This window comes from Triturus cristatus, chromosome 3_2, assembly GCF_964204655.1.
Source record: "Triturus cristatus chromosome 3_2, aTriCri1.1, whole genome shotgun sequence".
Classification (NCBI taxonomy): Eukaryota; Metazoa; Chordata; class Amphibia; order Caudata; family Salamandridae; genus Triturus; species Triturus cristatus.
This window is the reverse complement of record NC_140584.1, coordinates 558,835,181-558,907,269: the sequence shown is the minus strand read 5'-3', so window position 1 is coordinate 558,907,269 and position 72,089 is coordinate 558,835,181. Positions and strand designations below refer to the sequence as shown.

The 72,089-nt window shown below is 45.2% G+C and overlaps 1 protein-coding gene across 2 annotated transcripts; it reads left to right on the top strand.

Moving 5' to 3' along the window:
- The first annotated feature begins 32,774 nt into the window (after positions 1-32,774).
- Positions 32,775-65,848, top strand: LOC146857696 (C2 calcium-dependent domain-containing protein 4C-like). Of its 2 annotated transcripts, none has more exons than XM_085646842.1 (2): positions 32,775-32,886; positions 64,364-65,848. In XM_085646842.1, exon 2 carries the CDS (start codon positions 64,448-64,450, stop codon positions 65,795-65,797), a length of 1,350 nt encoding a protein of 449 aa, XP_085502968.1. In that variant the 5' UTR covers positions 32,775-32,886; positions 64,364-64,447; the 3' UTR covers positions 65,798-65,848. The 2 variants fall into 2 exon arrangements, with proteins under 2 accessions (XP_085502968.1, XP_085502967.1); XM_085646841.1 differs by lacking the exon at positions 32,775-32,886 and adding an exon at positions 62,885-63,016.
- The last annotated feature ends 6,241 nt before the right edge of the window (positions 65,849-72,089 follow it).

Below are 72,089 nucleotides of genomic sequence, written 5' to 3'. Positions count from 1 at the left end.
GCCTGGCTTGTACTCTACGGTGTAGTTGTACCCCTGTAGCTGAAGGATCCACTTTTCGATCCGCGGCGGGGGTTTTGATGCCGATCCCTGAAACAGGGGGATGAGGGGTTTGTGGTCCGTGGACACGGTGAATGGATTGCCGTACACGTAGACGTGAAAGTGTCGGCAGGCCCAATGGATGGCGATCGCTTCTCGCTCGATCTGCGAGTACCTCTGTTCCGTGTCCGTCAAAGAGCGGCTCGCATAGGCTATCGGGGCCCACTCACCATTCTCCTGCAGCTGCGCGAGCACTGCCCCTAGCCCATACGGGCTGGCGTCCACTGCCACATTGGTGGGCCGTGCCGGATTGAAGTATGAAAGGGTGGTATCAGCCGACAACGCCGCCTTGGTGTCCTTAAAGGCTTGCTCCTGTTCTGGTCCCCATTGCCACGGGGTGGTGGACTTTGTCAGTTCCCTGAGGGGCTTCGTGAGGTTTGACAAGTCCGGGACAAACAGGCCGCAGAAGTTCACCATCCCCAGGAAACTCCTTACTTCCGAGATGTTGGAGGGTGCTGGAGCGTCCTGCACATCTTTGACCTTGTCCGGGTCCGGGGCGACTCCTTGGTCGGAGAATGTGTATCCAAAGAAACTGATCTTCTTCTTTAGGAATTGGCACTTCTCCCTATGTAGGGTCAGTCCGGATTCTTTGATCCTCTGGAGGACCCCTCGCAGCCTCCGGTGGTGGTCTTCTATCGATGAGGCGTACACCAGGAGATCATCGCTTACGTTCAGGACCCCTGGCAGCCCGCTGAGGACTTCTCGGATAGCGTTTTGGAACACCTCCGCGGCGCTTGAGATTCCGAAGTTGAGGCGTCGGTACCGCCTGAGGCCGACGTGTGTCGAGAAGGTAGTGACGTAGCGAGAGTCTGGGTGCAGCGGCAGTTGGTGATATCCGGACCTAAGGTCCATCTTTGAAAACCATTTGGCACCATTCAGTTCTCCCAAGATGTCGTCAATGGTGGGAGTTAGGTGACGCTCCCTCTTCACGGCGGCGTTGGGGAGGCGCATGTCCACGCAGATGCGGACCTGCCCCGGCTGCTTCGGTTTTCTCGCCACTACGATCGGGGACACCCACGGGGTGGGTCCGCTGACCTTCTCAATAATCCCCTGTCTCTCCAGTGCCTCTAGCTCGTCCTCCACCTTCTTGCGCAAATGGAACGCAATGCGCCTGTGTCTCAGTGCCACCGGTTGGTCCGACTGGTCGATGTGGAGGGATACTTCTTTACCTTTGAGGCATCCGATGCCCTTGAAGACGTCTTCGAACTCCTCTAGGATAGCCTCTAACTCTTCCTCCTGCACCGCCAGGGCGAACGATATCAGCCTCAGCTCTTCCGCTGACTGCCCACTGATCAGCATTCCATTCCCTTCAGGGGTCACGTATACTGTGGTGGGTATCTTGACGTCGTTGTGGCATATCTCCGTCTTGAAACACCCCAAGAGCGGGATTGGTGTCTTCTGCCCATACGCAAACACTCTGATTCTTGCTTTGCTCAGTGGGGGGCTGGGATTCAGTTGTTCATACACATTGGCCGCCATGAGCTCGATCGACGCCCCCGTGTCTATGGTGGCTCTCACGTCCTGGTTGTGGATCTTGACTTTGCACCTTGGGAGTCGTCGTCTCTTCCGTCGTGGTTGGTCTACCGCGAACACGTAGTGGACCGGGTAGTCCCCTGCGTCGTCATCCATGTCCTCTCCGTCTTGCTCTTCCGCCACCGTCTGGGCTGCCTCCTTCCGTGACTTTGTGGACCGGCAGACTGCCGCAAAATGGTTCATCCACCCGCATGCACTGCATCTTTTTCCTCTTGCTGGGCAGTCTTGCAGGCGATGGGGCGCGCCTCCACAGTATCCGCATCCCTTTTTCCTGTCTTGTGGCTTCCTCCCTGCGTTTTGGCGCGATTTGGGCCTTACCACGTTGGTCGTGTCCACCGCGTTGACTTGCTCTGTCTTGACAGGGCGGTGGAGCGCCGCCTCCATGTGCGACGCCCTGGCTTGCGACAATTCTTTCGACCGGCCCAGAGTGAGGATGTCCGCCAGGGGCTTGCCGTCCTCCTGAAGAATGTTGACTCTGAGTTTGGACGAGAAGCATCCTTGAATAATCTGACCTCGGATCTCCTCCTGTTCGTCGCGAAACCACACGTGCTGGCCAGTTCCTTCAGGCGCCCATGGAATGCGTCCAGCGATTCTTCTGCTTCCTGCTTGGCCTGGCGAAATATGAACCGTTCGTAGTCCCTGTTCGCCATCGGCTCGAAGTGCGCATTCAGGGCATTGAGAAGCGTGTGGTAGGTCTTCGGTGTTGCCTCCACCAATGTCTTGTAAATGCGATGGATGTTCTTTCCTCCCAGGTGAAGAAGTAGGGCCCTGCGCCGCTCTCGGGCTATGCCCGCCCCTTCGAAGTAGATCTGGAGACGATCGGTCCAGTCCCTCCATCGTGGGGCAAGAGAGGAGGAAGTGCCGTCGACTACAAACGGCTCAATGGCGGGAATCGACGCCATCTTGGCGCAGTCGCAAACACACTCCGCAGCACGTGCGCTGCCTACCTTCCTTGGACAGTGACAGCTGCCTGGCTGAGGTCAGGATGGACACCCTCAGGGCCTCTTCAGTGTTCCGGCCGCGTCAGGCCTCGCAGCGAGGTCCTCCGCTCACTAGGGTGCCGGGCGCGTATCTCCGTAGGCTCCACCAGCCACGTGCGAGGCACACACTCATCAGCAGGCACACCCCCGAGGAGATGGGCCCAGCGTGGGGTCTCCCAACCTGCCTAGGGCACATCGCAGGCGAGCTGCACCCAGGCGAGACAGCAAGGGGCCAGGGTCGAGGGCACAGCAGAGGTGTATGAGGAGATGGCTGTCAGCACCACAGCATGGGGTCGTTTCTGCCCCTCGTCGCCAGTGTGATGGATTATAAGCCATAGACCTCGTGGTTAGCGCGCTGCATCGCGCAGTGATTCACTCGGACACACGATGTGGTTTCCAGCGTGGTCCCGACTGCCGTTTGCAGGCCACGCCCCTTTATTTATATCCAGCGCATGACGTCATGCGTCAGCGCTCTTCCCTCACCTCCGACGCGGGTAGACTATACCGCTACCCCACGTCGGAGGACACTACATTCGGAAGGGGTATGGGGGAAGGGAAGGAGGTAACGATTGCTTTAAATGTGGCTATGTATCCAAAAACAAGCCTTATGGAGCTTTCTAATTAAAAATATTCGTTTAAAAATGTGTGATAAAGAATTGCATTTTGAAATACATTTGTTTCTAGGCTGAACATCCAACAGATCGAACCTGGGCTGAAAACGCATTTGGGTTCTCAAATATTTTCTGAATGTGCGTAAGGGGTGTGAGTGTGGCCTATGAAGTAAGTTCAATCTGTGTACCTAGGAGGGCAAGAACCATGAATATTGATTGATAAGATTTCTCATATGGCATCACGTGGTTATGTAGTGGGGTGTACAGACTAAACCAGCACGACTGGAGACATCAGAGTCTCTGATCTATCAAACACAAATGTGTAGCTAAACTTCTAATGTGACACTCATCTTCCCAAAATGCATATCTCAACATCTACCAAAGTGTCACTCTTGTTCCTTCCAAATGTATCTTTCTGTAAGGTGTCAATCATCTTCCACAAAAACCTTTTTCAGCTGCTTGCAATACGACTCTAATCTACCCCGGTGTATTTTTTCTTTAAAAAAAAGTTCTCAGCCGCCTTGCCTCTCATGGTAGTCCTAGGTGGCAAATCCATTGCTGGTTGCCCTGCCGGCAATCATCATAGGTATATGGCGCCCCCTTGTGCTTTGTATTTCAAGGGCCGCAACTCCACTGGTGGATATTTGATCATTCCTGCACGTCTAAATGAGATGACGGAAGGACCCTCCATGTTGTTGGGTGAGGCATCTGCTATTTATGATGGATACCCCACATCTGCCAACCTTTAAATACTTTGGGTATCCCATTTCTATCATTATACTTGGCTCTCTGATTGTTTGTGGGGAGCAGAAGATTTTTGCTAAGGCTTCCTTCCATTGTGGTCTAAGGATCCTCCTCGTTAGGAATACAGCAAGCACACTGGCAAAAAACAAAAAACTGCAGAGTAAGTGCAACCCACCCTGTGGTGTGACCAGTGCACACAGTATGGCGGGAAACATGCAGCAAATGGCTGCAGGATTTATTGACTCTAAACCAAGTGAGTCGCCCTCAAGTGAGGTGAGCCACGAGCATTTTGACATCTTGTTAGACTTTGGAGGTAGGTTAACAAAACCCTTTTGTATTCACAGGCTCCAGTTTGCAACTCTGGTAAGTATAAGAAAATAAATTGAGCATAGGTTCTGGGCACAGGGAAAGTCTGCACTCCACTTCATGCGTGTGGCAACGACAGGCCATGGCTATGTTTGTGGAAAGTATGGACGAGAGCACTACATAAGGCATGGTTGGAGATTGTGCACCGTATTTACTGCAAGTGATAGTGGCGTAGAAGGCCAGGCTGAGGGCCATACCTCATGAGAATGTGCAATCAGAAACAAGGTTTGCTAATTCAAAAGGAAAGTATGGTGATAACCCTACAGAGTACCAGTATTCTTCAAAAAGATTCCCTTCAAGAGTTTTTGTTGGGACTCTGACCCACGGATTGTTCATGCCATGCTTCATCGTGGGGAGTCTCGAGGATGAAACAAGTCCCAAAATAAAACCTTAAAGCACGTCTTTTTGCAGTGTGCCCGGACTATGCAAGTTTGTCCCTACTGACCTTTTGACTTGGGGTCCTTGTTTCTACTTGCATACGCTGGTTCATTTTCAGAAGATAATAAGGTCTTTAACCCTTTCGCTTCCTTCATTGGTTAATATGAGACTAAACCTTATGCTCAATAGCTGATGGCTATGCCATGCTGGTATTTCATACCATACATTAGACATAGTGATTTCATGATCATTATGTGGACAGGAGTACTGTGGACAGAGCATGGCCACAGGCATTACTTACCCCCAAAGTTCTTGACCTCTGGCCAGACATGCATACGGTTCTTGTAGAAATAATGTTAACCCCTTCGGTGCTCATGACGGAACGGTTCCGTCATGAGCCACGGTTGAGCTGTGCTCATGACGGAACCGTTCCGTCATGACCACGCCCGCGCAAGAAACCGTCAGCACAGCGGCGGAATTTGCGCAGCATGGAAGGGGTTAAAGTGTAAAGGTCAAATTCCATCCACAGTATGCAGTCCCTGCAGTGCATGAACTCGGGCCATGGGCAAAGACCATGGGCTGTCCACAGTATACCCAGGCTATGGCTGTAACTTGTGAGCGCAGACAGTAGTTGCCATGCACTGTGCATACCCGCAAAGGGCATAGAGTACATAATAACAAAACCCAACACATCCCCAAAAGAAACATCAGTAAAATATGGAATATAGTTCCCGACATACTAACTAACCAACATTATAAATAATATACAGGCTCACCGAGAAGCCTTACCTGAAGGGACTGATTAGTTGTGATCAAGAACCAAAAAACATACGTTTTGCCATTTATGGTCAACTATTCCACCACAAAGTCACCCAGCGCACAGCTACTGACCTCAGACGGCATCAGAAATAATGCCACCAGGACCAACACTGATTAACTCAACTATGTAATTGACAATGCCATTATGGAGAAGACAGATCGTATCCAGCGTGTCATACACACATGTAGGTAGGTTAAGGAGGGCTTGCATGTGTTCCATATGTCATATGTCCTAATCTATGCTACATGAAGGTGTTCCCTGTGGCAGCATTGATACGGATTGACACAGCGGTTGAAGTGAATTAAAAAAAGTAAGTGAACTGTGATGCTGTGCACAATGGAGACGGGGTGAGTAAGCATGGGAGCGCAGTCAAAGGGGTAGCCCAAAAAATAAAATATTCTGTAACTTTTTCGGTCTTTCACCTTCATGTATGTACATATATAATAACACACTGGTTGAATGTTAAACAAATGCAAGTTAAGATAATCAGTGGGAAATGCATCAAAGTTTTTCAAACCTCTATGAGAGGTCTGTGTGTGTGAATGAATGAATGAAATGCATTTGTAGAGCGCAAAGCTACTCAGCAAGAGTGTCCCAGCGCTGATCGACTCACGCTAACAGGACCTAACAAGCACGCTTAGCCCTGGAAAAGCCAGGGCCTTATTTACGAGATGTGGCGCATCGCTGCGTGAAAGCAGTGTTGCACCACTTCTCAGTGCGCCCTCCTTGCGACACTAAAGGTGCGTCATGTTTACAATATGACGCATCATGTCGCAAGGAAGGACAGATACGTCAGTATAACTGACGCATCTGCCAGCGCAAAAAGTGGCGCATTGCTTGAGTTGTGTCGGAAGCTCGACGCAACTCCAGCAATGTTCCTTTCAAAAGGGCCTGCGTCACCCTTACGCCGGCCATGAGGCAGGCGTAAGGTTGTGATGCATTGGCGTCTTAGAAGTGGCGTAGTGAAATCTCATAGATTTCATTGCGCCACTCCTACGACCCTTTCTGACGGGGTAACGCCCACCCTGCATACATTATACCTGACGCAAGTACATTGTAGCGCAAGGGCTTACGAAGTGACGCATCTGCCTAGATGCATCACTTCGTAAATATGGCGCAACATGGCGCATTATTTACGCCACCGCTGCATCACTAAAAGTGACACAACTGTGGCGCAAAACTGGCGCACGGAGCTCATAAATAAGCCCCCTGGTTTTAAGATGTTTCTTAAAAACTGTCAGGTCAGCTGTGGATCTGCAACCAGAGATCCGTGACAGAATTGAATACTCGTCAGAGTAGTGAAAAATAGGTGCATAACACAGGCCAGTGCAGCCCCTTAGGTGCAGGGGCCTGTGTAATGGGCCTTTAAAAAGCACACACATCCCAGCTCAGTTGATAACTCCTGTCCAATATCACTCAAAAACAATAAATCTGTGCCATCAGAAAGTGTAAAGTGATTCCACTAATTAAAGCCAATACGAGAATTCGAGCTCCCTTTACATTTGCAGACTGACCCGTTGTGCACATTTCCATGTGTTTTAGGTAAGCAGGCACCCTGGCAAGAATGCTTGTTTAGCTGTCTGCCCACCTTCAGTTTCACAACACAGGAGACTCCCTGCCTTACACTGAAGCTGAAGCATTTGAGCTCTTGGAATTCACCGTCCCGGGGCGGTTATCTATTCACAGAAAGTAGTGGAACTGTTTTCATTTAATTAAAAAAGTATGGGGACATCATGCCCTTCTGATCCTGCCCACTTCGCCCACGAGATTGACATTGTTTTTCTAGATTTTCTTTGTTATTGTTAATGATTCCAGCTGCGGCTCCTCCGCCATGGCCGAGGAGCGTCGCACCCCGCTGAGAGCCAGCTGAGGGAAACGGGAAAAATAAAATGATGATAACTTGGTATTATTATCATTTCCTTTTCCCACTTCTCTCTAGAGCCAGCCAAGTCTGGGCAGGGCGGGGCTTGGCTGCCGTCACAGCCAGCAGCGGAGGAGTAACGACGGTTTGGGAGGCCATTTTAGGCTGTCCAAATCGTCATGCCCACTGAAGTTTCTCCAACCCAGTTGTGTTGCGCAGCCGGGTTGGAGAAACAGCGCAGACTCCCAGGCACTGTCTGAGAGGCAAACCAAGCAGCTCAGACCAATCCTGGCGCTGCTCTCATTCTATTGAGAGCAGCGGTGGAATTGGGTGAGGGGGCCTGTGCTGGTGTCCCAGGGACTGATGGGACACCATCAGGAGAGAAGTGAAGAACCGACACGGCCAGCAGCTTCGGAACAGATATGTTTTTTTAATTTTATTATTATTTCCCTAAATCCCTGCACCCCCACTAGAGATTTGCAGCAGCCGTCCCTGAATAATTTTGCTAATTGATTGTATCTTACGAAATTCATAGCAACCTTATTAATTATAGTATTGAGATATTTTTATGGTGGGTAAAGATAAAAGCTAATATTAACTTCTGCTTCTGTTTGTAGTTTTCTTCTTGCATACTGACAGTACTTCAGACTGTGCCATGAATAGGTTATCTTCCTGTGTGACATACCGGCAGGCAGGCCCTATGACCTGGGCCACTGGAATTATGCGACATGGGAGTGCCAAATTATGCGACAGCATTGACTAAATTAAGTGGTAAGAAAAGACAAATTATATGATTTTGTGACTGCATTATTTTCTCCTTTCTACACGTCAACAGTGTTTGGGCAGAGGTTCCTCCTTACTAGTAACTGTTTAATACTCAAATACAGCACTAGGCAATTGAAAGGTGACCAATCGAATGTTGTGAATGGCCTTACACTGCGTGGCAACAGCTATCGCCAATTTCTCAGGAACTTTTGATCAGTTTGAGTTAGAAACAAATTTTGTTTTGGGTAAAATCAGTAAATTATGCTGTGGGGATGGATTATGCGGCGAACCCACAATTATGTGGAAAACGCAGCAGCCGCAGAATTACATAATTCAAGTGGCCCTGCCTTTACCCTTATAAGCAACATTCACAAGCAAAGTCAAAGGTAAAATGATATGTAGTGCTTGTCAGCAGGCCAAAGTGTGATTGCCCGAGTCTATTATGCATGCAATGTTTGCACTATATACAGGTGCAGTCTGCTTTCCTGTATGTAGTGTGAACATGGCATGGTCTACAGCCTTGTCCTGTGCAAGCTCCATCTATAACTTGGCTGCACGCCACGCTCTGGGTCCCTGTATGTATGCGGTACAAGGCAATGACAGTGGGCTTGCCCAGTGCACCCTATATGTAGGGCATCAGCACAGGCCCTGTGCCCTGCATGACCTGTTCTCTCTATGAGCTGCCAGTTCTGTCATTGGTGATGTCATGGAGGGTGGCACTAATGACATCATTTAAGATATCATCTACAGTGTCATATGTGATGACAGAACAGTGCATGGGTGGAATAATGGTTAAATAAATAACTATTTAAACGGATGTTTTTTTTAAATATAACGTCCTTTAATCAGTTTTTTTTCTCCAATCTGTATAACAGTATCCATATATTTCGGGCTTTCTTGAGCTCGTTGATAAACCGATGACGTATAAGGATAAGAGATTGGCTGACGATATAAATAATCACCTGCCATGGCTCATCTTAATATAAATTGGAGGAAATCCCGGGTTTATACCAGCCGAGCGAAATGTTATGGAAATAAAATATTAAAAGGGACAGTACAAACTGTGCTGCATGAACCTCTTGCCTGCCGAGCATCCCTCAGTGCTGTGTATTCCCTCTCATCCTAGCACCTGGGGAGACGGCACTGGAGAGCAGAACGAAAGGGTCAGATCAGGAGACTTGCACTGCGTATGGACTGGGATCCTCGAGATAAAGGGGGAACACCTCCTGGAGCAATCTTCATGCAGACATTCGACTAATGTGCAGCAAAAACTATAAGTGCAAGATTAGCGAGCAACGCTAGAATCATTTCCTGTGCAGAACCCACCCAGTGATCTGAAATATGAACAAGGGCGAATGACACATCAGCACCAGAAATGCAAAGGGTCTGGAAATAATGCACACGACGTGTTTCCAGCATACTGAGTCCACATGATACCGAAATTTAAATTTAGTGAAAAATTCAGTGTCTCCTGGTCTTCGCCTGCCTTACTGTGCAGTCCCACTGTAAATGTCTCTTGGTCTCCACCTGCCTAAATGTGCCCCAGTCACACTGTAAATGTCTCTTGGTCTCCTCCTGCCTCAATGTGTCCCAGTCCCATTGTAAGTGTCTCTCGGTCCCTGCCTGCTTCAATGTGTCCCAGTCCCACTGTAAGTCTCTCTTGTTCTCCTTCTTGCACCAATTTGCCACTGTGTCTCTTGGTCTCCTTCGTCCTCAATATTCCCCAGCCCCACTGTAAGTGTCTCTTGGTTTCCCCCTGCACCAATGTGCCCCAGTCCCACTGTAAGTGTCACTTGGTCTCCTCCTGTCTCAATGGACCTCAGTCCCACTGTAAGTGTCTCTTGGTTACCTACGGCCTGTTGCAATTCCTTGAATGTATTTCTCGTTGGCCTTTTTGTAATTGTATTTGTCATTGTGTATTTTGGAATTCTGAAAAGTGGGCAGGGTGTAGGGATGCTCGAATGTGTGTGGAGTGAGAGTAGTGATGATTGGGAAGTATATTAGAAGAGGTTTGATGGAATGGTTGGGAAAGTGAATTGGTGGAAGAGGGTGTGAATGCTACAGAAGGAAGTTTGTCGTGGTGTGATAAGATGAAAAGCATGTTGAATAAATTTTAATTTTCTCTTCTGGATTTGTAGATGTAATGACGTTTGTTAATAAAGTTTGATACATTCAAATGGAAACAGAGGTCCGAGGCCACATTGTTTCAGGTCAATTGGCTGTGTTGAATTTGTGAATCAGGTATCAGTACTGGCTTTCTGTTGTTTAATATTTAACTGGTGCTCAGCCTTACTGATTGGAGCCCAAACCCTCTCTTGTTTTTTGGCCAGTACCACTGTAAGCAAACGGTCTCGCCTAGGCAACACATGCGCTGTCTCTTCGAGGCATGGTGTAGCTATAATATGTGCTTCAATCACCCCCCAACTTTTTCATTTGTTCTTCTTACTGTCCTTTGTAAATGCTGGCTTTTGTTTGGTGAATATGATTAGTAGTCCCTTCTTTTGGACTTTTGTAACCTCCCTTGAGGACTGTCCCTTTTACATGTGCTCTTATTCTTCATGTTGTTTAGGATACTTTGAGACCACGCGCACCTTTCATTTTTCTTAATGTGCCTGCATGTTAGATTTAAATTAGAATCCGCGCAACTACCACCGCACTTCATGTTAAACTGCGTTCCTTTGTTTTTTTCTGCACGGCTCGGCCCTGTGGGGTGTTTCATTTTTTTCTGAATTGATGCTGCATCGAGTGCAGACAATCATAATTTCGACCACTGTAGTTTGCTAAAAACACACAGAATTTCGAAAAGGGGAAAACACAAGGTGAGTGCTCGGGGGCTGGTGAATTGAGCCACAGAGTGCCGGCCAGTTGCCAGATGTGCTCAGCAGTATAAGCTCACTGCTTGTTCATCTAAGCTGTCTCTGTATTTAAGTGTTTGCCTCTAACAATGCTGTGGAGTGGAGGCAGAATTTGAAACAATTTGTCTTTCTTTAAATGCCTGGTATGATAACTTTCAATATGTCATTATTTGTCCTTGGATTGGTTTAAAGCTGACAGTAACACACCGCTTCACAAATGGGGAAGGCTTTTTGGTTAAACCTCTTATGTTTTCTATAATTTAAAACTTAGAGTCTCTCGCTGTTGCCTACACAAACCCTTCTATGATTTTGCTCCATGAGGAATGTATATTGCATTAAATTCGAAATTATACTTCATTCCCCACCTGCACCCTTCATGCTTTTTATTTGATCTCTGCTCCTGCTGCTTGGGTGCCGCTGCACAATCCCATCCAAATTTGCAGCTTGACCCATCCTCCCCCAACCTCGTGCTGCTTGTTGCAGTGGCTACTTGTGTTTTGTTCCCTCCCTTGGGCTCTGAGGGCCGCTGATTGGAAGAGGGGGCGGGGTAGTGCCAGGGACGCTCTGCAGGCTTCTTTTCCAACTGCCACCACTCGGCTGTTAAAAAACAGCAAAATGTAGACATATGGCCGAATTTATTTCTAGCTCCTTCCCTCCCCCCAGCGGGACCCCATGGAATATAATGCAGCATGTTTCTAAAGTGATAAAAATTATTGTTTGGGATACCTAAGCAGCATAACTAAGTTGTACGAGGCTGGCTTAGTATATTGTGCACACTTAAAGGAGTGATGCACTTTGCACTAATCTAGGTAACCCTCATGGTGATTTTAGTGGCCTTTGATAACCTTAGGCTCTCAAAGTGGTAGCTGGCCTATCTTGAAGGAGTGTAAAGCATCTTGTTTTACCACATTTAATTGACAGTGTAGATTAGATGAAAAAGACCCACACAGTGTTTTAAAAAAAAGTCTGTTTATTACACAACACAATCACTAACACACTAGAATACCTCCTACCTGAAGATATCAACAATGCACATGAAAATACTCAAAAGAAATCCAGTAAGTAGGACAAATATACACTGGTCTCCAGGGGGAGACCAAACCATATATTAAAGAAGTGGAATGTGAACTGCAAGGAAAAAGGGGACGTGGACCAGAAAACTCAGATGAGCTGGGAGAACAAGGAACCCCCCAAGGTAAGTGCCCAGGAACCCCACAGAGGCTGTGTGCAGAGTGGAAACAAAGCTGTGTGCCCAATGGCACTCTATGGAGAAGTCACGGTTGCCGTTGTAAAGAAGAAGGACGCTTCCACAAGGATCCCAAAGAATTCCTTTGGAGCACAGAAGGTTGGAGAGCCATCCCACCCGTGGTTGTCTCAGGAACCAGGTTACCAGCACCAGGGAAGCCAGGTGCATGGGATGAGCTGACGTTGGAACCTCCTGTAGGCGACAGTGGAGATTTTGGAGAAAAGGTCTCTGGAGAAGTTCTTAAAGATGTCCGGTACAATCCAAGGGTGGATTCTTGAAGATGAGAACCTGCAAGCAGAGGGGAAAAAGTCTATGCCACTCGGAGGTGTCCAGAAGGCACGGTAGCACAATGCCTACCCTTGGCAGGGAGCTAAGGAGAGTTCATGAGGACCTTGTTGCCGCAATTGTGGGGACCACGTGGCGCTAATAAAGACCAGGAGCGGTACAAGAGCCGTCCCACGTCAAATGTTGGTGTCTAGGTAGTCAGTGTCTGGCAGGAGCACCAATAATCCTTTGTAGCCACAGCTGGCATGGAAGACGACAAGATGCAATCATTGGGACCAGCAAGGTCCAAGTGACTGACCAAGCGCAGGAGAGCCAGAGCAGGCCCTGAGAATGCATGGGAGCCCACGAAAGCAAAAGAAGACCCTCAAAAGGACACACAGGCCGAAAGCACAGAAGTCTCACTGAGGACCTCAAGCAGCTTCTCAAAGATGGAGTTCCATGGTGCAACGGATCCAGTGAGGATGCTGATCTTCAGGGGATGAGGTAATGGAGGCTATAGCTTCTTTAGCCCGAAGATCTGTGGAGTGCAAAGCCAACAAGCCTTGTCAACAGCAAGCCGACGTGGTGCAAAGGGGTTTGGTCCCATCGGCCCTGACGAGGAATAATGTCCTCCAAATTGCAGGGAAGACAGGTCAGGCCTCTAGAGAGCCACAGAACCACCACCTGTGTTGCTGAGCCTCGGGAAGTCCATAGGACAACAGAAGCCACAGAGCAGTGAGCTTTGTTGCGGTACTTGCAAATGCAGGGGTGTGACTCCTTCACTCCAAGGGAGATTTCTTCAGATTTCCTTGATGTCCACAGGTCTTCTGGAGAACCTAAGCAAAGCATAGACACAGACGAGGCAGAAGACTTGAAGAGCAGCGAGACCAGGAGCAGCAGGAGTCTTCCTTGATGCAGTCTTTGTTCCAGTCGAAGTCCAACGAAGTCCAAGCGTTGAGACGGTCAAAGAGTGTCTTGGTTTCAGAGGTGAGTCTTGTTCCACAATGAATCTGAGGACCCACCCACAGGGGAGCCCTTATATACCCTAGGAAAGGTTTGGAACAACTCAGAGGTCCTTCCAAGAGGAGGTGCTGGATAGAGGGAAGGATACTCCCCTGTCCTTTGTCCAGTGTCGTGCCAGAGCAGGAACCCAGGGTTCCCGAACATGCTCAAACCGGAGAAAGCAAGGAGGGCACCAAATGTGCCCTTCAATGCAATCTGGTGGTGTTAAAATACACCCCCACCCCAGCGTAATAAACTAAGTCCTGTCAGGGAGGTGGTCACACCTCCCGTGTGACAGGAAACCTTTCGCTCTACCTTCCCCTGCTCAAGCTCAGCAGCAGGAGGGCAGAATTGTGTCTTTAGTCAGCAGCATCACTAGTTTGCTGGAAGACCCTGAAAGGCTGTAACCAGGTGTGCAAGGGGTTCCTCTAAAGGACCCCCCAGTACATGGGATCATACCTCCAACATTGTAATTGGTGTTGGGGTATGATTCCAACATGTTGGGTACCAAACATGACCAGGTTCAGCACAGCCATTATGTAGATAGACATCTTTTAGTGACTGATGTCCACTATATATCTTCAAACGGTTGACTTTAATTACAAAGCCTGGAGAATCGACTACGGGGTTTGTAGGGGTGTCCTGCTCATACAGGGGCACCCTCACACTTAGAACTAAGCACCCTGCCCTCAGGACTGAAGGGCCTTCCATATTGGTGACTTATAGGTTTTAAGTGTAGTGACCTCAGATATAAGGAAACTTATATCTGTTGTGAGAGGTGCAAACACCATCTCACACAGGCTGCAATGGCAGTCCAGTAGTCAGAGTTGAAGTGGACTCCCACGGGTGGCATAATACATGCTGCAGCCCATGGGAGACCCCTGGTGTACCTATGCCCTGGGTACCATATACTAGGGACTTATAAGGGTACATGTAGGAAGGTGGAATCTGACTGCATTGTTGCCCCCACTTTTTTCCTGGTGTTTGAATGGTTTTTGACTAGTCTGGCAGGGATCCTGCTATCCAGTACCCCAGCCTATCTGCTTACTCTCTTAAATGACACGGAGTGCATATTAGATGCACTAGTGATTGGATACTGTGGTACCTTATGAGCCCCTAGTATATGGTACCTTAGGTACCAAGGGCATAGGTACTTCACAGGCCTACCAGGGACTGTAGCATGTATTATGCCACCCCTGGGAAGCAGACTATATCTGACACGACAGTCCTGCTACTGCAGCCTGTGTGAGGTAGTGTTAACACTCCTCACTGAGGTATAGGTTCCCTATATCTCACCATACACACACATAAACCTATCAGTCACCCCTAAGGCAGGCCCTATCAATCCTGAGGGCAGGGTGCTTGGCTTACACTGTGAGGGGGTGCCTCTGCATGAGCAGGGTCCCTCTGCAGCTGGCAGAATCTATTCTCTGTGGCTGTTTGTGGATGCGGTTAAACCATATACTCTTAAGTGCATTATAACCTACCAGTAAATGCTAACTTTTGAATGACTGCATCAAAACATGTCGTGTTTGGTGTCAAACAACTTGGAATCATACCCCCACACCAGTAACTGGTGCGGGAGTATGATCCCACCCTTCTAGAGGGGACGACATGTACCCACTGTGGAAACATGGTAGAAATCTGAAAGAGCCCTGGCATCACAAAATGGATGCCACCAGCACAGACACTGGGCTGCCCTCCTGCTGCTGACCGAAACTCGCAGTGGAGGAGGCCCAACAATAGGCATCCAGTCACAGGGAGGTGTCACCACCTTCCAGACAGGATTTAGTGTATTGGGGCTGGGTGGGTGCACTCCTAGAGTGCTTTGAAGTCCTGCACTGGGGGAGCAGTAGGCTCCTCTGTGCATATGCCAGCTCAAACCGGTTCAGGGTCTACCTGCCCCTGCTCTGGCGTGAAACTGGACAAAGGGAAGTGGGTGTAACCACCCACTACCCTGACCCTCCCAAAGGTGTGGTCATAGAGCTAGTCCCTCCCTTTCCTTTAGTAAAATATAGGGAAACCTTGCCATTGCAAACTAGATATCCCTGGACGACGCTCTACAAGAAGAATCCTGGACCTTCGATGTTCCACTACCTTTGGAAGACTGAAGAATCTCCCTTGGAGTCAAGGAGTGACTCCCCTGCTTGGCAGGCACCAAAACTTTGAATCAACGGTCACAAACTTTCCCGCTCCCGCCGGAGTCCGAAGTCCCTGCAGCCCCAGAAATGGATTTCTTGACTTCTCGGCAACCATCGTGAGTCCCCAGCAGAGCTGAGGCAAGTGGACCCCACGAGTGACAAGGAACCGCAATACCCAGGTACCGTGCACTATTTTCGAGTGCAATCCCTTCACGACGTTCTATGAACTTGTGCTTTGGACCACGTATGGTCCAAGCCTCCAGCAGGATTTCCACTGAAGATCAGAGGCCTACCTTGTCCCGAGTTACCGTGGGCTCCAATGAAGCGAATTCTCATGAGGCGTCTTTGCAATCCCTTGCTCGTTGGCTTGTGGGTCCCATGAAGACTTTCTCATCAAACCAAAGAGCTCCCCTGGTTGCTCCAGGCCTGCCATGACTTACCGTTGCTGGGTGAGTCCCTCAGCCCTTACTGGTCTGCACCGCTGACTTTCTTCAATTTCCACAAGACTTGCTGTTGCCAAGGCTTGTTGGTTCCAATCCGGTTGCTGACACCTCAGTAAGCTGCAGACTTTGTGGGACACTCTGAATCCAGCTCCTGGTTGTCCTCGATGCCTCCTGGACCTCGTGGCTGAAGAGTCAAAACACCCTTGATCACCTGAAATCACCCGACTTCCGTGGGCATCCATCTTCCTGGCCCCTGGTCACTGGCAAGTGACTGTGAACACTGTCCCTTCTGCTTTCAGGTCTTCTTCATCTTGAATCCAGCCTTGGATTCCACCGGACACTTCTCCAGTCTTCACAAGCCACAAAACCTCTTCGTGCTTCCATTGAAAACGACGATGCGACCCAACACCAAAAGTCACCTATGCACCCGGCTTCCCTGGGTGAGGGTACTTGTGCATTCTGGTGCTCCTGTGCGTGTTGGCCCTGGAACTACTTACCTTGTAAGTGACTTGCTTGTAGACTCTCTAGAAGTACCCTAAAACTTTAAAAATCCAACCGCGACTTGCTCCATTGAAATCAATAGGGAACCCGCGGCTGTATTCTCACACTGCACGCGTCTCCCGTGGGTCTCTTATTTACCTGCCTTGGGTGGATTAGTATAGTGAAGCCCCAGCGATTCTACAGGCCCTAGGCCTTGTCCCCTAGCAAGTCCACATTCCTAAACCTCTTTTTTAGTATATGGTCTGGTACGCCCTTAGGGGCCCCAGCCATATTTGTGCTTAACTTATTGTGAAACGTTGATATTTGCATATGTTCCCGACTTTTAATCTCATAAAGAGATTAGTAGAGTGTGTCTAGTAATAAATACATATATATTTGATATATATACCTGTGTGGTGTCTTTTCATTTGGTAATTCAAGAGATTATAAGGTAAAACAAGCTGCTTTACATTCCTCGGAGACTTAGCCTGAAGGCTGCTCTCCACAGCTACCACTAGGATAGCTTTCTTTAAAAGGTTGTCTTAAACCTATCTACCATAAGAGTCGAATTGTGCTGGTGCAAGGTGGCCACTATAACTAGTGACCAGCCAATGCCAGGCCAACTTCTCACAGTACACCAGTAGCCAATTATGGAGGTACAAAAATACTTACCAAAGTCATTTTGGGAGAGAGAGCACAGATGCTAGGGTCCTGATTAGCAGGATCCCAGCAAACTACAATCAAAACACACTGACATTAGACAAAAAATGGGGATAACTATGAAAGCAGATCCTACTTTCCTACATATCTGTTCTTAAAAGCTGCTAATTTTTGCCAGCACCCCCAGGCTCAAACACATTGCCCAGGATCATTTCCTTCCATCTTGAATTTCCCTGCATTTACATAAGAAAGGCACTGCCTGCATTTTGCTCACAGGCCTCCAGTTCCTCACTTCCTTCATTTTCTGCACTTTGACACTCGATATGCTAATCTCCTAATAAATCTTGCCATGCTGAGGTTTAACAAAGGGCTTAGGCCAGTTTCTTAATTTGCCATTTGCACACCTCGCCTCCTCCAAACCCCACCTACCCACCCACTTGCACAGTACTTCTGGCTATCACATAAGATTAGGGCATGCTTTGCAGTGCTTTTTTATTTTAAATGCAGTTTCAGGGGCAGTGTAATGCTGAAGGTGGTCATTCTATACCTGAAGCAAGAGACACCATCAACACACCTAAAAAAAATTTTTTAAAAGCTGCTTTGTTCTGGATAATATGCTAAACATTTATATGGGTTAAAAGGCGAGACTTATTGGCTATGCCGATGCCTGTTATGTCAGAGCAAATCATATTCTACAGTTGTGAATAGGCTTCTGTTAATTACCATTCTCAAGGAGGTGTTCTTGAACATTATATTTTGTATCTGCTCCTTAAAATCTTTTATTAACAGGGACTCTACAATATGTTGACCAGGATCACATGAAGAGGAAGAGAGTGGCCAGTCCTCAAATCTGTCCTCTCAAAACTAACTTTCAGTTATATGACTGTGCCACTTTATTTACTTAACTAATGATACTGATGATGAACAAGACAATATACCATTATTTATAAAAGTTATGTTTGTAATTATGTCTTATTTCTTTTACTTAGATTTGCTGAACTAAAAAGGCTTACTAGCAAATCAATCAATCTATCAATCAATCAATCAATCCAACCGAATTTGTAGACCGCGGCTAATCACCCGCGAGTGTATCCAGGCGCTGAGGTCTAGCTGCTGAGGGTGGTATTTGTTGAAGAGCAAAGTGGTATTTGATCTTGAGACACCTTCGGAATTTAGGGAGGGAGAGAGAAGTTCAGAGGTAACGTGGAAGGTCATTCCAGAACTTGGTGGCAAGGTAGGAGAAAAAGTGTCCTCTACTGTAGCTTCCGTGGATGGGGGGGGTGGTGGGCGAGGGATCGTAGGTGCTTAAAAGTTCGGTGGAGGTGCAGGCGGTGATTAATGTACGCTGGTCCTTGGTTGTGGAGGTCTTTGTAGGCATGTATCAGCATCTTGAAATGGCATCTCTTCTGGATGGGGAAACAGTGGAGCTTCTTAAAATGGAGAGTGATGTGGGCCTGGTTAGGGAGGTCAAGGATGAGTCTGGCGGCAGAGTTCTGTATTGGCTGGAGTTTCTTCAGCAGTTGGGTGGTGATTCCTATGTAGAGTGCTTTGACATAGTCCAGGCTCCTGGTGATTAGGGCTTGCGTGACAGTTTTCCTGGTGTTGATGGGAAGTCATCTGACGATTTTCCAGAGCATGCGTAGGGTGAGGAAGCACTTGATCTGTCATTCATGGTGAGTTTGCTGTCCAGGATGAGGCCATGGTTGAGGACATGGTCAGTCAGTGTGGGGTAAGGTCCAAGTTCCAAGGGGAGTTGTTGTTCTCTAACATCAGCATTTCAGTTTTGACAGTGTTGAGCTTTAAGCAGTTGTTCTTCATCCAGTCTGTGATACTCTTCATGCACTTGTGGAAATTGGTTCTCGTGGTAGATGGATCTTCGTAAAGTGAGAGGATGAGTTGGGTATCGTCTGCATAGGATACGATGTTGAGGATGTGGACTTTGATGACGTTGGCCAGGGGCACCATGTAGGTGTTGAACAAAGTTGGGCTGAGGGATGAGCTTTGAGGGATGCTGCAGATGATCCTGTTGGGTTCTGAGGTGAAAGGTGGTAGGCAGATTCTCTGACTTCTTCCTGTGAGGATGGAAGCGATTCAGTAGAGGACGTCTCCCTGGATCCCAATACGATGAAGTCTCTTGATCAGCATGTGGTTTGATATGTTGTTGAATGCCTCTGAGAGGTTGAGGAGGATCAGGGAAGCTGTTTCATTCTGGTCAAGGATGGCTCTGATGTCCTCAGGGTCAGCGATCAGGGCGGTTTTAAGTGCTGTGGTTGACGCAAAAGCCGGATTGATTGATTTTCTTCTTGAGGAATTTGGCGGGAAAGGGAATAAGAGAGATGGGGCAGTAGTTTTTTAGCTCACTGGGGTCAGCAGAGGGTTTCTTAAGGAGGGGATTGACCTCTGAGTGTATCCATTCTTCAGGGGAAGGTGCCCATGGGGATGAATGCATTGAGGATGGAGGTGGGTTAATTGCTGATTTTCTAGCTTCCAAGGTTGAAGAAGTTGTGTGGACAAGGGTCAGTGGGTGCTCCAAAGTGGACGGAGATCATGATGGCCTTGGTGTCCTGTGGGGTGAGCAGTTTCCATGTGCTGAGCTGTTGGTGAGTGTTGGCAGCCGTGGGAGCTAGGAGGCTGTAGGGGTTGGAGGGTTGGGATTCAAAGTATTTGTAGATGGTGGCTATCTTGTCATGAAAGAAGTCTGCCAGGGTGTTGCAGAGTTCTTGGGATAGGGTGATGGTGTTTTCAGTGGCTGATGGACTGGTGAACTCTCTGATATTGTTGAAGAGTTCTTTGCTTTGAATGGAGCTGTCGTCGATGCGGTTGGCCAAGATTAATTTTTTCCTGTCTTTCAGTCTTTTGTGGAAATTGTTGAGTGCTGCCTTGAGGGTGGCTCAGTCTGTGCGGTCCTTGCTGGTGTGCCATCTCCTTACTAGATGCTTGCAGTGGCGTTTCAGTGTTCTGAGTTCTAAAGTATACCTGCTGGTCTGGTTAGTTGATCTCCTAAGTTTGGAGGGTTTGATTGGGGCAACTGTCTCGGCGCAGTTTGTGATCCAGGGGGAGAGATTCTTGATGGCCTGTTCGAGGTTGGTCGTGGGTTCAGGCTGGGAGGCATTGAGGCCATCAGACCACTCGTTCTCTGTTATTTTGCCCCAGCTGCAGTAGGAGGTGCTGGGAAACTTGGGGGAGGGGGAAGGGGTGCTTGGGGATCCTGTGATGGTGAAGTGGACTTGGCATGGTTGGTCCACGTGACTGTACTTCATTTTGTCCCTAGCTGTAAAGATGGGGTTGAGCGTGTGTCCAGTTGGAGACCAGTTGGGTGAGGCTGATTTTGCTCATGCTTTACAGGAGGTTGACGGTATTTGTGACGTTGAGGTCAGCCAGGTGGAAATTGAGGTTGCCAAGTAAGATGTAAGTGTTGGGAATCGACAGTGAGAGGGGTGATAAAGTTAGGGATGGCATTGCAGAAAGTGGGGCGAAGTCCTTGGGGACTGAGGGGAGGGCGCCTCTGATGGTTGTATGGAGCTAAAAGTCAAGGTGTTCCCTGATTGTGTTGTGCCCTCCTCTGTGGTGGTGCAGTGCATAGTTTTTTTGTGGATGATGGCTAGACCGCCTCCATGCTGATTGGTGCGGTCACTGTGAACCATCTTGTAGCTGTCGAGAGTGGCAGAGGAGATGTAGGGAGTGGAAGCGGGGTTGAGCCAGGTCTCAGTGATAAAGATGACGTCGGGGTGAGGGAGATGATGGTGTCCCAGATTTAGGCAGCGTGCTTCCAGAGCGACCAAGCATTAAGCATAAAGCATTGAAGTGGCTCCAAGGTGGCCGTCGTCAGTGGGTTGGGGTGTGTGTGGTGGTTGTTGTAGTGCAGATGGGAGGTCTGGCGTTGCAGGAGAAGCGACAGTGACAGCAAGTTAATGGTCCTACCATTGATCAATGTGATGTGAGGAAGCAGCAGTTGGGGTTCAGGGTTTGGAGCTCAGTGGCGGAATATCTGGGGGTTCCGGAGGACTAGGGTTCCTGGCACTGGGAGCAGTCCCTTCGTGGGCAGGTGCCGATGAACTTGCTTTTGGAGCACCTGCTGTGCAAGTCTGCTGCACAGCCACACTGCGTTCTTCATTAAGTAGTCCTGGGAGGAGGGAAGGACGCTGGGTGGCGGAAACAGGAGGTGGGAGCACATAAACGGGCAGAAAAGCAGGCAGCGGAGCGAGCCGGCTTGCTGAACAAAGATTAGATACAAGAAAACAAACCCAAACAAAACTGCACAAAATGTACAGCAATGAAAAGGGGCTGAAACTAATAAATAAACAGAAACAATAAGAATTGGGCCACATAAAATTTGGGTCACTATCAGTCTGTGCCAAAATGTGGGCTGGTATTTTTAAGTGTTTTGGGATACCTAATTTCCATGGATACGCCTCACCATTGGAAAATCCAAACCTGTCTATTCTTGTCCAAATATTTAAGAGTTCCTTTTAGACAAAAAACTATTTTTGCACCAGCGATTCTTGAATGGTATTTACAAATCATTTCTCCAAATAAGAAAAGCATTCGGCATACCCAATAAAAAGTTATTTGTATATCTCCAGACCTGAAGTCTAATAAATTAAATAATTAAAGAATTTGTGACAGATAGTATGTATAATGTGTTGATAATATATGCTAGCCTGGTGAAACGAGTCTCTTAGAAAATTAAGCAGTTACTATCAGATGTCCCTGGAATTATGGGAAATCAATTGGGTGCCTGGCCTCAAAAATGGACAGCCTGACTGAAAGTGGAGATTATGTAAGAAATATTCTCCCAGTCCATTTTTAGGGGGGCTACAATTACTCAACAATTCACAAATTGAGAATCTAACACTATCATAATCTATTTGATTTGTATGTTACCCCTGCCACAATCGCTAAACAGAGAACCAATTTGTCATTTCTCTAACACAGATGTAATAATCAGAGACAAACCACCTTCATATATTCATAACTACCCGCTTGTCAACTGATTTGGGAAAGGGCTTCTCTAAAAAATCTCACTGGCAATCGGACAGTATTTGAACTATTATAGTACACTGATTATGAGGGGGTTTAAAAATAACATTAAGGACTGTTTCGTTTTTCTAGCAATTTTAATTGCGTGCCTGCCACTTGCTACATTGGTAGAACACTTCCTCCCCAGATGTGTATTTGTGGGCTCAAGAGATGCTGGACCTTTATTTGCAGAAGCGAATGAATAAACAAAAAGATACAGACAAGACTGGGGCCATGTTCGGATGATGAGCTGGTGTTAATAGATTTTGAGGATAGTAAGGGTTTATTGAAATCATATTGGGATATATCAAATTTTACCGAAGGATGAGTATGGTGATGGTTCAATTCTGAACTAATTTGTGCACAAACATTCCTGGCAACATTTGCTTTTTACGTTCAGAAAACCTGCCTCTTTTATAGAAACTCTCCCTCTTCTTTTCATAATACGTAAAACACTAAAACAGTGTTTTCGGAAAAGGCGAAACCTGCAGATGTGGGCCACTTTTTTTAGGGTGCCTGTTATTGATCCCAATCCAACCCTGGTGAATGGGACTATTCGTTTTGTACACCTTGTTATCAGACTTTCTGCTTATTACACTCATGTAGGGGTGAGTTCTAAACACAAGCGAACACTTTTTACACTGAACCCTAAGAAGCTGAGAAAAAAAAACGCATGCGCAAAACTTTGCTTCAAGTTTGTACCACTGCCCTTAGCCGTGCCTGAGGCCAATACACCAGTGATTAGCACGGGCCTAGATTGACATCAGTGTCATGCAAACTCGTAGAATCTTTACGGTAGATCCCAGTATACACCCGTGTAACAATGCATATTGCAAGCCACACAATGTCACAATATCCCATTGAGATTGTTCATGGAATACGCTTCCACAAGGCCACGTCCCCAGTTTTCCCTAAACATATCAATGGTACTTTCACCAAGAGTCCAGCATTTTCACAGAGGTTACATCGAAACACTATGTAATGCAGAATACAAAAATGTTGACTTCTTTATACATATATTTCTTTATGCAGATTTATATCGCGCAAACTCGACCCGAAGGTATTAGAGTGCTTTACATAAGCATTGGTTACATTACACAAGGACATATTCAGGCACGGGGAGATTAAGTGATTTGCCCCCGAGGCTCGAACCTTGGTTTCCAACACTAAAGTCAGCAATCTAGCCGGCGGACCACATTTGCTCCCAAATATAATATATAATGTGAGGTGGGACCCTTGAATTGTCACCACCCTCAGTGAAACTGCCCAGATGTCAGCCTTGAGACCTTAAACAAGCATTGGCCGTACGGCCGTGAAAGTGAAAGTGATCGCGATCAAGCGCGGCAGGCGATGCAAGCATATGCCGCGAGCGAGCGGCCGCGAGAAGCGATCTGTGGTGGGGGAGGAGGAGAAGCGGGAGTTGTGTGACGGAGGAAAGACAGGTGGCGGCTGCGCGCATGCACGCAATCTTGAGGCCACCAAAAGCCTGTGGTGGCACTTTCAAAAGCCGCTTACTAAATGTCTCGCAGATCAGCGCATGTGCGGGCTCAGGCGAGACCTAAAAACGACCTTCCTGCCCAGAGTCTGGAAGCGGAAGTGAAATGTATGCTTCTCGAACCTGCTTGGTTACTCGTGCTAGCAGCTGCTAATAGTTAAACAGTTGACGGAGTTACATCATGCTCATTTTATGGCACTGTTAAAAGGTTTAATTAATGCTCCTAATGTGACTCTATCACTCTATAAACTTCCTTTTGTTGACCTGGGCCTCATTGTTTTCGCGAGTACATTAGGGCATCGCGAAAGGAAGTGACGTGCTGCAGAGGTTAAAGTACAGGTGCGGCCTCCGGAATCATGGGTTCAAGAAATGACTCACTCAATAATGTGCAAACGTGTTTATCTTTTTGTGTGGGAAAGGCAACAAGGAGGGCGTTTGGAGGTGGACAGAACAGATGGAGCATGGTGTCAAGGGAATGCTCTGTTTGGCCAGCAGTGACGACCACTAACCTCATCTAGAAGTGAAAAGAATGGTACGTTATACAGCAAAATATGACTTCCTTTAAGGATTAGGTAATACTCTGAACAGCTAGAGTCGCGACTCTGCAGTACGAACTGGAAGTGCAGCAATTACTATAGGCAACAGGGTCGACACATAGATGTAAAAATGTATATTCAATTCTATAGGGCGACCCTGTTGCCTATAGTAATTGTTTTACTTTCAGTTCACTTTACGGAAATAAAACACAGTACAGCATGGTGAGCAAATCAAATAGACAACGTTATTTTGGTAGAAATTGTTGCTTATGAGCGATGAACATAGTGAAAGCCCTGGGTTTAATTTGACATACTTAGTTTATCAGTTCCTTGACCAAGAAATAGCCGAAGACAGAGGGAGGGCCAGTGAAAGCGTTTTTTTTTTAAATATCTAGATATAAAGAAGCAATCTTTACTAAAATCACTTGCTACTCTTGACAATCATGTATTAAATGTGGCGTGCACGGCCACTGACATGCCTGCTATAATTGCCAAAGTGATGCGCCTACAAATGTATGTATATATAAATAAATCATCAGTCTGATGAATAGATCCCCAAACACATATTTTGGTCCAGTGAACCTATAATGAAAAAGACATAGAAGCAAGGTGGAGGCAGGGTGAACTCACCTCTCTTGCAGGGAGGAGGGTGGGCTGGGTGATCCCCCAAATCAGAAAATGAGTGAAAAAATATATTCTACGCTTACTAAATTGGACCGTGGTCCTCACACCCAAGTTATGTCTGTATTGATATGCTATTTATTTTTTTCATTCTCTGCCACACCGATGGTGATATTGCATTAGCCTACAAACCTAACTCTAACCCCTACCCTACAAGCAGTACCAGTATTTGCAGGTACCAGTAGGCGCAATGCACTGGGCATAGCGAACGACCGTGCTCTGTCTACATTTCCAGTATGTTCAGGTACTACGGTAACATGATGGTAATGAGTGCAACACACTTACGAAGTGTTTTTGCATCCCGTATAACTCTCTTTGGGTTTGTATGACGAATCAGTATGAATCTGTCAGATGCTGTCTTGGAAAGTTTTAAGCATATTTGTCAAGGGGTTCGGAGATGGGTTATAGGAGGGGTCCAAAAATGTGCATTTCCCTTTCAAGCTGCCTCAATGGTTGTTGGAGAGAAAGAATAAACAAAAGACTGCCCCACAGTTCCTGAGGCTACGCGTATTAGGTGCAAGGCATAGCTGACTGCCATGCTTGTTACAGAGTACCAACTGGGTGTGGCTACAGGTCCATTACCTGTGCGTACTGTGGGCATGGCTGCTGGACATGACTGCAGACTATCCTTGAGGCTATTGTAGACATGCATACAGGACACTGCGCATGGTCAAATACCTTGTGCTGCATGCAATACCAGCAGAAGCATGGCCACAGGTGATTGTTTATAGGCAATACACAATACAAGCACGGCTAGTAAGGACACAGCATAACGTCTCCTGCAGACAGGCATGGCTACTGTACAAATGGCATGACCACAACTCAAAGAGGGGGAGGGGTAATGTGGGTGGGGGTTGCAGAAGTTGACCTTCCCATTCAATATCTGTGAAGGAAAATTTATGAAGTGAGAACACAAAAACCCTGACCACTGGAAATTCTGAGATGGTGCCGTGGACCTGGATGTTGGGCATATAGCATAGATTAATATCTTGTCATTTGACCAACCAGTACTAACAGAAAGCCATACCAAGCTATTGTCAGTAGAGGAGCATGTGACATGGCCCTAGGCATACTCCCAGCAAGAGCACGGGCACAGGGAATGCCCAAAGGTCATGGCCTCCATTACATGTAAGCAATGATAACAAGAAATGTTCTTTGGGCAATCCAGTCTTGAGTGGTATACACCACAGAAGCCTATGTCCTACGCTCATTACTGGCAGTACAAGGCATCAAGGCATGCTGGCATGGGCACAAGGCATAATGCAGGTTCAAAGGCAAAGTTCTCTACACATATTCAAGAAGGTACACACTTCAAGTAAAGTGGGCATGCCTCCTGCACATAGTGTATTAGTTTGACAGTACTCTGCACTTGGAACTTGCAAGGCGTGTTACAGGGCATCATTTCTCATATTTCAGGGATGGCTAACAGGCATAAGTCATGGCTTTCTGCCAAGCTCATACTTAGAACACGAAGGGCATGGCCAAAAGCCATGGGTACTGCAGGTAGGGGAAAAATATCCAACATTTATTGCACCTTTTCCCTGATTTTGGCCCAAATCTTCAGTTGCAAATAGGCATACATGTAAATATGCCTGACTTGGGCAATGGACAAACGTGCTGAGCATCACATGGATTCCACATACATGTCCATAAAACAACTTGGCTTGGCCTTATAAAAATTACACCTACCTGGTTACGACATTGGCAGAGTTTGTTCTCACAAAATCTTTATGTTCGAGAAAAATATATACAACAAAGTGGGTGGGGCTTCAGTGTGCACAAGAATTACCTCAAGTCTGGCCTGTTTCTATTCACCCCACTTTGAAGTAGATAATATTTATGCCACATTTCTTCCTTTTTCACATAACATGTTACTAATGCATGGTTATATTGATGATATACTAGTCATTGGGAGAGGTAACCAGGATCAAACAAACCATCCTAGGATGGTTGAACCAGCAAAATCCCCATCTGCATTTTACTATGTCGATAAGTAAAGAGAAGATGACATTTCTAGATCTACTGATTAAGGCAAAACAAAGGAAAACTAGTGAAGTCTACCGAAAGCCAGTGATAGGAATTCTCTACCCAAAGGCTCTACAGGAAAATATTCTGTATGGACAATACCTCCGCACTGCTCTGAAATAGCAATAATTGATAAATATCCTAGCAGCAAAACTAAAATACCCCAAAAACCTTTGCATACATACAGAAAAACAGATAGTAATATCACTAGATATTCCCTTTTAGAGAATACTTATGCAATTGCTACACACAAAATAATGTGTGTCACAATCTTTTAAACCATTTCAAGTAAGCTGAAAAAGGGTATTGATAAACACTGTGACATCCTAAAAAGTGGAAGGACATTTTTATGAAATACCCTTGTTTTTATTTGAAAATGGCAGGAGTTTGAGGGATAACTTGATCCATGCAAGACCACAAATTTCAAATATAGCACTGCAACTAGGTAGTCCCCATCTACGCTTACTGGTCATTTTCTATGTAGTACTTGTATGGTATTCTTCCTTAAAGAAAGTACAAAAGAAATAGACTAGTGCCTGAATACTATGTGGGAGCAAAGGACACATACAAACTGCAAAATTGTTCTTGTAATCTATTTGTTAAATTCCCCTTTGGGTTAAGACAGGGGCCTAGGGGGGCCTTAACTGATCCCAGGCGGGGCACCAGACTCTGGTTAAAACAAGTATCCTGCTGATAGCAGTGCTTTGCTGTAAGCATAAAACAAATGATCAGCAGTAAGCCCCTCTGTAATCGGCCATTACTAACACCTTTTCATTTATATCTGGCTGGGAGTATGTGTCAAAAGGGAAGGGACTCCAAATATTCTTCAAACCCCCATTTCGTATAATTACAGTGATGGGATCCCTGGGCCCGAAATTGGTCCAGGAGGGGGGGCCACGTGCCCTCTTCACGTAAATATATAAATTGTTGTAAATATATTGTTCCCCCCTCGGACCTGGCCCACTCGGGGGACATAAAAAAAAGCGTACAAAGTGCGCCGAAATCATATTCAGTATGTACAACTTTTTTAACATATGGGAGGCAAATGGCTTCGTGAACATACACATACTGACATCGATAAAGGCGTAGTGCCGAAACGCGTCTGTCAGTGCTGGGAGGCTCTGCACATTAAAAGCACGTATTCGGCTGACATCTCATTGCCACCGTGGATGCATATACACACACACACACCCACACACACACACCCACACACACACACACACACACGCACACACGCACACATGCACACACGCACACACGCACACGCGCACACACTCTCACTCCTTAGAAACACTAGCCACCTGTACATCAACGTCCTTTATTTCCCAAATTATTTATTGAAAGTCACCAATTAAGCATTTTGGCTCTAGGAGATCCACCATTTTGTTTTCATTATAAGTCGGCTAGTCATGCTCCATGTCACAATACACTTGATAAACATAGTGAAAATACTTTGCAGTCAACATTTATCCTCACGCATCACAATTAATTTTATGCCATTGCCTGGAATAGAGCGCATACCTATAATACATTATGGAATTTGAATCAAGTGAGGATTTATCAGCCTTTTACCATCATCCTATACACAAAGTGTGATGGTGCAAATGTATCACCTCAACCTTGCCTTAAAACAAATCATGCTTTGCAGATAACACAATCCAGCTTTATACAGTGCTGAGAAATAAATTGTAAACAATCAATACGTTGAAAATAAAGCCCTCGTGGGAAAAATCTGCTTACTAGCTCATTCAGGTCCCTTTGAATACAATAATCTCAGCATTGGAGCATAAAAGGCAGTAGCATGTGATCCATATTGCAACATCACTGTGCGGAATATGGCACATATAACATCTCTACAAGCTGAGATCTCCCCTAAAGAACAGGTAATGCCACTGGAAGACAAAGAGCAAGGATCTATGTTTGTGGAACTGACACCAATCAACTTAAATCACCTCAAAGTATAAATTTGTGTGCAGCTCTTCATCGTGAGACCCTCTGGGCTTTTACAATGTAATTTCAAGATATAGATGGATTAAAGTTTCCTAGGGTCCTTTTTTCTGTTGCAACCCCTGATTCTTCTGAGTACTGCATCAATGTTAAAGCACCGTAGTTCTCTGTCATTGTTGTTGTGTGTTCCTACAAAGTGCCTTGCCACTGGATATGCTTTGTCCCCCTTACTGATGGTTCTGACATGCTGCGGAATGCGTTTGTGGACTTTGAGTTTAGTTCTCCCTACGCATTGTAGCCCACATGGACACTCCAGTACAAGAACAGTGTAGTCTATTTTACAGTTGTATGCTCATTTGATGTTCTGTGTTTTTTTTTCCAGTGGTCGATTGAAATGTGTTTATTAATGCTGTATGCAAAAGCTTTGCACTTGCTGCATTTACGGAATGAATGGCTATCTTTGAGCCATTTACTTCTAGTTGATTCTATTGGATTGCTTTTGACCAGGTCATCCTGCATCGACCTTACCCTCCTGAACATGTATCCTAGTTTAAATTGAAGTGTTGGGCCTATCGCAGGGTGATTTCTAACAAGATGCCAGTACCTATTTAGTATTTGTCTGATTATATTGTTTTCAGTACTGTACTGTGCTGAGTTAGGCTCTGCTGTTTGTTCCTGCAGGGGTTGGATAGGACTACCTCCCTCTTCAGACCTTTGGTTTTCATAATTGAGTTATTAATCACATCATCTCTGTAACATCTCTTTTTAAATCTTACCTCCATCTCTTTGCTGGCAGTGTCAAATTCTTTATTAATCACCTAATCTCTGCAACCTCTCTCCTTAAATCTTACCGCTATCTTTTTAATGGCAGTGTCAAACCCTTTATCTTTACTGCAGTTTCTACACATGTGTAGTACCTCTCCGTATAGAACGCCGGCTACTAAGTTGGTTGGGGGGGGGGGGGGCTCCTGGCATGTAATTCTGTGCTGCCCAAAGTAGACTTCATGTAGATCTTGGTTTCTAACCAGTGATCTTTTACATACACCATTAGATCCAAGAAAACCACTACATAACTGCTAATAGAACCTGTTAAATTGGACGTTTAGGTTTTGATTCTTAAGGCCCATAACAAATTCTGTGGCACTCACTTCTAACCCCCTGCATATGACAAAGAGGTCGCCTATGAACCTAGCCCACAGTATTATATTTTCATTCCATGTATTGCTAAATTGGGTCTGGAGCACATGATTCTCCCACCAGCCCATATGCAGATAAGCATAGCTGGGGACAAAGCCGGTGCCCATCGCCGTACCGCTCAGCTGCCTGGACATGTGATTGTTAAACAGAAAATAATTATTTTCTAAAAACCATTTATCCATACTTGTCAACATTTCTGTATGCCTCAACAGTGCCAAAGGTCTTGCACTAAGAAAGTGTTTAATAGCTTGTAGACCATCACTATGCTTAATACTTATATAGAGTGAGGATACACTCATTGAAATCACGAGGAAACCTTCTTCCAGGGAATATCAAATATTAGTTTGAGAAACCCCCCTATATCCTGAACATATAACTGGAGATTCTTAACATAGTCCTGCAAAAAATAGTCAACATATTTGGAGGCATTCTCTAACAAACTGTCAATGACCGAAATAATTGTGTATCCTGGAGGTTGCCTGAGATCTTTATGCACCTTTGGAGTTAAGTCAAATATAGGTGTCCTAGGATTATTATTTTTGAGGAAGCAAAACTATTCGTGTGTTAATAATCGATTGTTTTGCTACTCGGGGAGTTCTTTATGGAATTCGACTTTAACCTGAGAACGTGTAAATATCACCTATAGATTTAAGCATTACTAATGACAAAAGCTGCCTTGAGCTTCAGGTATAAAGCTGCATTTAAAAGTGGCACGCAGACATTTTGTGCTGGAAAAGTGGAAATATGAGGCCTATTCAGATGCTTTCCATTTAATGAATCATGTAAAACAATGCACAATTAATTATTGGTTGACTTAAATGTGTTTAGTTTAGACTTGACCTCACTATAGAATGTAGATTTAATTTGCAAAACGTGTTTTGAACTTGTAAAGTAGCATATATGTGTACTGAATTAACACACATTTTAAAGTGCAGAGAAGCAGAAATACAGCTCTTGATTTAGTTTTTGCTTTGGGAGCTCCAGCACTGTCCTTGAGATAAGAATGGAATGTTTGCCTTTCCTTTTCTCCATGAAAGAAAGGAGCTTCTTATAATTTACAGCCTGTAACTTGCTTTTATCAGTACTCAGCTGCTTAAACAAAGCCTCATTCATTTAATCATAGCTAGAGTAACTGCAAACCACACATTTTCTTCTCATTATTGTAAAATGTATTTACTGTTTCAGGCCTAAATAAAATGTTCTTATTGGAGTAAATGTTTTCTGTTTAGTTCAAAAATTAATGCTTCTTTAGCAGGAAATTAGGCGATGAAGTCATTTAGAGTCAAATTCAAATGTGTTACAAGAACTCGTCTGATTGATGTGAGCAGCCAGCCGAGGGTTGTCAATGTTTTTCTGCACTTCAATTGAATGCCATTTATGCCTAATTTTTCTTCGAATAGGGATTCTTTCCTTTATGGAATGCACAGTATGCAATTTATGACATACTCTGTATTGATTCTATTTTTTCTATTATCAATTCTGTAACCTAATTGATATCTGACTAAATAAATGAAGGGTCAGAGAAACTTAAAATTGGATTGGAAAATAAATCCCTTTAAAACTACTCACAACTCTCATTATTGACTAAATAGTTATTTGCTCATGTTATGTAGGTGTCGTCTTGGTCATAACACGGTGGAAAAGGTCCATCACCTTTAGTGGAAACAAGGGTAATGGTAATTAAATGTAAATGGTGCTTTTGCAAGGAGAGATTACCATGAGATTTACGCTCCAACAAACCTCTTTGGCTTCCAGGGTAGTAGTTCTCATGTAGTTATTCGTGTTATTCAGTTGGTGCATGGCTTCATTCATATATAGCTGTAAAGGCCAAAGTACAATGTTTCTGCCTTGATCGGCACTTATCATCAGGTTTGAGTCAGCTTGAAGTTTCTTAATCAATTTATCATATGCTGCTCTACTTAAACTGACTTTCTCCCGTCGTTTCCTCTTGGACGTTTGGAAACTTTTGATTTCTTGAATTACAAGCTATGAAAAGATATCCTGACCATTCCTTAGCCGGTTCATCACACAGCTGGATGGGGATTTGAATGGTGTGGTTGCTTCCCCGTTTACTTCCAAATCTATGGAAGAAATTATGTTTTCTTCAGTGATAACTTCTTGTATCCTTTGAATTTCATTTTCAAGCTATTTAAGTTCAATTAATAACTTCATATTGCATACTTCAAGATTACAATTTTTATCTTGATTTCTAATATTGTACTGGGTTCTTTGTTTTATTTGCATGGCATAGAATTTCTGAGGACTGAGTTTTCTTGTACTTATATACACCTACACGTGTTTGCGCATAATTAAAACTTCTCTCAGAGCAGAAAGTCAAGCCTAGTTTTAAGATTTGTTCTTCGGCTTTACTCACGGTTATGTCTGACAGATTGATTATCGATGCGCAGCCAGAGTTCATTTGTGGTTATATTTGCATTTTGCCTTTGTGTCCTTGACTAGCGATTTTTGAGTATTTTTTTTGTCATCTTTTTCTGTGCCTCCTTTTCTTTGTTGATCTTTCTTCTTTTGTCGTAAATTTTGAGTCTTGTCCTACTGTAAAAAATACAGCTCATCAACAAAAGTTGACACACCCATTGTTCTCTCACTATTTGTAGGTTCATCTGTATCAGTTTACCTCAGAGCTTACTATTGATGTTGTGTCACTATGATATGGTTCTTGTCTCTGCCGGTTACTCTCAGAAAGCCTCTGTCTCCTGATGGTATCGAACCGATGGGTGAAGGTAAAAATCTGTCCATGCTTGTAATTGTTTTTGTCCCTTTTAAACTTTTGTGCTTTTCAATTGATAATGATTTCTTCTTGCTTGTCAAGTCTGACTTTAATTTCTGCACTGAATGTATTTATCAGCAGGCTTCATTAAGATCTGAACTAAGCACGCTGAGGCATTCGTATTACTCTGTGCCCACTCCTTGAGCAGGTCTGGATATGGGTTCTCAATGCTAGGTGCTACTAGGATACATAACCCACTTGGGATTCTGTTGACCTCTTTGAAGAGATTTGCTTTCCAAACATTTTGTCGTGTCAATTTGATCATCAAGTCCCCACTTTGCACTTCATTCTTGTTGGTGCTCCTAGTACTGGGCACTGCACTGGCCACATTCTCATCAAAAACTCTCTTTTCTTTCTTAAAATAAAGCTACAAAATATGTAAAAGGTTAGGAGTGATGGCCCTTAAGGCACATGCATCAGGTGTAAAACCCCAGACCTTTGGAATTATATACTCATTCCTTAGCTGCATCGGCAGACATGACTGTTGTTGTTTTTTCATGATCATTGAAATGCTGCAGCCCAGCCTGGGGAGCCAGATGGGGCTTCTCCATGGCCCACAACATTTTGGTGCATGAGGGTGCCACAGGTGTACACTGTAGAACCCACTTTAAAAAAAATGACTTGCTCCCATCACAATAGTAAAATATAGTGTGGGTGGCCCAGGTGGGAAATCACAAAAAAATTAAGAACATATGAGCGGCCGTGGCCGCTCATTTATTCCCCACTGTTCTGGCTAGAAGGGGCACCACCAAACTTTGTTTTAACTCTGTGGTGGGAGGGGGGGGGGGGGGAGCTGCAGGGAGTTCAGCAGCCATCCACAAAACATTAAGAAAATACCACAAAAAGTCTCCAGGGTCATTTAAATCATGACCCTAGGAGAGCTTACCATATTAAATCCCTCCCTAAAGTAAGTAACTATAAATCGCACCCTTACCAGGCACTGTTAATTACCTAACATGTTGCATCACTCAGTACATGTTTTATGACATTAATGATAACATCACTGCAACATCTGAAATGTCATCTGAAATGTCATCGTTGATAACAAAACTGTGTATGTCGAACGCAATTATAATTACTTTAGGGCATGAGTTATAGTTACTTGAGATAACTATAACCTGAACATTTCAAAGGTTTTGTATATTTAAAATAATATGTTTAAACTGACATTTCCACCTAACTATAATGTCCCTTTAAGCTTTGGAATTTTTATTGAATTTCTAAGGTTTTTTGATATATAAATATTCATATATAGATAGATATATAGATATATAAAAATCCAAGTACTTCCATTGCACTCCAAAGAAACACACTAGCACCCTGAGACATTGCATCACCAGTTTATTGGTTACAGGTGAAGTTTTTCAGAAATCCTTGCCTTTCGCAAACCAATACCACCTTGAACCATCCACCATGAACATAATTTAGGAAGGACTCACTCGGTACCATCACCAGTCTGTTTTTCAAATTCAAACAACATCATTTCAAACTTTGTAATCATGGTTCTTTTATATAAACTACATATATGTAAATAACATATTTCTCAATGGTCTGCTTTCTGACACAGATTCATTTCTCTGTTGTCTGTTACACCATGGAGAGTTGAACAGATACTGTGACAGCCCCACTAATTTCTACAGTCAAATTAACATTTCAACATAATTAAGAAGAAAAGAGGGAGTCACACCTTATCAAAGGATTGCAAACAAATAAATACATGAAAATGTCAATGTACAGTTAGTTAAGTTAAAGAATAAACTGGGACTGGGAGAAAGGGGGAAAAGGGCCAATCTTTGAGGTCGAAATCAGCTGCGGCACGTGCAGGTAAGAGCGGTGGGGAGATGGGGCCGGGTGGAGGGGGGATTTCAACAGATGACGATGAGGAAAAATTACTTATTTATTTAATTTTCACTCGTGGTCATCTATTGAATCCCCCCCACCCCGCCCCGCAGCCCTACTGCTCTTACCTGCACAGGCTGCCGCTGCTCGAAATGCACTATGGCTGTTTTGGAATAACCATGAAAAAGGGCTGAATCAGTGCTGGTTGGAGAGAGAAAAGGAAATCAGAGACAATCCTCATTATGTAATCTCAAATATTCTGACAAAAAGTAATACAAACCAAAGTGTAATGGGCTCTGAGGTTTGTTCTGAAAAGTGACATTAAAGTTAAGTTTTGGTTCTAGATCTAAACCTTAAAACACCTGAAATGTGTCACTTTTGGTCCACAACACAAACCAAAACTTGTCCCTTCACCATGATACGCATAATATGCCCTAAATCGATATTCATGAATTCACAGTATTTATAAGAATAAAAAACTGCACTTAACAACAAAACATTAATAAATAGTAACACATATCTCAACAAAGAAATTGCCATGTACCTATAATGAAATTATTGATAATGTGAATGGTAATGTGATGTGTAAAGTCCCTTGCACTACTGGAACCATAATTTTATTCTAAACATATTTTTCAGTGAACATGTATTGTGATTAGGGAACTTCACTTTTCATTTTGAACCCCTCTTGATTAATCTTCACCAAATTATATATTATGAATTAATGGAGATAAGTTTTTTAAACTTTGATGTAACTTGGTCTGAGGCCCAAGTTATGAAATCCAAAAGGGTAGCTTCCTGTGTAGAGTAGAGTAAGGGATACAGTTTGCGGAACGTTGATGCAAAATGTTGAAATACAGAGTCAAGATCATCATTAGTTCCTTCAACAGCACCACCAGTTATTGTGTATAATTATGGTCTCTGCAGGTTTGTTTGCTGACACAGCAGTTTTATTGAATTTAGTTTTGGTAAATAATCAAACTCCTCGACAGGGAATGCCTCAGGAATGTGTTGGCTGGCTTCAATGCATTTATCTGCTTCGGTACCATTTGTGCCATCAACAGCTTCAGCATTAAAAGCGATTCCACAGAGCTAGGAAACAAATTCAGTGGGTAAGGCTGAAGCGTTTGCTTCTTTGGATTGTAAATTTCACCTTATAAGGCATGAGATGCCTTTGGACTGATATTGAGAAACAAAGCTCGAGAATGTCAGTCATTCTGGATCCTCTTTTTTTTTATAGAGTTTTATATAGCGCGAACTTGACCCGAATCAGGTATCAGAACGCTTTACATAGCAAGCGTTCTGATACCCGATTCGGGTTAAGTTTGCGCTATATAAAACTCTATAAAAAAATATTTAAAAAAGGATCCAGAGTGACTGACCTATAGGAGTAGTTACATTGAAATATTTTCTGATGTTACCCTGTTGAATGGAAATCTCAGCTCATTTGCTGTCTGGCTATACACTTTACACAGGGCTGTAATGGCCATTGAGCCACAATTGCATTTTCCTGGTGGGCTGCATTGCAGAGCCATGTTGTTAGAGCACCTTGAAACATACCAATACTTAGTGTGGTCACCGACTGCTCTAAGTCAGCCTGTCACCACCATTTCTGGCCTCAATGGGTCAGTGCCAGTGTGCTCAGAGGTCGAGAACAAAGCCTGTCCTTAGCAGAGTTGTACACACTTTCCCCCAGTCAGGAAGAGCCATTAGTGGCAGGAAGCTTCAAAGGCCTTGCCACCTTGCAAACGTTGCCCCAGCCTCTTCTGGTAGAAGGAGCAGGCCCCCCTCCTGTCCTCACCACCATTTGGTGGAAAGAAAGGAGGCACAACTTAGAAAGACTATGAGGTGTAGCCCCCTCTTCCAACTCTACCCCTCAGGTGCTGGAGGCAAGGTGAAGCACATTTTTCATTGCTCACCAACTTGAAGATGGTGGGACTTCTCCAATCAGGGCTAGGGCTATGTACCCCTCCCACAGGAGGTGGGCATAATAGAGGGTATAGATACCCCAGGTAAAGGGGCCATTGGCCACTACCTGTCACTTCCATTGTTAAAGCCCCTTAATTTAGTATTTAGGTGGCATCCCCAGACCCTGAACTCAGATTTCACCGTCGTAGGAAGAAGACAAAGAAGAAACGCTATTGGATTGAGAACTGCAGACTTTGGTGCAAACTCCTGCCTGCCACCATAGAACTCGACAATCTCCATCCTCCAGCACGTCTGATCACTGTGGGGCCTCCACAAACCTCAGAGGGTCCCCACCACTTCTCAAATTGCCAAAGAACTCCCTCGAGATAGAGGTACTACCTCTCTGCATCCGCAGGTCTTCAACAACAGCTGAGTTCGGTCCTAGGCCGTCCAGCTCCCCAGCCAGACCGACATCTCAGAGTGCTATCCAAACTTACACTTGATCTGAAAGGTCAGATCGGCCTCTGCAACAAGTCTTGAGGCCCCAGGACCCACCGGACCTGCAAGTCACCAGCACTGTGGTACCGGACCCATTGCTGCAAAAACCCACAAATCGGAGTCCAGGCGGACTCCAACCTTACAAGAAGCCAGCACCTGTCAAGAAAGGGACTTCAGGACTCCAGTGACCCACCTCGGCATTGGTCCAACAGCTCCAGAAACATCGTTGCAAGGTGCCAGCCCTGACCACGGGGTTTATCTTTGCATGCCTTTGCCCAGCTGCACGTCTTCACTGCACCCAGCCTGCCCGGCTGGGGCATCTTCAAACCAGCTGTGCCTCTGAGGCCCCAGAGCCCTTGCAACCTCTACTTTTCCTTGAGAGCCTTCAGGCTAGCCTGCAAGTCCCCCTTTGCTTTGCCTTTTCAGGTTATCCTCTGGTCTTCGTAGCACACAGCAGCTGCAGAGACCAGTTTTGCCTTGTTTCCCAAGAAATCTGGGAAGCTCCAGAGAACTTGACCATGGCACTTTGAACCTTGGTCCCAAACCTTCCGATTCACAAGAGGGTAACCACAAAACAACTGTATTGCATTGCTTTTTCTACTTGCCTTTTATCCTCCTATAGGTAACGTATTGTGTGTAATTGTGAACAGCTATGATTATTGCATTTTTCTGCAATTTATCACACCGCAAAACGTATTTACCTTGTACCAAAGTTCTTGGTCTAAATATGTATTCTGTTATTCTAATTTGGTCTTGGTTTCACTCCTTGAGTGTGTAGAATCATTTATTACCTTGGTATGTACAACAAATGCTTAGAACTACCGTCTGCTAAGGCTAACTTCTCGCACACAACACCACAAAAATAGAGTGTTAGTATTATCTACCTTTGCCTCTGTAAACCAAAAAGGGTCTCTTCTATCTCTCCGCACACTGTACCCCATTGTGGGTGCCCTCTATAGAGAGGTGGGTTTCCTACCGCCATATTTTTAAAGTGTATCCAAACAGACGTGTTTTAAACTTTGACCAGTTAGTTATTGCTCAGTTCTCTGTCTGGCCCTCGCCATACTGCTTCCAAGGTGTACCCCAGCTGCCTCCTCACACCGGGAATCAGGACTCCCCTCCCTAGGACATTTCCTTAAAATAGTGTTTTTAGCCAGGTGACAGCTGCTCTGATACAGCTTATACAAGCTAAAACGAGAAGATTCTATCCACTGCATATGCATGAATCCCTAGACGTACCAGACTGGATGATAACTGAAAAGTAATGAATGGATACATGGTTGGATGCAGTAGATAAATCTGTTCTTAACAGGGATGGTTATAAATGAGTTATTTTTTTACTTGTTGGTTGTGACTTTATTGAGTTGGATTTTAATAAAACAGGTGTTTTCATTTACACCTAGTATTGTATTTCAAGATGAACGCCAAAGCTCCACAATATTCAGCATTGGCTGAGTGTCCCCAAACCAGGTTACGTATTTGCGTAAATGTGATGACGGGAATAATAATAATTGTTGAGGCAGGGCAGGTTAGGATAATGTTCTGTACGTCCTGTATCAGAACACTGCTTTCTCTGCAGGTGTTCATTTTTTTTTCATGCTACATGCCTGGTGTTCATTTTGTGAACTTTTCTTCGGCTGCTGTGGAGTGTAGAGGTATCCAACACAGCCATGTAATAGCCACCTGACACTATTTACCATGATGTTGAAACCCTCCACTGGTGAGTGATGGGGCAGAAGTGCGTGCCCCTTCTGCTGCAAGGAACTTGAGCACAGTCTAGCATCCAGTGCTTAATTTGAGCTTGTGGTTTTCGGTGCTCGGCACCGGCACTCATTTGTGAACACAGGCATTTATGACAGCCTGCCACATGATGGAGCTGTCTGTGTAATTTAGAGATGGGTAAAACAACAGCTGTTTTTTAATTCAATATACATTCAAAATGATTACTTCCTGTCGCCCAAGCCATTCTAATAGCTTTAGGGGCCTGGAATAGTCTGACTTATCATATTTGTAGGAGTGTTATGGTTAATAGTTGCATAGGTATTGCCGTTGACAGCGTTGGCAGGGGCAATGGGTGGTTAAAGTTGCAATGGGCTCCTGATGATGTCCCTGGCACATATTTTATTACAAATTGAGCACTGCCAGCATCCAGTACACATACCACCTTTTATTAATTCAATGACGGTAATATTTGGACTTGTGGAGAGCATCAATTTAACTGGAACATTTATATACTGTAGAAACCTGATCTGTGAAGTTCCCTCCTAGGTAATTCATCACTTTGATAGGCATTCTGATGCAGTCAGTAGCATAGCCAAAGTGTCATGGGCCCCAGTCCAGGAAAGAAATGACCCCAAGGTCTCTGTTTGAACTCTTAAATAAAGCAATAATCAGGGTTCAATGGGTACACTCAGGCCTTTGCCCTGGTACCATTGGACCTGCTGCACCAATGAAAGCTGCATTCAGGGCCCTGTTTAGCTCTATTTCACAACCCCACCCTACTCCAGCAAGAGTAAATGCTGAGCCAGGCCCAGGATGGCACTCAGAACAAAACACCAAGAATATTTAAGAAAAGGTAAAAAACGCATGGCAGATGTTAGGTCGGCGGCGGCATGGCAGATGTTAGGTCGGCGGCGAGCGTTACAGGAGCAATGCCGCTCTGCTTAAGCAATATCCTTTTGTAACAAAAAGGCACAAGCTCTGTAAGGTTGGATACTGGCTAAGGAACCATGTGGTCGGGTCCCAGCCTTCTTTATTGCTTCCTGACCTTGACGTCACGGGGCATAGCACCCGATGCCCATTCACTGGGTCCATATAGTGAACAGCCCTACACCGGTGTTTCAAAACATTCCTCCTTTACCTAGACATCAAAAACAACAAACATACACAGTTGAGTAACACTTGAACAATGCACAATGAGAAAACTAGTGCATCAACAACTAGGTTAAGTGATTGAAAAACTTGTTAACTGTATGTTAAAAGTAAAAGAAAGTTTTTTAAAAAGTGAGTGAAAAATGAGAGAGAGAGACAGAGAGTGAGTGAGAGAGAGAGGACAAAGGAGACATTAGCTGTATTCTAGTATTAGCACATCACATCAGTTTACCACAAAGTGCAACAGGTGGGAGGACTAAATTGGATGCGGACTGAGGTAGTACCTCTCAGCCCCATGCCACCTGGGAGTGTCAACCCCAGCTCCAGACCATTCTCGGGGTTGACAGATCTCAGGATCATAGTGCAGACTTGAACTGTCAACTCTCACTGGACATGGACAGGGTTACTGGCATGGGATGTTCATTGTCCTCTGGAGAGGATGTCAGCATGGACAAGGACACTTAGCTCCATGGACATATGGCCAATGGGTAATCCTCCTCAGGTACTAACACACTGCGATTGGGCGATGGTAGTGGATCAGCGACCCTGGCAACCGTTCGCCTGTAGAGATGAAGAAAGACACATCTCTCGTGACAGTCTCACCTTGCTTCTGAGCAGTTTTCATACTTCTTTTTACAGAGGTCACTTTCCACAGTTCAACCTTAAAAGGCAGCAAGAACTTGGGGCTCACCTTGGTTGTGGCATGCAGCTTGAGCCGGTATTTCTTCAGAAAAGCATAGAAGGCACACTCCATATTCTGTCCATTCACCATGGCAATTCTGAGAATCTTGTTTAGAGTCCACATAAATCTTTCAGCCTTTTTGTTGACTTGAGGCCAACATGGCGTAATTCATCTGTGACGGATGCCACAAGATTGTAAGTACTCGGTGAACTCCTGCCTGGAGAACAGGGTACCATTGTCTGTTCGGATCTCACTTAACAACCCATGAGTGGCCACGATTTTTTCCAAATGGGGAATGGTGTGGCTGGCTGTCATTGACTCGGTGACCTCAACTTCAGGATATTTTGAAACATCGTCTATGACAACTAGCATGTGTCTGACATTGGGTAGACTTCTGAAATCAGCACTGGCTCTGTGCCACGGAATAGGTGGAATGGTCTCCGTGATGATGAGCGCCAATAACTCTGCCAGTCTAGCAGCTTGACACAAGGGGCATTACCGGACGGTACTCTCCACCAATGCCTCCAAATTCGGACAGCATACCTTGCATCACAGTTTTGATTTGGTTCTGACGATCCCCTGGTGAGTTGTTTGAGAGAGGTCAACAACCTGTTGCTGCGTGGCTCTCTGTATTACCAATCCGGTACCCCTCATTAAAAACCCTTCCGGAGAGACAGCTAGCTCCAGATGAACATTGTGGAGGGAAATCATAGTCAGCCTCGCTTCATCAGTACGATGGGAAGCTTTGTGAGTAAGGGTGCACCAATTTACAGTAGTTACCATGGAGATGGCTAGTTGAAGGCAATCATCAGTAGTAGTGGCCTTAATAATGTCGGCAAGGGAGATGGGCAGTGGCCTGGATCGTTCCACCACCAGTCAAATGTATTCCTCAACTTTCTCAGCATCTAACTCCCCTTCCATAGTGGCGGGTCTTGCATGTCTTGACAGATAATCAGCAGGATTTTGTGATCCAGGGCAATATATGACAGAGAAACGGTATGCTTGAAGTTGAAGAATCCATTTATCGATTCTATGAGGTGGTTTAGATGAGGACCCAGTGAAAATAGGAACCAGTGGCTTGTGGTCAATATAACTGTGAATGGCTGACCATGCAAGTAGATATAAAAATGGCAGCAGTCCCAATGCACCAGAAGGGCCTCTTTTTCAATATGAGAATAGTGCTGCTCCGTCTAAGTCAGGGCACGACTGGCCCACGCCACTTGGGCCCATTCACCATTGGATTGTCTCTTTGCTAATACAGCCCCTAAACTAGGCATTGACTGACAACTCTGATTCCCGGATGGGGCCAAAATAATCCAACGTGGTGTCTGCAGACAGGGTACGTTTGGTTGCCTTGAAGGCTTCCTCCTGGGGGTACTCTAAATCCATGTGGCATTGGCCTTGGTCAATTCTCAAAGCGGGGCAGTGAGGGCTGTCAGGTTCTGGATAAAATTCCTGAAATGTGTATTCATTCCTAAAAAACTGCCCACTCCAGTGGCAGTGGTGTGTGCTGGTGCTGATTGGTTGTCATGAACTTTTCCAGCATCTGGCATGACCCTCTTCTCAAAGGAAAAGTACCCACAGAACGCCATTTCCTTTTGAAGAAAGGCACATTTTTATTTGTGGAGCATGAGACTGATGTCCTTAAGTCTTTTAAAAGTGGCTCTTAGATGGTTAAGATGTTCCTCCAGGGTCAGGGCATTGACCAGAATGTCATCACTGATATTTATGACTCCTGTGAGGCCACCCAAGACCCCCCAATCGTGTCTTGAAATACTTCTGCCACATTCAACACTCTGACACTGAGACGTTTGTACCTCTGCAGGCCTACATGGCTGGAAAATGTGGTGATTGCTCTAGATTATGGGGCAAGCATTAGCTGGTGGTACCCTGCATGCAGGGCCATTTTGGAAAACCACCTGGAACCACTGACTTCAGCCACAATGTCATCTACCGTGGGTGTGAGATGTCTTTCAGATCGGCTGACCAGATTGGGCACGCGCCTGTCAACACAAATTCTGACTTCCCCCGGCTACTTGCGTTTCCTTGCCACCCCTGTTGGGGATACCCAGGGTGTAGGGCAGTCTACCTTCCCGATGCTATCTGCTTGCTCCAATTTCCGCAGTCCAGCTTCCACCTTGAGCCGTAGGTGAAAGGCTACCCTGCAATGCTTCAGCTCAACAGGCTGGATAGAGTCATCAATGTGTAAGTGTATCAAACGTTCCCTGTGACATCCTTTGCCTTCGAACATTGATGCAAACTCAGCCACCAGTTCGTCCATGCTTCCTAAGTAGATGCTGAAGGCAAATGCAATGAGTTGAAGACACTCTGCCGTCTGGCAACTTAACAGCATCCCTGAACCACCTTTGGTTACATACACCTTGGTCCTAGTCGAATGAGACTTGTGTGATTTCTGTTGTGAAGACGCTGGGAGTGATGTGGATGATCCATATGCGAAAACCTGGGTGAGGGTGGCGTGTAAGACCGGTTGGAAAGGGAGCGCTTTTAGGACATCTTGCGCCAAAATATTGATCAGAGCTCCTGTGTCGATTAAATCCGGTACCTGGTGGCCTACCAGGAAATATTGCACTTGGGGATGCTCCTCCGCGGATATCCACTAGGTTGGAGTGTATGGATGACATGAACGTTTCCTTCTGGGTCATTAGCATCATCCATGTCGCCGGAGTACAGTCCGATATTGTGATGCCCATATCCCAAGAGCGCTGACGCCTGGATAGCTGATGATCAGCGCATGGGTGGGGCCTAGTATCCTATATGCTTGGCAGACATGCCTGAAGTGAGAACGTGAGAGGGGCGCTACAGGTGCAGGCAGAAATTGGCAGGTGCACATCGCACAACTCACCAGGCAGCCCAATGATGTACAGCCAGGCAGGTAAAAAGACGTTCCATGCCTGAGGAATGGCGGCACAACCAGGGGCGTAACCAGTACCTTGGCCGGTATGCAGGCACCCCTCCATTGAGGCCCTCTAATTCCGGGGACAACAGAGCTGTGGCTGAAGGTCAGGCCCCCCTGGAAATAGCACGGCTGGAAACAGCAACCTGGACCCTGGAGCAGGAAAAAAACAGGGGAAGCAGGCTTTGTGGGCACCACAGCATTCAGGAGGCCAGGTGAGTGAGGCAGGGCACACTGTTCCTCCTCTCATGGAGACCAGAGCATGTGCATGCACAGCTGAGTGCAGCACGCGGTGATGGCAGAGGCAGCAGCATGCCAGAACAGACTGCCCGGCAGGAACAGGCCTTGACGTGGGCGGCGGAGCAGCAGGATATGCTTCACGGCTGGAAACAGGCAGTGAGGACGACAGCAACATAGTAGCAAATGCTCTGCGGGTCACCTGCAGAAGCACAGCAGATACAATGCCGGGTGCAGGCGCACGAAGGTGGGTGGGTAAAATACACTTGTTGCCAATTTGTTGGGTCGGCAGCCGGGGTTATAGGTGTAAAACTGCTCGGCTTAAGCAATATCCTTTAGTAACAAAGAGGCACAGGCTCTTTAAGGTTGGATACTGGCAAAGGAACCGTGTGGTCGGGTCCCGGCCTTGTTTATTGCTTCCTGACCTTGACGTCACGGGCCAGACCACCCGATGCCCGATCACGGGGCCCATACAGTGAACACCCCTATACTAGTGTTTCATAATGGGGTGGGCGACCCCAAACGTAACAGCAGGCCGGGTCCACTTCTCCTCTGGGCCCCGATGATTTGTACCTGCTACACCAATGGTAGCTACACCCCTGCCTGCAACAGTGCAACCTACTGACACTGCCTACCTGTGTGTATTATATCCAATCATGAGGGTAAGAGGGGTATTCAGACGATGCCCATTCAATCCTTAAAACTGACCTGCTGTTGCCAACAGATTTTTGCACTGTGTCTTTAAAAGTTTAGACCCAGTTCCAAGTAGTTCTGAAAACTGTACGAAAACGGCAGAATATCTATTGAGCAATGATTGTGCTGTCCCTTTAAAAGTACTGCAGCCTGTTGGTAAGTACTGGTACTACGACATTAAGCATGCAGCAGTCTCCTCCAGCGACTGTAGGTGTTATCCCTTACAAAATGAAAGACAGTGCTTATGAGCATTTAAAAGCAATGAAATATGTATGGCACATAAGCGCAGGTACTGTGTCTTTAAAAATATAGCAGCCTTGCAAGGAAATGCTGAAAGCTTCGATCACTGCCCATTAGCCGGCATTACACCTGATCATTAGTTTAAGGGGAGACCATTTGGTACATAAGCTCTTTACTGAGAGCGCCGACATGCAGCATAAATGGAATCATGCATTTATGTACATACAATGATTCATAGCACCCTGATTATAAATCTTTTTCTTCAGGCATTGAAACTGGGACGCAGGGATAAATTCCAGGATCACACTGTATGAGCAAATGGAGAAGCTGGGGCTACAACTCAGGTGGTCACTACCCATCACCGAAATGTTCTCCACATATACTGTGTGACAAGAATATACACTAAACACATATTCATACTCCCACAAAAGAGTCTTTCACCATAAATAAGCAGACCAGTCTGCTGCATCAGTAACTGAGGAGTCGTCCCAACCCTTTTGCTCTCATCACTTCTTTTTATGAACGAAAAAGGCAGGATCGCACTGCAAGGTGGACCCGCCAACCACAGCCGCTCCTTAGCTCAGGGCCACTTTAAGGTATTTGAGGTCTTGGCACAATCATTTTTGGGCACCCTCCACTACTGATTTTTAAATCTAGGGAAAGGGGTTGAGTGGAAAAACGAAGAAAGGAGAGGTTTATATTAGGTAAATGAAACAATGGGATGATTTATAATTGACATGACACACAATGCTTGCTTGTAACGGCTCTACTAATGACACGCTAACAACAGTGAACCAAAGTCTTATGCCATTTATTGTAGGTCTTGCTTTAGAGTCTGAAAGATCTGGTGTCATCAAATCTTCAAGTACAACACGAAGTAGAGAGAGGATGGATTTGGCTCAGACTTTTTTATGGTTTGCTATTCCTTGGATGGGCTGTCCATCAAGGCAATAGGATTTTACAATGGTTATATCGTTCCATTTGTGTTCCCATTAGCAGGGCCAGATTTAGGGCAGTGCAACCGGGGCCACTGCACTGGGCACTGAGCTCGGATGCTGTGCTTTGAAATATCTTATGGATTTAAAAGCATCTGCTGCAGTGTTTCTTCTGTGCCCAGTAATTTTCAGGCACTTAAAATGTCCAGATAACTCTGGTTATTAATGTACACATTTGAAAGAGGCTGAAGTTTTATCTAGTGTCAGTTTTGACTCACAATAAAGTAGCACAGTAGAACATTTAGCATGCAGATCCCAGATGTGTATTTTATGTACATAGCTCAGTGGGTTACTACTTTTGTCACAGAGATCACTTTAGTTACTTGCAGTTCATAAGTTAAAAAACTAACATAGCACACTGCTCTAAGAACTGTTATCAAAGAGTGTATGCAAACTGCAAGGTATTAGTTAGGACGTTATGTTTTTCCTCAGCCTTTCATTATCATAATGTTGCTTAAAAGATTTTGTTTGGGTAGAAATATATTTTATTAGTAAAACCAACCCCAACCACTGTTACATTTTAAATTCTAAGTTTGTACTTCTCCAGAGTAAGTACTCTTAAAATATACTGCCTACCAGTGTGGATGACATGGGACCCCTACACCCTGTAGTCCTCATTCTTATGAACCATTTTGTATACACTGATTTATACGTGTATGGTTCATTGTCTCTGTATAATGTGCTAGTGATGTAAAATGCTCTGATACCCTCATCTGGTATGGGTAGCACTATAAAACAAATGAAATACGTGTGAGAGAGGAGCTATGGAGAGATCAGGAGCATTGTTGGAGGGCGATAGGGAATACATAGAGAAGGAAGTCATTTGGGGGGGCGCCAACAAACACTGTCACACCAGGTGCCACCAGAACTAAAGCCAGCCTGGCCCATTAGGTTTTGACCATATGGTAGGAGGAAGTGCTTTTGATAGACTGCAGATGCAACTTGACCTGTAGCTTGTAAATGAGAGTTGGCGTGTGACTTCAACTGCTTCTTAGCTGTACAAAGGTTTGGCTGGAGCCAATTTATACACATTTCTCCTCTAGCCAGGAGAATAATATAAACAAGTAGTCTTTTGTCTGAAGAGTGTCTGTGGGTATTTAGCACATTTTCCGTCCCAAAAAATCTTTAAAATTGGCTTACCTTGATTTCAACTGTGAGAGCTTCTTATATGCTAACTGTATCCCAGAGTCTCATGAGGGCTATGCAGCTTACAAACATGTTCATTGTCAGTCTCCAACTTTCCACATATTTTACAATAGGGATTCCCCTTTTGGAGAATTTTGCTACTTTCTGTAGTGTTCAGTATATTCTGTGTACAGAGTAGAAACGATTTTAATGATTTAAAAGTAGAATAAAGAAGATTCAAAGATACTTGCTATAAGATCTCTAACTCCGGCATTGACAAGTCATCTTCCCATAGATGGCAAGGGTTTTCTGCCATTGTGAGTTCCCACGACCAGATTGAGACTTTCTTCATAAATTGTTATGTGTTTAGAATCATCCTCTCATATTCCCAGTCTTATCTGATTTTCTGGTTCTGAGTTGACCACCATGATGTGAGCTGGAGATATTCAAACTTTGAAAGCGTCCCTCCAGTGATCTCAGCTAATGTGTCCATTGGCATCAAGTTGTTTCCATCCCTTATTCCTCCATACACTTATTACCACCTCTATCAATGGAAGAATTAGTCTATCCCTCACGAAAGACGGTGTACCAGATGAAATGCAGATTAGAGCAGTTGCAGTATAATATCCAATACCAAGTATTCCCTTGAGTCGATACCATAGGGCTAGGCTGATACATCTTTTAGGCACTTTTAGGTGTACTTTTTAAAGAATAGAAAGGCTCCACATTTAGGCATGAAGTTTGCTTGACCTACTTTTCTCAGCATGGTGGTAAATAGATTACTCCTAGTTGAGTTGTATGGGATAGCCTGTGGTATTCACCAGTTTTTGAACTGAGTAGCATTAGAGTTGGATGTCTGGAAGCTCTAACCCCTCTTTCTCTAACTTCATTCTGAGTTTCTTCCACTAAAGCCTGGCTCTTTTAGAAGGCCAAATAAAGCTACCTATCTTCCTCTGGACCTTAGAAGAACTGTACTTTGCAGAGTGGTATTGTGCTAAATGGATAAGTACGTTTCTGTTAAATATTCATTTTAACACTTTTGGTTCAACCAATTATCGTTAATGGTAAATTACTCAATTTCCTAAGTAGTCTGTAAATCAAAGTGTGATCTTTGATGTAGTTACTTTTCTTGCATGATGGCATTCAAATTGTAAATCCTGAGATATTTTGTTTATGAAATAGGAACTGTTTGGATGTCTTAGTTCATTATACAGACCCTCATTATGAATTGGATAGAATTTATTTGCCACAAGAAATCAGGATATTGGTTGAGGGGGGCGGATCACTAAATTAACTTGAGCGTAACACTCTGGAAGCTTGTCACAAAGCAGTCAGGCTTAATTCAGAGGCAATGTGTGAAGTCTTTATACAGAACACAAATAGTAATGTAGCAAAAATAGAACACAAGAAAAATCCCAAACCACATTCAAAAATAGAGTAAATTATATTAAATAAATTTATACCAGAACAACAAAAATGCAATTACTAGCATCAGGGATATTCAGTTTTAAAGTTGTTAGTGCAAATAGCACCTAGAAGTGAGAAACTGCCTATTGAGGTCCTCTGGTTGCGCTGGACTGGGGAAAGTCACAAGTTCAGCACGGGTCAGATACAGGGGCCATTTTAGCCCCACTGAAAAGTTACCTTCAAAATCTGTTGTAAAATGTTTAATTTTCATTGAAGAAGGCCCCAAGAAGGAGGCTGTGTGTCCAGGACAGTCGTGGCTGTAGTGCGAAGACTAGGCCGGACATTGTGACTGGTCGTCGCTTTTGTGTGAAGAGCTGTTAGGCATCGCAGAAAGTCATTGCAGTAGCTTCCATTGGTGGTCATTGTGGGCTGTCAATGCTGTCGGGGGAAGTGCAAATCTTGTGTTGCCGGTCGTTGCCGGTGGTCTCTGTAGATGAGAAGAACAGGTCCCACCAGAACTTCGCGTTGGTGGTCATCGCGGGCAGCAGAGTCTTGGTGCGAATGTTGCAAGGAGTCCAAATTTCAGGATTTTTACCTTTTCTTGAGGGAGACTACACTCTGATGCCAGCCAAGGGTCCAGAACCTAGGGAGGCACCTCTTGAGGATCAGGGACTCACTCCAGCAGAGGCTAGCAGGGTTTGGGCAGGTCCAGTTCACGGTCATCTGGGCAGGTCCAGTTGCAGTAGGTCAGCATTGGCAGCTACAGTGAGGCCTCTGAAGCTTGTTGGGCCCCTGTAGCTCACACAGGAGGTCAGCCAACTGATGCTTAGAGCCACTCAGGTTAGCTGGGATGAAGGCAAGCAGGTTCAGTCTTCCTTCTCAGACAGCAAATAAGGACTTTAAGTATCAGGGCAGTCCTCTTGTAGCAGGGTAGTCCTTTTTAGGTCGAGGACTACCGGTCTGCCGAAAGGCAGAACCGGAAGTCGGAGATTTAATGACTTGGAGAAGAGGGGCTTGATCCAGCCCCTCTTCTCCCCTGTTCTCCATTGGCTGGCCTCGTAAATGCTGGCCAGCCACTGGAGAAGAGGTCAGTCACTCCGATCAGGCCCCGTCCTTTTCAGATTGGGGGGCGTGGTTTTTGCGAAAAGTCTCAGGGAGGAGACAACAGCAAAACACGCCCCCGAATCCGAAAACGATGCTGCCTTGCTTGCTCTTGTTTCTGCTCTCCTCGCTGCTCCCCCTTACATACCCCCACTTCCCATTGTCCCTTTCCTTCTCCCACGAGGGCTCCACTTCGTTTTCGCAGGGGAAGCCCAGCTTACAGCAGCTGTAAATCCGCTTGATGTACTGGAAGAGATGCTGGTGGGGAAAGACGGGCCTGGGGGGTCCCGAGGCAGCAGTGCGCACCCGGAGCCTAAAGGGGGCGCTGTCCTCCAGCACGGCCAACTTGTGGTGCCCGCTGCTCCAGGGCTGGCTCATGTGCAGGCACTGAAGCCGGGGGTCCGCCCTGCCGAGGTCATTGTAGTCCACGCCGAAACCCACATCCTCGGACCTTCCCGCGGCCCAGTGCCGGGCGGACACCCTGTGCCTGGGGTAGAGTGGCAGGGTCCGGCCCTCCTGGAGGAGAGAGAGCAGACAGCAAAGGGCGAGAGCGTCCCACATGGCGCGGCACAGAGGGGTGAAATGGCCGCGGCGCGCCGGGCCGTCCCTTAAATAGGCCTCCCCGGGCCCTGCACAGACTCTCTGGCTGCTCGGACGACATTCACTGGAGGAATCCTTTCTGCGGCTGATGGTCTGAACTCCCAGAACAATGCGCTGCCCATGCTGCGACAATCACTAATATTTACACACCCATCGCCTATGTAAATGGCCGGCAGCGCCTATGAGGGGTGAAAGAAATAGAACTTAAGAGGAGCAGCGGTGAATAAGAGGAGCAGCGGTGAAAGCACTGCTTAGGCCAGTCTATTCTTGGGAACTGTGCTGAATGTAAACAGTCTATAAAAAGCAAACTTTTTTTTTTTTTTTAAAGTAAAGAAGGGCGTGATGTCCGTTAGATGTCTCCTGGATTTAATGCGGTTGATGCCAGCCAGCTACAGTGGTCGGTGCACACAGCGCCTGCAAGGCTGCCCCAGTTCATACACACTGGTCACCAATTGTGTAGCAAGGATGCCATGGAAACCTGGTGCAAGCAAGGAGAATGTCCCCCTTGACTGCACTTGGGCTATTAAAATACAGCAGCGTTCAGTGAGCCCCCAGGACTCTGGGCCCCTGTGCTGCTGCACCACTGGTAACTACTCCCCTGTATTTCACCCAACTGTCACTGCTCCGAATTGACATTTGGTGTCCATGTGGACTCAAGGACGAGGTCTTTTCCAGCCTGTTCAAAGCTGCCCCGCGTTTTAATGCCTTCGATGGCCTTTCCAGCAACGTTTAAGTTGCAGGGGCTACAGAGACTCCTATCTCGTCAACGCTTTTTAGACCATCCTCGGAGACTAACAGGGGGCAAAAGTCCGGGCACTGCAAAAAGTTAAGTTAGAGAGCGCGTGTGCGACAGAAGATGCAAAGTTCGGAATAGAAGGGGCACTGCTCGGGTCAGGTGTTTGTAAATCACTAGTGAGTACTGGGTGGGGAGGGGGCACTCCCGAGGGGAGATTACAGAGTGAGCACAGCAGGGTAATCTGCGCCCACTGACTAATGAGCCCCTCATTGTCTTTTATGTGTGTGCAGAGCCCCTGGAACAAACGCATCGCATTGCTGAGCTAACAGCCCCCATGCACGTTTAGCATGCAGCGGGAGGGGGACGGGGGAGGGTCAGAAAGGAGACTCCCTGGCTGGGCCTGTGGGGTACACGCGGTTTAACCCCCCATACCCAATGACAATACAATTACCCTTATCTTCAGGGTTAGGAAAAAACGTGCAGTGAATTCCAACTCAACCCAGAAAGACAATGACAATTACATTTAACAAGCATTTACAATGCAATGGTCTCGGCATTGGTAAAGTTAGAGCTATTGGCATTGCTCATGACATTATTTTTGTTTATGTTTTTGTTTTTAAAACATTTCAAGAAACGGCATTGTCATGAGCAATGCCAATAGCTCTAACTTTAACAATGCCGGGACCGTTGCATTGTAAATGCTTGTTCTGCAACTGCCACAGGTTCAGAAGTGTTCTTAAGAGTAACTCTGGAGATCCAATATTTATACATAGGGCCAGCATTTGTGTGGGGAGACTTTCTATCCTACCCCACATCTGGCTATGGAAAGTTTTACCCCTTCCCCTGTCAAGGCTCCAAACTGTCTGGGGGAGGCCTGCTGTCAGATTAATTTGTGTGTGCAGGAGGCAAGCCCTCTGAAGTATAAGTGGGTCTAGGTAGAGCCCTTCCTCAGTCATCCTGCCATACCTAAGCCCCCTTTGTCTCACTGTCTGGAAGGACTATGCAAACATCAATAGCAGAACCAATGCCAGTCATGTGACCCAGGACAGTGGATGAAGGGGCACAAATGGTTGTGGCAAAACATGGCACTTTCTAAAAGTGACATTTCCAGAACTGTGACTTAAATTCTGACTTTACCATTAAAGAGAATTTTAAATTAAAATGCATTTGAGTATAAACAGCATACCTCCATATGCACCCAATCCAAAGTTAGCACTTATTAAATGTAATACGTTACCCCAGTGTTAGTAAATGTGAGAGATTAACCTCACAGTGGTAAAAAAATACTTGTTCACTGCTAGGACATGTAAAACTTAAGCACACATGTCCTACCTTCTATCTACAATGCACCCTGTACTATGAGCATTTTGGCCCTACATGAAGGTTAGTGTATAAGTATTAAAAAAGAAGGTTTAGGTTTGGCAAAAGCTTTAATTTGTCAGTTTACAACTGCACTACAGGCTGCAGTGGCAGGTCTGAGACAAGTTTTAAAAGACTACTTTCATGGGTGGCACAATGAGTGCTGCAGGCCCACTAGTAGCATTTAATTTACAGGTCCAATGTACATAGAGGACCATTCACTAGGGGCTTACAAGTAATTGGGGCAATTGGGTGGAGGCCAATGTTACCATGTTTGAAGGAGATCACGTGCACTTTAGCACTAGTTAGCAGTGGTAAAGTGGCCAGAGTCCTAAAACTGACAAAAACAAATTCAATAAATAGGAGGTATGAAGGCAAATAGTTTGGGGAGTACAATGTCAAGGATGTCAAGTCAAACAGTTGGGATTCAGAGGCCAGCATCCCCAATTCCTGCCAGTATATCTGTGCTGAATTCTGGATGTTCTGAGTTTTCTCCCAGAATGTAGAATACCTGCTGTAGGAGGCTGGGTTAGTATACAGTGCAAATTAAAGGAGTGATGCAACTTGCACTAATCCAGGCAGCCCTTATGGTGATTTTAGTAGTCTTTGATAACCTTAGGCTCTCAAAGTGGTAGCTGTGGATAGCAGCCTTCAGGCCTATCTTGAAGGAGTGTAAAGCAGCTCTTTTACCACATTTAACCAACAGTGTAGATTGTGCAAAAAAGAACCACACAGTGTTTACAAAAATAAGTATATTTACTACACAACACAATCACTAACACATTGGTAAATCTCCTACCCAAAAATATCATAAATATACATGAAAATACTCAAAAGAAATCATATAAGTAGCACAACTATACACTGGTCTCCAGGGGCAAGCCAAACCATATACTAAAGAAGCGGAATGCGAACTGCAAGGAAGAAGGGAACTTGGACCAAATGACTCAGAGGAGCTTGGAGAACCAGGAACCACCCAAGAGAAGTACCCAGGAACCCCACGGAGGCTGAGTACAGAGTGGAAACACAGCCAGGTGCCCAATGGAAGTCTATGGAGAAGTCGCTGTTGCAGTTTTAAAGAAGAAGGTTCCTTGACAGAGGACCCCGAAGAAACCCTTTGGAAGGTGGAAAGGTGGAGAGCCACCCCACCCATGGATGCCCCAGGAACCAGGTTACCTGCACCAGGGAAGCCAGGTGCATAGGATGAAATGACATCGGAATCTCCAATAGATGACAATGGAAGACTTTGGAGAAAAGGCCTCTGGAGAAGTTTACGAAAATGTCTGGTGGAGTCCAAGGTTGGATTCTTGAAGAGGGGAACCTGCAGGCAGCGGGGACAGAGTCTATGCCACTCAGAGATGACCAAGAGGCACGAAGCACAATGCCCACCTATGTCAAGAGGTTCATGAGGGAAGATGATGACCTTGTTGGTGCAGCTGTGTGGACCAGGCGATACTGAGGAAGACCAGAAGCCATGCATGAGCTGTACCACATCAGATGCCAGTTTCTAGGTGGTTGGTGTCTGGCAGGAGCACCGACAAGCCTTGGTAGCCGCAATTGCTGTGTAAGATGACAAGATGCAATCGTTGAGATTAGCAAGGTCCAACGTTCTCACCAAAGTGCAGGAGAGTCAGAGCTGGCCCCAGGCAAGCAGGGGAGCAGACTACCAAAGCAGAAAAAGACCCTTGAGGGAATCCACAAGCCGAAAGCAAAGGAGTCGCAAGAGGACCTCAGGCAGCTCTCCAAAGATGGAGGCCCATGGTGCAAGGGATGTAGTGAGGACACTAATCTTCAAAGGATGAGGTGCTGGTGACTGGAGCTTTTTGTAGCCTGAAGATCGCTGGGGTGCAGAACCAACAAGCCTTGGTAATGGCAAGTTAATGCTGTGCACAGGCGTTTGGTCCCTGCAACTCCAATGAGGGATTATGTCCTTCAAATTGCAAGAAAGACAGTTCAGGCCTCTGGAAAGCCATAGAACGACCACCTGTGTTGCTGAGCCTCTGAAAATTAGCTTTGTTTTGGTGCCTGCAGATGCAGGGGAATGACTCCTTCACTCCAAGGGAAATTTGTGTGGATGTCTCTGATTCCCACAGGTCTTCTGGAGAAGCAGAATATAGCACAGCCAGAGATGAGGCATAAGACTTGAAGAACAGCAAGGCCAGGAGCAGCATGAGTCTTCCTTTATGCAGTCTTGGTTCCAGTCGAAGTCCAATGAAGTCCAAGTATCCAGACGGTCGAAGAGTGTCTTAGTTTCAGAAGTGAGTCTTGTTCCACAGAGAATCTGTGGACACACCTACGGGGGAGCCCTTAAATACCCAAGGAAAGCGTTGGAATAACTTGGGGTCCCTCCCAGTGGAGGGGCTGGACAGAGAGGGGAATACTTCCCTGACCTTTGTCCAGTTTCGCACCAGAGCGGTAAGCAAGGGTACCTGAACTGGCTCAAATCAGAGTATTCAAGGAGGGCAACAAATATGCCCTTCAATGAAGTCAGGTGAACTGTCTGGGAGGAGGTCACACCGCCCTGTGACAGGAAACCTTCCCTTTCCCCTGCTCAAGCTGAGTTTAGCAGCAGGAGGGCAGAATTGTGTTGGTGGTCTGCAGCAGCACTAGCTTGCTGGCAGACCCTTAAGGGGTGTAACCAAGATTACAGGAGGTTCCCCTAAGGGGCCCCCAGTAAATAGGATCATACCTCTAGCACCAGAATCAGTGTTGGGGTATGATTCCAACATGTTTGATACCAAACATGAGCTGGTTTGATGCAGATAGTTAGACATCTTGTAATGACTGATGTCCACTATCTATGATAAAATGACTGACCGCACTTACAAAGCCTTGAGAGTTGACTCCGGAGTTTGTAGGGGTATCTCGCTCATGCAGGGGCACCCTCACACTTATAACCAAACACCCTGCCCTCAGGAGTGAAAGGCCTTCCTTGGGGGGGGGGGTGACATAGGTTTTAAATGTAGTGACCTCAGATATAAGAAAACGTATATCTGCCGTGAGAGTTGCAAGCACCATCTCACACAGGCTGCAATAGCAGGCTCGTAGCCAGAGGTGAAGTGGACTCCCATGGGTGGAGCAATGCATGTTGCAGCCGATGGGAGACCCCTGGGAACCTAGGCCCTGGGTACCTTAGTTCCATATACTTGGGATTTATAAGGGTACAGCAGTAGCCAATTGTAGAGGTACAAAAGTACCAAAGCAATTTTGGGAGAGAGAGCACAGGTGCTAGGGTCCTGTTTAGCAGGATCCCAGCACACTACAGACAAAACACACTGCCACCGGGCTAAAAGCGGGGGTAACCATGAAAGCAGATCCTACTTTCCTATACCTGCACAGACCCAGAAATATAGGATCATTTACCATGCATTTTCACCTGTTTTATGGAAAAAACTGGGAAAGTATCTGTGGGATAACTTGTAAGAGTTGCAGGTGTAGGGGGAAATGGAGGACAGGGCTAGCTGCTGGCTATCTAGGGTGGAGCATGGTTTACTCCTACGTACTACAGCAGTGGTCAGGCGGGGCCAGGCTTTGCTGATGGCACTTGCAGCAGCAAAGTGAGGTTGTGCCTCCAGGCCTGGAATTATCAGATCCAGAGTGTGTTTACCCAATAATTCCAGGCCTAGTCACACTTATCATTGTTTGAGGCATAAATCCACCAGGACTCATCACTCTGGCTGAAATTGGGCAGCTCGTAATGAGGACAATGGTGTTATTCCCTTAGCACCATTGTGTGTTTATTTGTTTTTCTGACCATCATTAAATCACATAGTTGAGGTCACTGTTTTTTTCTCACAAATTAAAAATGCACACACACATAGGCTTTCTTTGAAGTGCAACAAAAATACTGGCCTTCGATATATGTTACTGCCATTGCTATTTGATAAAGTAATGGCATACATTCATAGGTTTTCTTTAAAATGCAACAAAAATACTTGCCTTTTTTCGATGTAACACTGCTACTGCGATGTTGTTATTAAAAGACCCAAACAATTCTTGTGTACCATGCTTTAAAAACATTGCTTTGGACACAACCTAGGCACTCACTGCTAGTGCCACCTTCTTTAAACATAAGGGAGCATTTCCTGCCTCAACTCGTTTGTACATAACAAAGAAATAAATTACATACCAAATTATATAACAATATCAAAGTAGAAAGCTTCCTTTACAATTGTCTCTATGGCATGTTGCAGATTGCTACAAATAAAATACATTTCTAGCCAAACCTATTCCCTTTTTACCTTTATTTCATATCTTTGTGATTAATCAAATAAATCTTTGCTGCCTGTGCCATTGTAGTTGTCACCTCTCTTCATTCACAGTACCAAAGAGTGCATTTAGTTAAGCTCATAGAAGAGATTAGGGTTCTTGAGAAACCAGTATTGTATAAGGGATAAACTACCCCCTGCCGTACATTATAAGGATGATGAAATAGATATGTTTTTCTATTTTGTTTGTTCATTGTTCCATGTAACTTAGCATTCGTGGCACCATTTTATGTTTAGCCTCCATTTTCAATCATGCCCTTAACTGCGCATTCCCTCCTCGAGAAGCAGGGTGTGGAAAGTTTCATTTCTCCAAGGTTAGGCCTTGCTCTTCTAATGAATACACTGTTCTTATTAACGCATACCTTTCCCACTAGATAGAGGTCTTCTCCCACCAGTCTAGCGGCAGGCACGGACAGAATGAACTTGGGTAGAAGATACTGTGTGCATGACCTCAGAATCGAAACCCATCCTACTGTACTTCTTTGTGTTAGCTGCACCTGCTTGGAAAATGTCATTAGGGGCGGATCTTCCTTGGTTCTGAAATGTACACAATGTATCACTATATTTGCTGATGTCAGTCCTCTCTGCAGCACCCCTAACCGACTGGGCAGACGGGGCTCCACTCGAGTGTATCTGAATAAATATATACTTGGTTTGCATTCTCTACTGTCTCTTCATTTGTATGGAAGGCTGAGAAGAGGTCGTGAGTGACTAGGGTGGCTCACTGAAGAGTTCCATAACTGTGTAGAGGAACATGGCCGAAGGCCGAGTTCTTGTATAGGGTAATGGAACTCCGTGGTGACTTGCAATATCCTCATCATGTACGCCAGGGGGTACTTTATCCCATATAATACATGGTCACACAATCACCTTTCCCACAAACCAATTAATACCTTGGTGCATAGATCTTTCATATGAAAGAGCGAGCATGCTTGCAAATATGAAAAATAAAAATTAAACCTTAGTGCAAAATTAAACACGTTGAAAAACATATATTTGTTGCAAACACATATTAAAAGCAGTTCAATACAAGTAATTTAAGAAAAATGTTGCAGTAGATCAGAATGTGTAGAAACTTGCAGAAAGAGTCTAGAATTTCCCTATCTAAGGAGTGCAAAATCTAAACACATTCTGTCTACATGTCATTGCAAGCTATTAAAATAGACCAGAAGAAAGAAAAGCAACCTTCTGTTTTCCTTGCTTTAAACAGCTGCTTCAATTGAGCTCTGTAACCTGATCTGGCTTTCACATCGGCTGCTGGCTATGGCAGCAGGCATTGTGATGTAGAAATTCAACTGTAATAAGTTATAATAGATGAGTTCTGACATTTTGTCTTTATAATCAGCGACGGAGTGCGCCACTAGTTGCAGATATAAAGACATTCTAGATGTGCATTTATACAGGGATTACAGAATCCCATGTATTATACCCCCAATACTTCCACAATCAACACATAAACTCTGCTTGTCAAAGTTTTACTGGAAGGCTAATCTTTACCCTTAATCAATAGGAGAGTCGTATTTCAACAATACATTTCAAACCCCTGCAAACAATGAAAAAAATAAACATTTGGGGTAGGCCTTCAGCATGTACTGTGCCACTTACCTAAGTAGCCATTTCAGCATGTCTCTGGCCTGCCATTGCAGCCTAGGTGTGCAGTTTTAAAAATGCTATTTTGACCTGTCAAAATAAACCTTTTGCCAGGCCTAAGCTTTTCTTTTTAATAAATATAGTTCACCCCTACGGTAGGCCCTAAATAGCCCATAGGGCAGGGCGCAGTGCATTTAAAAGGTTGAACATGTGCTTTTAAGTTTTACATGTCCTAGCAGTGAAAAACTCTTAAGTTTGTTTTTCACTCCTGCAAGACCTACCTCTCACATAGAATAGCATTGGGTTAACTTATTACATTTAACAGTGATCACTTTCAATTAGGAGCAGGTAGGAATGACAGGTTTTGTGTTTAAAGAATTGTCATTTAAAGCCCTCTTAAAATTCTGAAAATGCCACTTTTAGAAAGTTTGCCTTTGCTTGTCCCAACCATTTGGTGTCTGAAACCTGCATCCTGCGTCACATAACTTTGCGTCTCTGGTAGTGGTATTTGTCCATTACTGCCCTCCTGCTTCAGTGGAAAAGACTGAACCTGTGTCTTGAACCCAGGACCACCAGAGTGACTACAAAGGCTAGTTGGCTGGCCTCCTCATCAGAGCTTCAGGGACAGAAAAGGCTCCAACCACTTTTGACTCAGCACCTGAACTCTACCAGTTGTGAGTCTTGCCCTACAAGTGACGTCACCCCAGTCCTGGACCCTTGGAAGTGGGCCTGAAGGTGCTCCGTCAGTCCAGCTGGGGTCCTGAGAGCAGAACTAATCCAGCGCGACATATCTCCTTGCAACTTCGCTTCAGAACTGCCACAGCTTGATGCATCCCCAACACTGGACTTTGCATCGCAGCCCACAGTCTCCTCAGAACTGCCGCTGCGCGATGCATCCTGGGCACATGCCTTCCAATTGCAAGTTTCTAATCGACGGCATCCTCGCATATGCAGGACTCCACATCCCAGCCCCCTAGCTTCTTCAGAACCAATGGTACATAACACATCATTGATGCAGAACTTTGCATTGCAAGACCCTAGTCTACGGCAACCTCGACGATGATGATTGCAGGCCTACAGTTTCCTCTGAACCGGCCCTGCGCAATGCATCCTCAATGCAGGATCTCGCATTGCTCTTCACATAAGAATTAGGGTACTTTATTCAGCTGGCATAATTTGGTCCCTGTATCCTCACTCCATTGCAGTCAGCAGGAACTTGTGACATTTCCCAGTCCGGCACAACCAGATACCTACAGTTGGTGCTTTGTGCTTCTAGGCACTATTTTTACATAAATCACTAAACATGCATATCTACAGTTCTTCTGATGGGATTTTTGTCATATTGATCTCAAATTATTTTTAAGTGTTTCTCCATTTTTCTAAATTGGTGTGAGACTTTTCTTGTGTGGTGCTTGCACTTTATTACTGTTTGAAGTGCTGCATAAGTACTTTATGTAAAAAGAACAATTGATGGACAGAATGCAGAACAATGTCATACATTCACCCCAGTACAAAGATATGGGCCTAAATCCATTGCTTTTTTACTCCCCATGTCATTCCAGTTTGAACCCAGCCATATGCAAATCAGTCTTGACCCTGCACCCAATGGGAAAAGTCCAGCCCAATTTGCCAGGTCAGGTCCTCCCTGGACTGTAGAGAATCATCCTAGGACCAGTTTCGGAGTTTCAAACCTCATCAGCCAGGATAGCTACACTCAAGTGGCATGAAGAGCACAGGACCCATGTCTGGGCATACCCGTCACATTCGGGGTGACAAAGGCTAAAAGAACAATTGATGGACAGAATGCAGAACAATGTCATACATTTACCACGGTACAGAGATCTGGGTCTAAATCCATTGCTTTTGCAGATGGCCAGGTCTAAACTGGGGTGGCACGGTGAGCAAAAGAATGATGGATTTAACCCAGATCTTTTGACTAGGGGTGAATGTTTTGATTTATTCTGCATTCTGTCCATCAATTGTGTATCTTTTGCTTTCGCACCCTAAATGCGCCGGGTATGCCCAGACGTAGGTCCCTGGCTCACTGTACCACTGGATTCAAGCTATCCAGGCTGATGAGGGGTGGACTGTTCCCATGAGGCACAGGGTAATGACTGATTTCCATATGGTCAGGTCTAAACTGGAGTGGTATGGTGAGCAAAAGATTGATGGATTTCACCAAGATTTTTTGACTGTGGGTGAATGTTTTGATTTGCTCTGCATTCCGTCCATCAATTGTGTCTTTTGCTTTCTCTCCCTAAAAGTGCCGGGTATGCCCAGATGTTGGTACTGGGCTCATTGTGCCACTGGATTCAAGTTGTCCCCGCTGACGAGGGGTGTTACCCTGAAACCGGTCCTAGGATGCTTGTTTCCGGTTCAGGGAGAACCTGCCTTGGCAGTTCATGTTGGACTGTTCCCATGAGGCTCAGGGTCAATACTTATTTGCATATGGCCAGGTCTAACCTGGGGTGGCATGGTGAGCAAATGAATGATGGATTTAACCCAGATCTTTTGACTGGGGTTGAATGTTTTGATTTGTTCTGCATTCTATCCATCAATTGTGTGTCTTTTGCTTTCTCGTCCTAAGTGCGTCGGGTATGCCCAGACATGGATCCTGGGCTCACTACCCCAATGGATTCAAGTTATCCCGGCTGATGAGGGGTGAAACTTCAAAACCGGTCCTAGGATGCTTGTTTCCGGTCCGGGGAGGACCTGGCTTGGCAGTTCGGGCTGGATTGTTCTCATGAGGCACAGGGTCAAGACTGATTTGCATATGGCCATGTCTAAACTGGGGTGACATGGTGAGCAAAAGAAGGATAGATTTAACCCAGATCTTTTGACTGGGGGTGAATGTTTTGATTTGTTATGCATTCCACCCATCAATTGTGTGTCTTTTGCTTTCTCGCCCTAAGTGCACCGGGTATGCCCAGACATGGGTCCCAGGCTTACTGTGCTACTGGATTCAAGCTATCATGGCTGATGAGGGGTGAAACCCCGAAATCGGTCCTAGGTTGCTTGTTTCAGGGCAGGGGAGAATCTGGCTTGGCAGTTCGGGCTGGACTGTTCCCCTGAGGCACAGGGTCAAGACTCATTTGCATATGGCCAGTTCTAAACTGGGGTGGCATGGTGAGCAAACGAATGATGGATTTAACCCAGATCTTTTGACTGGGGGTAAATGTTTTCATTTGTTCTGCATTCTGTCCATCAATTGTGTGTCTTTTGCATAAGTACTTTACACATTGCTTCTAAGTTAAGCCTGACTGTTTTTGTGCCAAGCTACTTGAGGGATAAGCACAGGTTAATGTGGAGTTTGATTGTGTTTCACCCTGGGAGAGACTGTGGTTGCTGCTTGAGCAGGGCTTTACCCCTCTCAATCAGTAACCCAATTTCCGAAACACCATCTGTTGTAATGTTTGAAAAAACCTCCATCCTAGTGTTTGGTATAGTTTCTTGAAGATTGTAAGCGTCCAAACCACATCTTCTGCAAAGACTCAGTACTGAGGCTTAAAAAACACCATCTAGTAAATGGCACATTAGACAGAATTCAGCGTCCCATCCAAGATAGCCCCTTTAATTTAAAACTGCTGGTTTTGCAGCTTTAAACTTAGTCCAAGTTGTACTTTCCCTCACGTTAATGGGCAGCAAAGCCAGTGAGGCACCTTTTGCAGCATGTCATTAGTCTGGACATATCCACAAGGCAGTAAAATGGAAACTTGGGAAGAATTCAGTGTAAAACATTACTCCCTATTGTGTATCTTTTTGGAGCTTTTGTGCAATTGCAGAAAGCTCAGTATCCTCTGCTAAGCATCTAGTGACAGAAGGCATGGCAACAGTAAAGATGCTAATGAGAGATGCTGAACAAGCCAAGAAGGCATGCTAAGTGAAACAATCAGAACTGGAGAAGGATTTAAGACTTCTAACTCAAGCTCATAGTAAACAACAGGACTTGACAACTCTCATGGAACTTAGTAGATATTGTGCTATCTTGCTCTCCCCCATTCACGCAAGGCAGCAGAGCAACGGTGGTTGGTGCGCTGCGTGACTTCTAAGTAGATTTGCCTCTTTGAATGCAACAAAAGGCAGAGATATAAGCTTTTCAGAATGACATGATAGAAGCAATATGCAAACGAACTTGCCTTAAATGTACACAGAAAACATGAAAGTAGAAGACGCGTGTTTAATAGTGGTTTGCTGTATAGGCTCTCATTATAATGGGGCTGTTTGTGTCCACTCTCGTGCACAGACGTGTTTACTCAAGGATCTTGCTTGCTGCAGCGATCACTAAACCCCCTCAATTTTCAACAGGTTCATCTGCTGAGAATTACCAGGGGAAAATGCCAGGTAAATACCAGCACAAGTGAATTTAGGTACGGAAAACATTACAGTCTGCATTCTATATCCCAATGGATGTAGCTTTCAAAGGTCGATAAGGATTGCTCCTTTTAAATTCCGATCCCCCCCCCAAAAAAAGTGCTCCAGTCGTGCTCGCCGTTCTTCCTCTTCTAAAGCCAAACATCCTTCTTTCTCCCTATACAGTGAACGCATTACAGCCAGCCCTCATGTGTGTGCTCTTCCTCCTTATCTTCGTGCATTCCCCTGTGATGTTCCCTACGGTGCTGCTGCTCCACTGCATCTTGTAGGGTTAGTTCTCACTCGCCTACCGAGCTTCCCCTTCTGCGCCTCTACAGCATACTCGACTCTAACGCAGACATGAAGAGGGGCGTGGAAACAGCTTACGTAATGGCCACTCGCCGCCTCATTGCTTTCCGCTGGCACATCAGAATTATTGGAGGGCGTGGCCTGCAGGCAGCGAGCTTCGGATTGGACCATTGACTCGGCTGTCTGGTTCATAAGCGCGGCGGGCGCTGTCCTGGGCTTAGGTTCTGAAGAGAAGGTGGCGGTGGTGAAGTCTGAGCACGAGGAACCGCTTTCAGTGCAGATGCGCCAGTCTTTCCGCAACCTTAGCAGAGCCAAGACTAGAGAGAACCAAGTGGCAGCCGGAGACCCGTAGCATATTGAGGTAAGAATTGGATTGCGTGGCAACGCTGCATCTGTGCCATAAATGCACACTGTACACACTGGCATAACGAAACTCGAGGGAGCCTCCCTGCAAGGCAGCTGAAGGGGCCCCCTCTGGGCTCAATCAGGAGCTCTGCCACCAGAGTGCTGCGGGGGCCTGTGTTACGCCCCTGACTGTACACCAAACAAACTCCGACATTCTCTACACAGCACACAGGCGCCAGCCTTGACTTTGCACTCATCCATAGTCCATTGCTTATGCGCTCCAAGATCCCAGGGTCATCAGTGTTTGCTAATTACAGCACTATCAAGAGTTATCAAGACTTACCAGTGTCATCACTGCTGACAAGCGCTACTGCCATTACTTCGCACCACCACCACCGACATAACGCATTCATCTGAGCAGCATCGGAGCACTGGGGTTGTCACTGCACGTAAACTCCAGTGCACACCAACCCCATGGCAGTCACTAGCCCCCACCACCAGCGCATCACTGCAGCAGCTCGAGTGCAATCACTGCACGCCTGCTGCAGTTGTCCCGATTGCATATGCATTAAAGATGCATGTTTGATATTTGCACAAACTGGGAATGTTTACCATAAATTAATGAAAGAAGATGTTTTCCACTCAAGAGTCAGTAGGGTGTTCTGCCTACTTCGCGACTTTCCACTAGGCTACTTATTACAAATGCTGTTAATAAACAGAATTTTAAAGGCAAAGAATAAAAGAATAAAAAAATATATGTGTCTAGCACACATTAGTACAGTAGAGAAAGCCTCTTATGGGTCGATAACTGTTGTTTCTCACCTAAGTAAGACCCTGAGAGTGCTATGAAACCTGCTTCTAGGAGCAGATGGTCTTTTGACTGTGATGCAAATCACAAATCTAGGTTCATTTTAAAGTAACTGAGTCACACTGTAGCTAGATCGGTGCGTTGTGCATAGGTAGTATGCTCCATGTTGAGAGTTAGAATGTTACCAATGTACTTGCAATATGCTAAATTAATAGCTTTGTGGGGTGGGGTGGGTGCGCAGTTATTTACCGCTCTCGAAGGTTAAAGATGTAAAAGGCTGGTGATAGTCCATAAACACAGTGACTGCTTGTGAGCCACACTTGGCTAACCGACATGGGTAAGCGTGGCATGATAACAGCCTTTATAACTCATGTGCCTTGAAAGAGAGCACATCTACATGCATGAGCACACACATGTGAAAGCTGAAATTGTAACCAGTTTTGTCTCTTTGCCTCTCGGGGACGCTCGAGCATGTTATATCTTGCAAATTTCATGTGTTGAAGACTTGCAGCAGGTTGTCCATCATGCTTATTGTTGTTCCCTTCTTTCTTGCAGGTCATTGTGGAGGGCTTGCCACAGCCGGAGTCCTTGCTGCCTTTTGTAGGCTTGCTTGAGTAGGAATTTCACTGCGCTGTACTCATGTGGGTCCTGGACAAGATGCGGGTGACGCTGGAGAGCAGCAGCAACACCCTCTCCTTCCCTGGCCTAGGGCCTGAGGGCATCATGCTGGGCACATATAGACTTTCTTCTGACACACAGAGCAAAGGAACGCTGCCCAATGTCCTCACCCCAGATAGGATCCCCGAGTTCTGCATCCCTCCTCAACTGACCTCCCAGCTGAAGAAGCCAGAGGCTCCCTGCCATCACAGGTCTACTCCCAACATCAGGTCTCCAGTCCCAAATGCAGGAGGGGGTCAGAAGGCTGCTAAGGCCTTGCCCTTCACACAGCAGAAGCACATCATCCAGATCGAAAGTGCTGACGACATCCCCTGTGACGTGAGTTGCAGTGACGATGAAAGAACCAACGCTGACCCCCAGTCCCAGGCTGCCCTCTCGCTCCCCCATCTACCCAAAGCCCACACCTCCTATGGCTTCTGCACGCTGCTTGAAAGCCCCAACACCCGGAGGAAGGAATCCATCTTCCACAATGACCCCTCGGGATCACCAGCGTTGCCCTGTCTGCTCCCGAGAACCAGAGCAAGCACTTACTGCAAGGGGGCGTCTTCCCCCACCCTCCATGTCTCTTCCATGACCACCAGGTTGCCTCTCCAAGACATGTGTGTGCGTAGATCCTGTATGTGGGATAGTGACACTGCGTCTTCCACCGATTCCTCTCCTTTCAGCTCCCCAATGCTCAACAGGTCTGTTCCCCGATCAAACTCCTTGCTCAAAGCTTTCAGCCAAGAGCGGCTCTTTTGCAAGGCTTTCAAGGTGAACAGCAGAGCCAGTGTGACCAGGAACAACTCTGTCTCCACAGATGAGGGCAGCTCCACGGACAACAGCCCCAGCATCCCTAGGAGGGCTTCAGAAGGGCTCATGGAGCCCCTGCCCTCACTGGCCTGCAGCTTCTCACCCCTGCCTCTGGACTTTATGTACCGCAGAGAGAGGTTTGTCAGGGAAAATGTGGTGTTCCTGGACAGGCGTGGGGTGTTGAGGCTGTCTGCTGAATACTGCCCTGAGAATGAAAGACTTCAGGTCAGGCTGATCAGCGCAGAGGGACTCTACGAGACCTCCACTGAGCCCAAGAGCGTCAACTGCTGTGTCAGCCTCTCCCTGCTGCCGGGGAAAGCTCAGAAACAGCGCAGCACCATCATCCGCATGAGCCGCAACCCTATCTTTAACGAGGACTTTTTCTTTGATGGGATCCGAGAGGAGGACCTGTGCAGCCGGTCCATAAAAATCAAGGCAGTCAACAAGGCGTCGAGTCTGAAACGAGACTGTGTCTTAGGAAGAAGCGAACTCTGCCTGGCCAGCATTCTACCCATGTGATGTGCCTAAAGAGACGTTACAAGTTACTATTTATTTTTGTACTTTTTATTAAAAAAATAATATTTATCGGAATCTACTCTGACATTGCTTTTATTTAATTGATACTCCAATGCCTTTCTATGTTATTGCTGCTGCTCCACGTGACAGTAGATTGTGTTTCTTGTAAATTATTTCCTCAATGAATTAAACAAACAGAAACATGTATACAAAATCTAGATATCTGAATATTAAACAAAACACATAAGATGCTATATTTTGGTTTCTGATGTCATGACGAAGACCCTATTGAAGAAAAAAACATGTCCCATATCATAATTCATGCTGTTCTTCGAATATTTGGCTCCAAAGCGTTTGCAAAGTAGTAATAACACTCACACACGACGAAAACAAAGCGGTTGCCAGCCCAGCAGTGCTAATGGGTCACGACAAGCACGCTTTATTGCAGAAGGATGAGAAAAAATACAATAATACGCGACCATGTTTAGATAAGAAGCAAGATAGCAGTGAACCTTAAGACGGCAAAGGGGACGTGTGACTCACAGAAACAAGAAAGCAGAGCTCACACACCACATGGACTGAAATGAGTCCGGGAAGCGGAGAATAAGCAAAACCACTGAACAAGCTCAGCCAAACATACAACTACCAGCTAGTATACAAAATCTCAAGCAAGGCAAAAAAGCTCTGACACTGAAGCACACTCATATTCAGGTGGACATGTACATACATGCATGTGATTCTGCGCGCGTAGGGTATGTGCCCAGAGCTCACAATACGGGTTCACAGACAGCTCAGCATGCCTGGAGCTCGGCATTTTCACAAAAACAGCAAACCCACAGGTCTCAATGCACACAGGCTAACATTAAGATGTAACCATGCGCAGCAGGGGCCCATGGTGATGCGCGTCTGCAGAGCACAGTATGATGTGCAGCAAAAGGAAAAGGTAAAGCTCAGCAGATGATCAGAGGGTGGTGTACACCAGGAAAGCATTTGAGATTCACCAAAGGGAGCATTGGGTGGTGTTCCTAAGGGGAGTACTTTCCGATGTGCCTCTAGGGAACAAGTGGTGATGTGTTTTATGGCAACAATGAGTGATGGGACTCATGTGTATCAGTGGGTGATATGCCTCAGGGGACTGCTGTCTGTTGGGCACCATGGTAGCCCTCTCTGATATATTACATGGCTGCACGTGGAAATATCATGACAGCACTAGGTGCTGAGGTGCCCCATGTCATGTATGACCCCTTCAGCCGGTCATGGTTGTTCGGATTTTGAAACCTTTCCTTATAATGGCAAAGTCAAAACTTCCAGATGCAGACGTAGCACAGCTATAAAATAATTTCTTTTTTTTTTACTATCCATGAAAATTTGACACCTTACTTACTACTTTTAAAAAACAATCTTCATTGGTTTTCCAAGTAACATTAATATTCAACAAATTAACCCCATCTGATCCATGCCCTCCCCGAAGAACCCACACCATTGACCCAGTATCATATCATCGTAAGTCACATATGTCATATAGTGCATCTTATACACGGCGCATTCATGTTTAATAGCTATTAACCATACATTACATTACATTGCACTTCTACTCATTTCACCCCTGCGCATCTAGCTGATCTGCATCGTCTACCTGCTCAGTATATTCAGGCAATAATTTTATCTCCCCAATTCCCATTCCATTGAGCCCACCTAGTTTCCACCTGTGTACTTAAAGTTTTGTCTAACCCCACATTCAGCTGATATCCATCTGATCAGTTCTTTATCCCACTGATAGTTAGTTGGCAGGTGGTTCCTAATGTATCGCACTGCGAGGCACTTTTGTTGCCAGAACCAGACCCATTTCTATCACCTGGACATTACTTTAGTATGTTTAATATTAGGTACTAGTCTCAGGAGACACATTTGTATTGTTGTTTCCAATTCCATACCCAGCAATTTACCGAAGTTCTCCACCACAACTGTCAAAACACATCAGGGGCCTATTTCTGAGATGTCACCTGGCTGAGCTGCACTGCATGACAGGGAAAGGGCAGGAATGTGTCGTATTTAAGGCAATATGGTGCATTGCTGCCTTTTTCCCTGTGCTGGCGCCCCTTTGGCAGCCAAGTGCCAATGCAGGTATTCTTGCATCATGGTGCAATGGTTCCTGTGTTGCATGTAGGATTGTTTTTGTGCTGGAAAGTAGGCCGCCATGCAAAAACAATCCTGAGAGGCATATTCCTCTTTCTATGTTTCCTGCAGTATGCAGCACACATAGATAGAGGAAGTAATGAGGAGAACTAAAGATATTAATCTTCGTTACGCCACTCCTGGGAAGGCATATCTTTTCAGTGCATTCCCAGGTATAACAGTTCTGGTAAATCTGTGAATGCATCAAAAACAATGGGAGTAGCATGGAAACACCCATGCAGCTCCCATGGAACACCTTCTCAAGGCATAGTAACGCAACGCAGCAATTTGCATTGTGTTAACTTACTCCAGATTTATGGAGTCACTCAGGCTAAGCAAAGTGGCCTTGTGTCGCTTCACAAATCAGATTAGGTTTGTGTCGCTCTTGCACCACGTTGCATGGTGCAAGAGCGAAGCAAACCAGTTCTGTGGCAGGTACAAAATATATACCCTTGAGATTCATTTACCCTCATCCTGCAAACCTGTCAGTACCCGATTAACAACATGCGCAAGCGTGAAAATCTCATAAAATGTTATAAACAGCTCCACCTTAAAATTTACTAAGAGATTCTCCAATTTCCGCGGCTCTTTAGGTCGATGAATCTTTGCCACTGTTTTAGAAAGGAGCACACCCCAAATACGTTTCTAAATTAATCATCAGCTTACAGTATTTAATGTTCAGTCAATGATGAGATGTTTGGTGAAGTTTAAAAAGTTGTATTTTCTCATTAAGAGATTAGGCTGTATATTTGTCTTTTTATTTAGGTTAGTGAAATAAGTCAGTTAACATAAATATCAAGAAAAATGTGGTTTGAATAAGCATACAAATTAAAACTGCGTTTCATAAAGGAATTCCTCTCTAACTTCATCTAAGGACCTAACCTATCATAGCCAGAACTCATAAAGAGTTCCTTTGGAAAAGAGCAAGAGAAAATATGGAGCAACAGACACCTATGAGAGATCAAACTCCCCATAAAGAGTAGTTCTGGAATCTCAAGCGAGTTCCCTAATGGCTGCAGTAGCAGTCGTTAACACGGGTGGAAGGAAATAATCACAGCAGTAGCTTTGATCAGCATGAAGAAAGTTTCCAAAAAGGCATCAGAATAACAGAAAATCACTGTTAGCAGTAGCTCACAGCAATTTTGGGAAAGAGTAACACAGTCAAGTGCTAGAGGCCATGGCAGGGGTAAAGATGTGTATAGAATGCATTAAATATATTGCCTCTCTAGCTAGGAACACATACTACATAGAAAAGCACAACACATGTTTTAAACTCTGAATGTTGGATCATCTTTAGCCGACAGGAAAGGATCTTCCGATTGTCCGTCATCTTCTCTCCCCATTCCCATGGTAAACTTCGATGTCGACATGTTGTTATTTGAATGTTTCTACAACATATTACAAAAAGATACATCTAGGAAGGTTCTCATGAGAACCTTTGCAAGCCTACTGTGTTTGCTGTTCAGTGTCGCATAGTGTAGCAATGGGCTGCTCTCTGAAATGAAACATTAATATCTAGCATGTTCTGTAGCAATATACTTGCTCATTATAAGCATGTAGCAAAGGTAACTATCTAAAATACAATGAAGTCATGAGGTCGGAAGAAGGAAAGAAATAGATTTTGCAGCAAACAGCAAATTTCATGAAGATGTTAAGATCTAAAGTCCAATTATAATGTCAAATCAGCATTTACAAAAAGGCATTTCTTTTTTATTAAAGGTAAAGGAAGACATTGACATCTAGCAGTGAAAGGACGACAGAAATGGGAGCTTTCTGCAGAAATACGCAGCATTTTTCTCTTTTTTTTACATTTAATAAAAGCACATTTTCTCTAACCTGAGTATTGATACGCATTTCCTACGTTAATGTTAAGACACATTTCTACATTGTCATGTGGTTAATTTACATAAAAAATGTCAACTTCCTCACCTGTACATCAGGTTCCCAGGTAAACTTTCTGTATGACTGCTGCGAATTCGGCATAAAACAGGAACTATTTTTTGCAGTCTTCCATTCGCTGCAAAAGGTTGCTCAGTCCAGCAATCTGGGATCCTCATACAAAGGCCCTAGGCATTGAGATCCACACCTCCCGTCATAATTTGCATGAACCTGGGTATCCAAGCAGTTCACTTTAGAGTTTTCACGGATTTTGCAATGGCCCACATTTTCAATGAAAGAGATTTTTTTTTTACATCAATCAATAAAACAGTGAAAGCAAATACAAGAATGCAACAAATAAACAACAATCCATGCTGAGGCATGACTCTGGCAGCTCAACTAATGGCTAGGCCAGCAATCCTACCTCTAACACCATACACAAATGAAGTATTATTTTATGTAGGATTTGAACAACTGAAATACGGCTTTGCCGCGTTCATAAACGAAAACCTAAAAGAAGCTACAAAACTAAAGGAAAAAAAACTATACTTGGGTGTTGCACAAGATTACCCACAGTGATAGAAATGAAATCATAGGTAGTAAATGAGGCCACTCGGGGGATCCATTGGCCCAGGTGTTTTATATGAAATGGAAACTCTTAGCTGTGAGCCATTGAAAGTGTGTGCTTTACAGTTGAGCCAAGAAGCCAATTGAAAGATACCAATGTCTGTCCATTCATCAACAAAAGAAAACAGATCTGCATGTACAGACAGGCAATAAGGCTTTTTTATTGATGCCACACATTGTTAATCATTGTTAATTAGTGACCACCAGTGACTGCAAATGGCGGGGGTGAACTCCCTCTACAGTAAGACAAATGCCAAGCTCTGCCCTCTACCAACTAGGCGTTGAAATAGTTTTCAGTCTAATTATTTGTTTCTATTTGCAGCAATGGAGTGCTTGTGTGCACTGTTCTTCCAGCAGCACAAAAACTGATCCTATATTGTGCCCTAAGCGAGCATGCATAGCCAAAAGGAAAGCACACCATTCCTTAAGGGGCATGGATTTTCAGAACATTCTGTGCTCAGTGTTATAAAGCAGTCCAGAGGTAAAGCATAAGAAAACTGTCCAGCACAGAAACCATTCCTATCCGCAAACCCATCCCTTTTATGCCTGCTGTGCCTGGCGTAAATATATTTCATGTGCCAGGAGAATTCACATTTGTCATAGATTCTGTGGCATGAGATATTGATGTAATGGCCATCAATGTTAAGGTGATGGAGAATTTGGACCTCAATTAATGTGCCAAGACAGAACAAATATCTGAGTTATTGTTTCCAGTGAATAGTGTATTGTTAGGAGTTTTTGGAAATAGTTTAAGGAAAATATCCGTCATATACAAGAGGAATTATTTAAAAAAATACCTAAAAGATTTGCTGTGCCATGAGCTGTTTGCCCATCAGCGAGTGCATCTCAGATTGTGCATCCGCCAGGATATTCCCCCACAATAGTGAGTTTTAAATATGGCCAGAATATAGTGATGAAAATATCAACTACCATAACCTCATGAATGTTAGTATATATAGGTAAGTATAGATTTACTATTCTTAGCTCCACATATATATAACTTGATATACAAACATATTGTTTAAAAGTATGTAGATGTGGAGTTTAGGATAATAGATATATACTGTAGGAAATCAGCCTTTTCTGTGAGGTCACCCCATATTTTGTGCTTTTTGCTGGACCCTATATTTTTGGGTGATTTTAGAAGTCTGTGCAAATTACCCCTGCTAACCAGTAGTAAAGTATCTGTGCTTCCCCCTTTAAACATGGTTGTTTGGCATATTCTTCATTGCCATATTTAACTTGCCTGTCAAGTCCCTAATATTTGTGAACCCAGGGACTGGAATTCAAATGCCACCACTGGACTGCAGCACGTTTTGTGCCATCCACTATAGTGGCAGTACTAACACGGCTGCAGGCCTACCCTGTGCAGCCTGACTGTAGAAGTGTAAAAACAGAAACAATTTTGACAGGCCAAAACTTCCCTTTTGAATATTATTAAGTCACCCCTATGTAGGCCTTGGAGTCTACAAGGCAGAGTGTATGAATTTTAAAAGTAGGGCATGAATATATTTAATGTTAAAATGTTGTTCCAGTAATGACCACTGAAAAGCTAGTTTTCACCGTGGCAGGCCTAGCCGTCCTAGCTGTCCTATGTAGAAGCCAGAATACAGAT

Excerpts from the sequence above, each read along its gene's own strand:
- LOC146857696 (XM_085646842.1), top strand. The coding sequence starts at position 64,448 with ATGTGGGTCCTGGACAAGATGCGGGTGACGCTGGAGAGCAGCAGCAAC.